The sequence below is a fragment of the Dermacentor andersoni genome, chromosome 4, assembly GCF_023375885.2.
Source record: "Dermacentor andersoni chromosome 4, qqDerAnde1_hic_scaffold, whole genome shotgun sequence".
NCBI lineage: Eukaryota > Metazoa > Arthropoda > Arachnida > Ixodida > Ixodidae > Dermacentor > Dermacentor andersoni.
In genome coordinates, this window is record NC_092817.1 from 51,536,200 (window position 1) to 51,587,694 (window position 51,495).

Here is a 51,495-nt window from a genome sequence, read left to right on the forward strand (position 1 = left end):
ATTCAATTTCATTTCTTGTTTCACCATTAGGGCTTTTCCAGGTCTACTTTCTGTTGCTACGCTTCCTGAAAAAGGTGTTCATTATTCAAAGCTTATCCCTTTCTGCGAATTCTACCAGCATCTCTCTTCTAGCATTCCTAGAATCAATGCCGTAGTTGCTAATTGCTTGTTCACCATCCTGCTTTTTCCCCACTTTTGCATTGAAGTCGCCCATTACTACAGCATATTGAGTTTGCACTTTTCTCATCGCTAATTCAACATCTTCATAAAACTGATCTACTTCCTCATCATCGTGACTGGATGTTGAAGCTTAGGCTTGCACTACCTTTAATCGATACCTCTTATTAAGTTTGATTACGACTACAGCTACCCTCTCATTAATGCTGTAGAATTCGTCAATGTTGCCCGCTATGTCCATATAGATTACGAATCCTACCCCGTATTGCTTCTTATCTAGGAGACCTCTATAGCAGAGGACATGTCCGTTACTCAGCAATGTATAAACCTCACCAGTTCTTCTAATCTCACTAAGGCCAAAGATATCTCAAACTGTCTGATAATTCCTCAACGAATCCTGCTAAGCTAGCCTCACTCGAGAGGGTTCGAGTGTTAAAGGTTGGCAGGGTCAGTTTCCATTGGTGGCCTGTCCGGATCCAGAGATTCTTAGCACCCTCTGCTGCATGAATACAAGCTAACTGACTCACCAACTTGTTCACTAAACAAGCTGGTATGCTAACTTTACAAAATCGAGGTAAACTACCCCGACTGAAGTATTTGCATCAATTAATCTATGGCGAAATAAACAATGACACATCTAAAGTTATCTCTTTATCACATACGAGACCTACACCTCTTAAACATCCTCATACCATTGTTGAACACAGGCACAAATCAAACTGTTTTAAATACTCTTATTTTAATCATGCAATCAGACTGGAACCAACTGGACCATTCACTCATCAGCACTCCAACTTTAGAAAATTTTTCTAGTGTTGGTCCAGGAAATAATATGCGCCTAGCTGTTCATCACTAATTTTACATCTTACTTGCTACATTTTTGAACTGTAATATGTTCTCTGTATTATGATTTTGTACTTGCATCTAAAGAATTCTGCTATCTTTCATTCTGTTGACTTAATTTTGTTTTGCTTACTTTTGATACTGTGTTCGATGTAATTAAGCTCTTTATATTTGTCACAGCTGACTTAATGCATAAGTATTGTAACACTGTATTGCATTGTGTTTCACATACCTGTCTTATGTCTCTTTTACACTGTACTCATGTATGTCCTCTCTCTACTATGATCTCACGTGAGATTAGCGGTATTGTTAAATAAATAAATGAATGAATAAATAAATAAATATAATTAACTTATCACTCCAGTCTAACCATATTTGCGTACGGTTAAAATAGTGTGCAGTGCTGTAATATTACACTTCCCTCCTTCAGTGAACACAACACCTTACATGCATCTGCACGGTGATGTGTTGGTCATTTTTTAAAATTATTATTGTCATTGTCATGGTGTGCCAGATACTGAAAGCAGTTGCCTCTCTACTCTCAATTGGCCGTATGTCCAGTTGCGAACTGCATTACATGCACAGGTCAATGGCAAATAAGGTTCATTTTTTTACCACTCGGACTTGATCCACTGAAAATTTATATTTCACTTTGTTTCTGAAAATATTCAATATTCAATTCAATGTTCGAAGGTCATTTTTCTTGAGTATTCACATTTGATTCAGTTTGGGCATTTCATTATTTAAACACCTCCAGTGTTCGCCAAGCATTAACTCCTGTGCGATTAAGAAATACATATGAGGCCTTGCTGACCCGGCGCCACACCTCGCTGGGGCAATGGGAATCCTGTCAGTCAACCGCTTTAGTGAAATAAAGTGGGCTGAAAGTGATCAGCTGAGGACCGAAGTGCACAGTCATGAGATCCAGATGTCTCACTGGAGAAGAAGATATTTGGTAATGTTAAGTGACGTCCAGTTTAATCTTTGTTATACTAAAATACACCTTTCTCTCAGATCAGTAAACTAATTTTTTGGCTTGTGAAAAAGCACACAAATGCTTGTAAGCATGCTCGCGGCTCACTGTTCTTTACCCTTCACTGTTTGGTTGTATACACTGTCCACGAAACCTTTCTAAATGCAAAGATTTCGAATGAGTTTAAATATAATCCACGGCCTAAGTGTGCATACTGCCTGGGTTTACTGTAGTATACTTCCTCCTAGGCTTTGCCATCTTCAGGCTGCTTGCTTCGGCACTTTACAGCTAGACACAGCAATCACTCTCTTTTCAGTATACTTTCACTCTTTGGGTTTACACCCTTTGGGTCATATCCTGTCCCACAACGATAGTCGTCATCTGCCTTGCCCGCATTTCCTTTCTTTAATGCTGCGAGTCCTGTATTTCCAAGTCATGAACGGCTTGTGTGTTATTGGCATGGCACAGCATTCTCAACAGGAAAGTAGCAAACGCTGAGCTTTCAAGAAAGGAAACGCAAGCAAGGCAGATGACTATTATTGTTGTGGGACGAGATAAGCTCTAAAGGGCGTAAACATTTTTAAGAGTGTTGAAAGCATTTATAGTATGTTAAAGGTGTATTCTTGGAGTTAATACTCATATTAGTGGGCCTAAGGGTGTTTAAGAAATTTGCAGCTTACTTTTATGCTCAGTTGGGGGTAACTTTAGTGTCCTTGACTCTCACTCAGCCCGATCGAGTGGTGTGCGTTAATTTGCACTACCAGCGTCAAATGAAATGTGAACAGCGGAGCACGTGGCCCTAGCATTATTATCAGTATAGTCACAGAGAAAGGTATAGTGCGTGCTGTCCAGTAATCACCATTGACAAGTGTGTACATCAGGTTTGGCCATACTGCACAATCAGTAGCGTAGCAACGGGGGGGGCCGTGGGCCCCGGGTGCATGGAGCCAGTAGGGGTGGGTGGGTGTCGTATACATCTGAAAACACCAGAAAATTGCCGATATCCTCGCCTTTCTCGACTACACCCGGGGGGGGGGGTGGTGACAGAAGCGCTATCGGCCCCGGGTGCCAGACGGCCTAGCTACGCCACTGTGCACGGTCCACCTATATTGAGATATTTCTGCTTCTGTTCTGATTCTTACATTCAAAAGGGAGAAAATAAAAATAAAAGAGAACAGAAGCTAAAATGTTGCAGTTTATGGCGAGTATTGTTGCACAGTTCGCTGAAACCATAAGTGCTATCGGCATCAAATGTAACACGAACAGTAGTGCACATGGTGCAGTTTGCACCGTCGTCATTAGAGATAGATTTGCTCATGCAGCAGTTTGCCTCTTGTGTGCCACATTCATTCTTTAATTAGGAAAACTTGCGCAGCGCCATATAACTGGCAGCCGCGATGGTCGTCGGCGTGGGCGTGTTGAGCGCGTTTGGCCGTTTCAAGGAGGAAAAACTGCTGGAGCGGGAACAATGTCCCAAAGGTGAAGCCGTAGAGGAGGAGCAAAATAAAACTTTGAGTAAACAACAAAAAATGGTGAAGAAGTGCTTTTTGCACACTTCCCGCAAGTTAATCAACCTCCTTGGTTAATCACGGTTGATTTTACCAGACAGATACTTATCTACATGTATCTCTGTGTTACTCGTTTTAATGTGATATCTGACTATCCTGGCATATTATATTAGGAAGAACGTCATCAATATTCACAAGAAATTATTATTTTCATTGGGAACAACCAGCTTTTATTTTCTAATCAGCCTAGCATTAAAATAACAGAGCCAAATCACTTAATCTGTAAGTGGAGATCACCTGACAAGCTCTATTTCAGGTGAAAGATGGGCAAGCACTGGCTTCACCTTTCCTGGTGAGAAGCTATGGGAGCTTCCACTACAGCAATATTTCTTTAACCTTCTTGGCCCATTTATTGGGCCATTTGACAGAACAGCAGCGAAAATACCTCACTATAGGGGGATGCACAGTGCGGTCACACTGGATGTGCGTGCCTGTCCATAGTAATGACTGGACGGCGTGCACTATACCTGCACTTATGCTTGGGCCACGCGCTCTGCTGTTTATGTTTCATTTGACGCTGACAGTACATCATCTTGAATGCCACATTTCCACAGAGGAAGGTAAGAGGCTAGGAGGTAACGTCAAATATGAAGGAAAGGTTTACGGGAAATAGCTAGGCCCTCACTGCGTGGTGAGTGGTTATTTCTAGCCGCTGAGAGTATGGGGGAGGGTATACAGCAGATGGCAAGGCCGCGAGGGCCGTTCACGATGAAGGCATCACCAAAAGCTATCATGAAACAAGCAATGCCTTGCAATGTTCGGCAACCTTGGAGGGCCTACGTACTTCCCAAGAGCCAATGCACAGATAGGCCCCGAGGCAAGGGAAAGGCGGTGTCAGAGAAGGTTGCCTTGCCCTTGCAGAAGCTAGCTGACTGACATCATGCTCCCCTGTTATTTTTTAAAGCGAAGCTTTCTTTGCCTCTTCCTTCGACTTACCCACTGCTGTTGCTGTCTTGCACGCCGCGTCGGGTGTGGTTCAGAGCGCGTATCTACATGGCAGGAGCGTGGCAGAGAGGAAAGGCGACGCGACAAACTCGTTTGAACCTTTGCACCGCATTGAATGTGCACAATGCCCTCTGGAGCTCCCTGGGCATCCCCACAATAGCCTCATTGACGGCTGTAACTATCCGCGACGCCCTGCAAAAGCATTGCTGAAACTTCAGCACTTACCACTCTACTAACCGTTCAGAGGGAAAGTATATAGAATGATAGGGAGGAGGGTGGAGAGGAGGCAGAGAAAGAGAAGAACTAGGGTGCCTGACTGTAAAACCCCTAAATAAAAATAAAAATTAGCGCCAACCTTTGAAGATTGCCATCGTTCTCCTCCCCTTCGCTTTCCCTCGCTCGGCCCTCCCATTGGCTGAACTTTTTTTTTCTTGCTTGTTTTTTGCTTCCTCCGCCATCGCGGTGCGAAACATTGCGAACGGCTGTACTCGGATAGCGCCCGCTCCTGGTACAGGCGACTGCCCTCCATGAAACGCTGCTTCCTGCAGCTGACGGCAGGCGACGAAACAAGTTCATGCTTGCGCCGACGCGGCAGCAGCTTGCATCCCCATAAGCGCAGGCAAATTTGAATTTTTTCTTCCTTAAAACCAGGCATTTAACTGTGCCAAGGTTTATACTGAACGAAGTCGACGCCAAAATGCGACCGTTCAGCAAAATTTGACCAAGAACAGTGCAGGGGTGAGCGCAAAATCTTTTTTATAATGCGCCCAGCGAAATATTCTGGACCCTGTACACTCTTGAGCGACGTACGCAGGCACCACGTTTCGCGCCTCCTTTGTGCTTTTGTAGCGTATAGTTCCGTGCTCGCGATGCCGCGTTGCTGTGCCTTCGGGTGCAGCACAAGTGAAAGGGACGGCAAGCGCCCACTATTCTATCTGCCAAGTGAGACGCGCGGCACGGAGGAATGCAGGACTGGCTTCAAAGAATCAGCCGGGCTAATTTCAACCCAGCGCAATGGTCCCGGCTCTATGAGGTAAGTGAGCAATGCCTCGCTCATAACTAATCTCATATGCTGCCACTTGTTTGCGGCTTCGTTAGTTTTTCACTTTCCTAAGTGCCGCATGTTCGCGTTGCGTTTAATTGCAACATTCGTGCCTGTAAAGCAATGAAGGGGGCTAGTTGGTGAACGTTCATGGTTATGTTGCGCTCAGTTTTACAAACACGATATTAAGGATAGTGTATCAGGATAGGATAGGATAGGATAGGATATCAGGTGATAGGATAGTGTATCAGTCCGCTAAACCAAATGCTTTAAAGATGTTGGATCCTGTCCATCATTTAGGAATCCGCCTCGCGACCGGAGCCTTCAGGACAAGCCCCGTACAAAGCCTTTATGCAGAAGCAAATGTATGGTCACTCCATCTTCAGAGATCACATAGCAGTTTTACATATTTCCTGAAAATAAATTCAAACCGCGAACTTCCCTGTTATTCATGTATAAACGATATGACCATTGCGACTCTCTTCTATAACCGACCTGCAGCGAGAAAGCCGTTCTCTTTGCGTGCGAGAAACCTTAGTGAGGAAATGGATGTTCCAGTGCCTGAACATTGTCCTATGGCTCCAGCGAAACTGTTACCGCCCTGGCAGTGGCAGCTGTAGAGTGTGACACATCCTTTACAGAGGTCACTAAACATGCGCGAGAGGCACATGTCAAAATGCATTTCCTAGAACTCCAGTACAAGTACTCGAGCACAGAGTTTTACACAGACTAAGTCGCATGCCGGGGTGTTTATGCAGCCGTTGGTCTATCCTCAGAATCCGGTGTACTGCACCTCGAAACAAGTATATTTACGGCTGAGGCCCATGCACTATTGTCGGCTGTAAGGCACATAAGGAAATCAAAACTTCAAAAAACAATTATATTTACAGACTCCTTAAGCGTCGTAAAAGCCTTGAATCACTCTGTAAATACAAAAACCCGTTACTTACTGAGCTCTATTCCGTTCTCTGTAGAGCGTATATATCTAACCAGTGCGTGTCATTATATGCTGGGTACCTGGCCATAGAGGCATCGAGGGTCATGTACTAGCTGAACAAATGGCTACATCACTCACATCGCTAGGTATTCCTACGGCTGCTGTCCCTGTCACAGATCTGAACCATTTCTTACGAAAGAAACTGCGAAGCCACTGGCAACGCTTGTGGAGGTGGAAACAAAGAATAAGCATCACATGATTAAGCTGTAGTTAGGTCTCTGGCCCCCGAAAACGAAAACACGACGAACTGATGTTCTATTCTGTCGACTAAGGATAGGACTCACCTATGACACCCATAATTTTTCACTGATTGGAAATGAGCCTCCAACCTGTGGTAGATGTAGTGAGAGGCTGACCGTCCTCCACGTCCTCCTGGAGCGTCGGGAAGCCGAAGCTGAGAGAAAGAAACATTTTCCTCTTGTATACCGCCAGCACACCCCTCTCCATCCTGCAATGTTTCTTGGTGCAGAACCGTTCTTTAACACCAAAGCAGTTCTAGGATTTTTTAATGATGTCGTCTTGCATGTCTTTAGCCCCATAAATTCATAGCACGTCCTCTTTCCAGATGACGGTGCTGTAATAGTAGTTTTGTATAGCATATGCCTCCAGGCCCTTGCATCTCAAGGGCTCTGTAAGGCAGTAGTGCTTCTTGCAAATGTCTATTTATGACGCATTTTACTATAGCATCGTTATTTCACAATGTATTTTCATGTCCATTGTACAGCTCATTAAACATTGGCATAATTTTATCTCATATAGGCTTTATGTACTTTACAGCGATTGTTTTTAGGCCTCTTTACAGACACGTAACAGCTACCTCTCGTTATTCATACCTGGCGCTCTGTGGCTGTATTTGGCCCTTGCGCCACAAAACACCACATTCATCAGTCCTTGCCTCCGGAGCTGCGATGGCTAATTTTCCGCTTGAACGGGTGGAGGCGATGAACCATACGGGAAAGTGAACGGCGATGTGGTGAGGGCGACCGACGCATGTCGTAGCCACGTCGAGTCGGTGAGCAGGTGTCCATCGTTGTGTGGGAGGAGATCGGGTGTGATGGCTCAGGACGTAAGTGGCCTTGATTTTCTTCGCCTGCACTAGGACGGAAGTCACGGCAACGACAGAAACGTGCGACATGGCCAGGTAGACAACAGAAGTAGCAGATAGGCCTGTTGTCCGGGGTGCGCCAAGGATTAGGCGACGGCGGTGCGGGACGGCGAAAAGGTGGCGGGTTCGGGCGGACAGGCGCAGTCGCAGCGTAGAAGGTATTTGCTGGTCGACCAGGATCCGTGCCGCGTGGCATTGCTGCTGACTGCCTGCGTGCGACTTCAGCATAGGTCAGAGGAGCGGGAACAGGCGGATGCTGGTAGGAGGTTGGTAGCGCCTCAGACATTTGCTCCTCTACGACTTGCCGTAACGTCGGGGCAAGCGCCTGCGCGGAGTCCGAGACGCAGGGAACAAGGGACAATTGTCGGGCCACTTTTCCTCGGACAAACTGCTATATATCCGCTTCAGTCACGAATTACGTTCGACTGTTGATATATGTGTGAAATTCACGTAATTTTATGCCAAGGTGCTGGAGACTCCATAGAAAACAAGTCAAGGTGGGATGAGAATGACTCTGCGCATTTTATCGAGAGCCGCCATTATTACATAATAATTTAATATTCATTTATGGTACTGTCAGTCATGCTACGTTTCTTCATCAAAAATATTGAATCACCCGCGCGAATTGCATTCACGGGTTAATTATTGGGCACAATCATTGCAACGCCCCACTTCAAACGTCCGGTCATACACATATATTGTTGAATTCCAATGGTAGATCGCGAGCGCTCGGCCGGATCACGAACGGAGCGCGTCGCTCCGACTGAGATCGCTCTCATGTGCGCACACCATATCTGCGAAGGGAATGCGTGCGCTCCCGCGGGGGCACTTAGTACACGAAAATCAAGCGAGAGGGCGCTAGGATAGAGAGAGGAACAAGCGCTTGGAAGCGCAACCCACCACCCCATTTCACTGTCCGTGTCAGAAGAATCACCAGTCGACTTGGAAATTGTACTGTCTGAGCGGAGCTGTCTAGGAGCGCGAACAAAATCGCACGGCGCGAAGCGGCGTCCACGTTTCCCATGTCGTCCATAGCTGCCCGCCACCGGAAACAGGCGACCGTGACAGGAAGCAGAGGCGGGTGAAGGAAATACGTCACGAGGACTTCCGGTCAAATCTGCCGATTTTGGCGGAGCAAATATTTTTGCTCCACGGAGCAATCCGGGATCAGCGGCTGGTCCCAATCTGCCATTGGAACACACAGCTCACGCTCCCACTCTGCCATTGGAATAGGATTGCTCCATACAGAGCAGAAAAACTTGATCTGGATCTGCCATTGGAATTCAACAATAGTGCCTTCACCAAAGCGGTCGCCTGAAGGGATAAATTTCACTCAGAAGTGAAATGGGTGTACTTTAGGGAAGCTGAATGTTCAATTTACGCAAAGCTTAATGTTCGTTGTCTATTCCTTGTAACCACAGCACTGTAATAGTAAAAGTAACTCGCGTCCACGAACGTGTACAACGTGACTGAAAGGGGTATTTGTTGCATTAACATTGTGGTGTCAGTAGAAACGACAGTTAATGCTGACATGTTGGCCGTGTCAGAGCTCGGGAGGCTTGTAGAAATGCGCTGTTTCCGCAACTCGTCGTAGCTCTGGCAGTGCTGAACGACGTCCGTGACAGTTTGGGGATGTTTAGCAATGAGCATTTGGAAGGCGTCGTCTTTAATCCCCTTCATAATGTGTCTGATTTTATCGGCTTCGATTGCAGGGTTGATGCGACGGCAGAGGTCGACGATATCCTCAAGGTAGGACGTGAAATTCTCGCCGAATTGCTGGGCGCCACCGCGTAAGCGCTGTTCTGCGTGGAGCTTGCGAACAGCGGGTCGGCCGTAGACTTCCGCGAAGCTCGTTTTAAAGAATAACCAGTTGGCAATATCAGCTTCGTGGTTGCGGAACCACAGCTGAGCCACACCCGCCAGGTAAAAGTTGACGATGCCGAATTTGGCGCCATCATCCCACTTATCGTGGGCGCTTACCCGCTCATACGAAGTGAGCCAGTCTTCGACGTCGTGCTCGTCGGTGCCGTTGAAAATGACAGGGTCTCGCTGTCTTAGTACTCCAGAGCAGGTGACCATCGATGGTCGTCTCGCTTGGCAGATGGAATACGGAATAGTCGCTTGCCGTCCCTTTCACTTGTGCTGCATCCGAAGGCACAGCAACGCGGCATCCCGAACACGGAACTGTAGGCTACAAAAGCTCAAAGGAGGCGCGAAACGTGATGCCTGAGTACGTTGCTCAAGAGTGTACGGGGTCCTGAATATTTCGCTGCGCGCGTTATAAAAAAGATTTTGCGCTCACTCCTGCACTGTTCTTGGTCATATTTTGCAGAACGGTCGCATTTTGGCGTCGACTTCGTTTAGTAGCACCCTTGGCACAGTTAATTGCCTGGCTTTTAAGAAAAAAAAAAAGAAGGCAAATTTACTTGCGCTTATGGGGATGCAAGCTTCTGCCGCGTCGGTAAGCGTAAACTTGTTTTGTCGCCTGCCGTTAGCTGCAGGAAGCAGCGTTTCATGGAGGGCAGCCGCCTGTACCAGGAGCGGGTGCTATCCGACTACAGCCGCTCGCAATGTTTCGCACCGCGATGGCGGAGGAAGCAAAAAAACAAGCAAGCATAAGTGCGCGAGAGCACGCGACGGCGTTCGGCCAATGGGAGGGCCGAGCGTCGAGGGAAAGCGCAGGGGAGGAGGACGACGGCAATCTTCAAAGGATGGCGCTACTTTTTATTTTTATTTTGTGGGTTTTACATTCAGGCACCCTAGTTCTTCCCATTATTTGCCTCCTCTCCGCCCTCCTTCCTACCATTCTATATAATTTCCCTGTAGACAGTTGTACGTTAGTAGAAAGGCAAGCGCTGCAGTTTAAGCAATGCTTTTGCGGGGGGTCACGGATAAATATGGCCGTCAATCAGGCAACTGTGGCTAACGCCCAGGGAGCTCCAGAGGGCATTGTGCACTTTCAATGTGGTGCTAAGGTCCAAATGAGTTTCTCGCGTTGCCTTTCCCCTCTGCCACGCTCCTTTCATGTATATACACGCTCTGAACCACACCCGAAGAGGACAGCGGCAATCTTCAAAGGATGCATATGGCGGTCCTTTTGTTTTTTATTTAGGGGCTTTCAGGTTGCCTAAAGCTTTAAGGGTGCCTCGATGCGCGTGCCCCCGAGGCACACTAGCTACCACTATAACACGACAGCAGTAGCGCACAAAGTGGATAAATTGAAGTTCAATGTAAGTACCGTACCTGCTATTTACCGTTTCTGCTATTTCTGAAAAATAAACACCCTGCATATTTATCAAGCGGGCAACTGACGTATGGCGTGCAGACTCAAAGCCGCATTAAAGCACCGTGGCGTCTAAACGACACCGTAGCACCGTAGAGTCTAGGCGTCGCACTTCAACGCTTCTGTGCCCGCCATGGTACCTTGGCGGTAATGGCTCGATGTCGCTGGTTCGATCCCGACCGCGACAGCCACATTTCGACGGTGGCGAAATACAAGAATGCTCGCGTATTTGCTTAAGGGCTCGTTAGAGAACCCTAGGGGTCAAAATTAATGCGTAGTCTGTCACTGCGGCGTGCCTCGTAACCTGATTGTGCTTTTGGCACGTACAGTCCCATATAATTCAAGTAAAGTTTAACACTTCTGCCACGATGCGACGTGCCGTGCGAGGCAATGACAATACTAACCTTCTCGAGGTTATGAACAGTAGCGCAGAACAACGCTTCAAGCAAACACGTCTTGCTGTCTGTTCTGTGTACTACGAAGAGAAACTACAGGGGTGCACGTATACGGTAATATTTACCATCAACTCATCTCTCTCTCTCATCTCCCACTATACGCTGATGAAAGTAAACATTCGCCGTCAACATAGCCGCTAATTATTGTCAATCAAAGCAAACAGCACAGAAAGCTTCGCTTGCGTCGATTCCCACAGTGCGTGGGATCCACGTATTTCTTTATTTTTTTCTTTTATTTTTCCTCCGTGCACGTTTCCGCCACGACGGAAAAGTGTTCGTACACGTTGGTGGAGGGGGGAGGGGACAGCTATGAGGGGTACCGTTGTTGGGACGTTTCGTATTAAACTTTACCACCTAGAGTCAGGGCCTCCAGAAGTGTATTTTCAGTGGGGGCAGGAGCCGGGGCTCGTTTCGCCTACACAAACATTTCTTTTAACTGTGTGAGCATTTCTATGCCTACCCAACGAGGAAACCTGTCCGTCCGTCCGTCCGTCCGTTCGTTCGTTCGTCCCTCCCTCCGTCACGTAAGAGGATCGCTTTTAAGATAGGAACCACGGTAGCGAGCGAAATCACCTTCGTGCTGCCTCTCGCTTCAACACAAACACAAGCGGTGAGAACACAGCGCACACGAAGTTATCAGCACTCTACGCACTCTGACATCTTAGTTGAAATCAAGAAAAAGAAATGGGCATGGGCAGGACATGTAATGAGGAGGGAAGATAACCGATGGTCATTAAGGGTTACCGACTGGATTCCGAGGGAAGGGAAGCGTAGCAGGGGGCGACAGAAAGTTAGGTGGGCAGATGAGATTAGGAAGTTTGGAGGATCAACATGGCCACAATTAGTACATGACCGGGGTAGTTGGAGGAGTATGGGAGAGGCCTTTGCCCTGCAGTGGGCGTAATCAGGCTGATGATGATGATGACGCACTCTGTTCCTATCGTATACCGCTTTTAAGATAGAGCCCGAAGCCATACGGGCCGCCGCCGGGGTATCGTTGATCACGGTCGATAATGGTTCGCATCGAGAGGACGCAGCGTCACCGACCACGACTGTACGAGGTCTACCAAACAAGACTCTGTTCAATTGCGTCACGTACTACAGCGCGCATCGGCAAGCTTGCTCATCTTCCACGAAGTAGCGGCATCATCCAAAGACACCATCATCCATTTTGAAGCTAAAGAACAAGCGCAACAAGAAGAACCAAACAAGGGACAGTGTAGTAATAAAGATTGTATACATTTGCTTCATCTACATGATCGCTCTCGTCATTTCATCCCACGTCCACATCCACTGGGAGTTATCTATAACATGAGTGAACATTTACTCGCCTCTTCTTCGTCGTCTCATGCTGGTCTCAGGTAAAATTTCGGTGTTGTAACTGTGCTTCTCCGTTTCACGATCCTTTAGACACGTTTCTCGCAATTATGGCAAAGGCAGCAGCATACGACGACGAAACAGGAGGTGATTAGTAGCGAATGCTTACGCATCATTTAGATAATCCCCACAAGAGATTCTGAGTGTAATTGCTTTGCCACTACGACACCAAGGCCTTATTTGGTTTTTACTTTATAGTAAAAAGGGTGTCGGTCCTCAGGGCCGGAGGGCATGTGCCCCTTTGCAATGGAACCTGTGGAGGTTCACTTCAGTGATCACTTTCGGGCGCATCACATTCCATGTGCGTTGATTGGCTGAGTCTGTTAATTGACGGGTTGCCCGTTGCTCTATGGTGAGGGGTCATACAGCATGTGACATAGCGCGAAGTTGAAAGTGTCGCCCGAAAGCGATTACTCAAGAATCGTGGCCAAGGACCTTATCTAGTCTACGGTAGAATTAAATGAGACAATCACACGTCTTGCATTGCGCCGTGATCGACATAGCGCCGCGCGTATCATCATCATGATCATCATCATTGAAGTCCATTGCAAGCCGAAGGCGTCTCCCTGCGATCTCTAAGTACCCTTGTCCCCGCGTATACTTGATCCCAAATCCTCTGGAATCTTGCATGCTGCCGTCGCGATTACCAGCAAGTAAAATTCTTTAGATCCACAGAGCGCAGTTTATTTTATAAATACTGCGTTTTATACGCCCTGTATGACTATAGAGCCCCTTCACCCACCCCTCTTCCTGAATTTCTGCTGGGAACTGTGGTTTCCCCCGGCCATTGCAACGATCGTGACTTTGTTTCCTCGAGTAATATATATATATATATATATATATATATATATATATATATATATATATATATATATATATATATATATATAGTAGGCAACAAGCCACAAAACGACGTACTATGTCGGACGGCGCGCGAGCAGTATGGGAAGGCGAACGTACGCGTCCGAAGGGGCTGCTGAGGTACGTCGTTTGACAGTTGCATACAGCACACGAGTGCGAGGCTTCTATCGACAGCCATACTTAGCTCCATCTTAGTTCCATGCCCTTTCCCCCATAGGCCTTATAGCTGTTTCGTTACAATTATCCGATCTGATCTATGCGTGAGCTAAGACAGCCCCGACTTCGAGCCCTTGAACAGCCGAGCAGTTCCGGAAGGGCAAGGGGTCTTTTCAACGCCGGCGCGGGCGGTGCGAATTTAACGATCTCAGCGGCTCGGTTGGGGAACGCCGCGTCCGGTCCCCCCGCATGCCTGCGTAGTCGACAAACAACTCGGGAAGTCAGCACACGCGCCACCGAGACTCGACGGAGATCGTGCTTCGAAGATGTGGGCGCCCTTAGTGATCGCCGCGGCTGCGTGGACCATTGGCGCGGCGGCCGCGTCGAGCGGTGCTTTCTCGTGCCCGAACCTGGAGCTGTGCAGCTGCATCGAGGAGCGCGTGGATTGCGCATGCCCGCGGGGAGACGAGGCGCTCGACCTGTTCGCGCTGTTCGAGCCGGACGTGGAGCACATCAGCGTGAGGCACTGCGGAGTCGTGCTCGTGCCGCCGTACCTGGTGGCCACTCTGTCACTCGAAGAGGTCTGCATGCTCGTATATATGTAACCTCTTCGTTATTGAAAGCTTTATCTGCATACTTTTTTTCTTATTCCGGCAAACTACTTAGGAGGTGCCCGTAAAAGTGATATGGCGTAGCTCAAAATCGAAAAAGTGAAAGGAATGTAGGGAGCACATGGAAACTGAAGCGTTTAACATGACTGAGCCAGCGCGGAGTCCGTTGCTCCAGTACGAGGAATCTTTCCAGACGAACGAATATTTCATTCATCTCCGTCCAACATATTTGATGCACAGGTACGCGATGCGCAGTGGAGAACATAAAGCTTTAATTCTGTTGGCAATCTCATCTTAGCGGATAATTTTGAAGAAGGGTGATTAACTATATCACGGAGTCTAACGTCCAAAAATGGACTCTTGAGCTATGAGTGGCGTCGTAGTCAAAGGCTCAGGAATATTTTAAAGCAAAGCTTTCTTTGCCTCTTCTGCCGACTTTCCGGGCGCTACTGCTGGTGTGGTCTTGCTCGCACGCGCTGCTGAATTTCTTGCAACACCACCAGATGGCGCTCGCCTCCGCGCATCCTGGGCGGCTCAGCCGCTGTAGCGTTTCACACTTTGTGCGTATGGCACGTGCTGTGCTTGATTTCCTACGCGACAGAAATGCAGGCGCTGGGCTGTGGAGGTCGCGTGCTGGGCTGTGATAGCGTAAACATTACAATCGCCCATAGCCTGAATAGAGCGCTTGGAGCTGGCGTCTCAACAGCGTGCTGGCCACGTATGCAGAAGTAGCGCGTAACCACGCGCCAGCAAAATGGCTCCAAAGCGTGCTCACAGCATCGAAGACACCCAGGCCCGAAAGAAGCGTCGCGCGGAACAGGAGCGTCTTCAGTACGCAGCGAAGCGTTGTATTGCAATAATTAATTGAATTACGTACAGCCTCATATTTCAATCAAAGTGTAACGTTTCTGTCACGGTGCGATGTGCCATGTGAGGCAATGATAATGCTCAACCCTCTCAGAGATTGTGAACAATGATGCACAACAACGCCTCAAGCAGATACGTCTCCCCTGTGTGTTCTCTGGACTACGCAGACAAACAGCAGTGGTGCATGCAAAGTAACGCGCAACATCAGCTCGCCACTCTCGTATCGGACTAAACTCTGAATAAATTACACATTAACCGCTAACATTAACCACAATTATCATCAATCAAAGCAGACAGCATACAAAGCTTCGCTTATATCGATTCCCACAGTGCGCTGGATCCGGAATTTTTTTTTTTTTTACCGCTTGGGGTGCTCTGCATATATCGCCCCATCAAAATGCGGCCGGCACGGTCGGGAATCAAACCCATTACCTCGTGCTCGGCACCAGACCACCCCATATCCACTGAGTTACCATGGCGGGTGGAGGGCAACGTAGCAACATCCTGCAGCCTCGTGCAGCAAGCTGCAGTAAAAACGTATAGTCGCGTAATTCCTAATGCAGCAGCTCATAGGTGTACATAGTACGCAAAAGTAAGCTGTATGGCATAGTTCTCATTCAGTCGAACCACCACCAGATACGCCACACTGACTTAACTATATAGCGCGTGGCAACAAACCCCAACTCGATTTGTCGTGGCGTGCAGTTCACGCTGAGTGACATCGACCAGCTGGTGGTTCGCTCGATGGCCTTCGAGAAGGTGTCCGGGGTGCGCACCATGCGGCTTCGAGACGTGCGCAACCTCACTCTGGAGCACCTGGCTCTGCACGGCCTACGCGGCACCGAACTGCTGGAGATGGACAACGTGACCATGGCCGAGCTTCCGCCTGCAGCGTTGGCAGGATTCACGGACGTCCAGCAGCTCGCCATCCGCAATTCGCGCCTGGGACAGGTTAGTGTATACATATGCGCAGGCCAGATACGTAGCGATGCCGTGGACAGCAAGGAAAAAAAATGGTGCGCAGATAGTTATGTATTTATGTCCAATCTTTCTCTGCCTTATTTAAACATTTTAAAAGTTCTTTAAAGAAAAAGAAAAGGGGGTGCTCGACGTCCAATATTTTATTGATCTTCAAACTTAGCGAGGTGTAAGTTGGAAAATTCATGTATAAGCACGTTCAGTAACGGGCACATTTAAACTTACATACGTGTTGCATTGGACTCAAACATATGCTTAAGTTGGCAGATTAAATAGGGAAATCTGTGTTCTGTTGGCAAGCTCAGTGACAGGCGGATAATCTTCGGCAATAAACATAGTACAAAAAAAGATAAAACAACAAAAACAGGAAATGAATTGCAAGCATGCTGTTTACATTGCTTTCCTGCTCTCAAAATGTGGCAGAAGGCGAAGAAAAAGAAGGCTGTGTATTATTAGTGCAATAGAACCATCCGAAGTTTTAAGAGTATTAAGAATAGCAATGTTAATTTCACACTTAATAAAAAGCAAAGCAAACAATTATATTCATGGTGAAGTTCGTGCAGCGCTCACTGTTGTTCGAAGGACAAGGAAAGTACACGGAACACGAACGCCGGCCAACAGATTCGGCACTATTTTTAAGCGGTTCAGACCATCTTGACACAAACCAAGAGAAACAAGCAAAATGCATGTCGATTGAGGATTTGGTGTTTTGTGGCCATTTTTATATCACTCACAATATTATTGAGATGTCGATTAAAGGTACAACTCATCGCACACACGACATGCTCAATAAACGTCCTCAATAAAAGACAGTTTTAGTTTTGACTTCACTTGATCCGGCGTGGCAACAGTCACAAGTTTCGCAAGAAACGTTGTTTAGCAAGGAGCCAGAGTCAATCATTTTTTGCGAGAGCTCCTGCTGTGCGCAGATACTAACCCAGGAACATATACGTTCAGCTTTGACGTTTTGGACCACGCAACTCTGCGTCATTTATAAATATGTGAACATAAAGCATTGCGTGTCGCATTGCAAAACCCAGTGGATTGCTCGTTTTTCCCTAGCGTTAGTGTCGATGTTGATAACGTCGCATTTGGTGCACTTCAATGGTCTTCATATATGGAAGCGGCAGTTGGTTTCTGCGCTTATAGAAATAGCCAGCAACCGTGAATACTCTGGTAATTAACCTTATAACGTGAGCCTGGCCTGCGAACCATCCCGTGCAGGTCCACTCCATGGCGCTGCTGTTTGCTAAGGGCAAATCGTTCCGGCTCTCCAACACGCTCGTGGGCCAGGCGCAGAACGGTTCACTCGTGTTCGACTCGGTGAGCAAGGTCGAGGTGTCGAACTGCTCCTTCGGCAACGTGAGCGGGGCCCCCCTGTCGGCCACCAACGCCACCGAGGTCGTCATTCGAGACTCCACGTTCACCGAGCTCCGAGAGCGCGGGAGCCTGCTCCTGCTGGGAGGCGCCAACGCGACGAACGTCATCTTCGAGGACAATCGAATCGACCTGGCCGGCCCCGGAGCGCTGGCACACCTGTCTTCGGCGAAGAACGTCACGTTCTCCCGAAACATCATCCGGACCGTGAAAGAGGGCGCGCTGCCGTCAGGACCGGCCGTACAGTTCGCGAATAACTCGTTTCTGTGCTCGTGCAATGCGTCGTGGCTGTGGATGCGTAAAACTGGTGGCAGCGGCGGTGTCGTCTACGAAGGATCCGCGGTGATCAATTCGAGCCTCTGCGTTGGTCCGCCTCCGCTGGACGGACTGAGGATGAACGAAGTCGAGCCCGTGCCGGCAAACGGAACTTGCAGGCTGATCAAGTCGTCGAGGCGCGAGAAGGTACTAGCACGGCTCAGCGGACTGACGAGTGCATCCCAGGAACCACTGCGGGCGTGTGGCGGTTGGACCATTCTGGCTCTTCTTGTGGCACTCGTAGTGCCGCACTGACGTACGAGACTGTTGGCAGAGGATTAATTTTGGCTTCAAGAGCAGCAGCCGATGGCCGGCGTCGTGATCGCCACTGGACTGTGAAGGCGCGCACCCGGTGGAACTGGGGAGAGTTGAGCAACTAGGCGCCCCGCATGCGTGTACTGTGTATGCAGGTCATACAGGCGCTTCTTCGTCTTCATTTGAAAACATCAGAGTGATGGCTCGAACTAACTTCCTCAGTCCATTTTCTTTAAAGACTATATGCTTATTTGGGACTGCATAAATACCTGTGTGTGTGTTTGTAGTTGTAAAGTATGTGCCATGCGCGTAACGACGTTTCATCGCATCACCTATCATCACACACATATTCTCATGACCGGGAGTTGAAATCCAGAGCAGCGCGCAAATAAATACCTTCAACATAAAATGACAATGAGTCCTTCATCGTTCATGTATATGCTATGGTATGCGATTCAAAAGCTATATTAGAGCTCTGAAGCGTCACAAATCTGCCGTCTGATTTTAGCTTTGTTTGCTGCATTGTTTAACTTTCCATCCCTTCATTTTTATGTCCTTGTATATTTATTTGTTGTTGTCCTTTGTCCTTGTATAGAATTTGTTGTCGCAAAGTATTCTGGCGTAAGAGCTGCTTGTGAATGCGGTCCCTGTTCTATTAATCTTGCAAAGTGCTGCAGTACATTACGGCATTGGTCCAGAGTGCATTATTTAATAGATATACTATTGTATATTGGATTGTCCACTTTTCATCCCCCGGATCTGACGAGGCTGTTATTCCTAAAACCAGCCGTAGATAAAACGTACTTACAGACAGTGGACTGCGCGCCCACTATGTCAAGAAATAATTATGGCGCTTAAAGAGAGGAAGTGCTTAGCTTCCTGCACGCGCCATCCGGAAAAGATAAAGCGGGTCGCGCAGCATGCACGTCTAATTGGCTCACTTACCCCATCTCCGTTCGAGGTGCTTTTGGCGCCGGAACCATTCCTCCCCACCTCCCTCTGTGTTGCAAGTGCAGCCAATTAGGATTGCTGACGGCTTGATGTGTGAGTGTTTATCGTACTTCGACACTTCCGTCGTGCCGGCAACGTCCACAAAGAGGTCATGCAGAGGCCTAGCAGTGTGCTGCGGTGTGTTTCAAGGAAGCGCGGCATCTACAGACCGTCGGTTACCATCAATCAACCATCTATTAGGACGCTGACACATACGGCGTCATTATAGGGCCTTGGCACACTGTTGGCATCGGGCCTTGCGCGTTCGTCACAGATGCGGCTTCTTTTCGTGCATGTCAAGGTGGCGCATAGCCCACTTTTATCTCAAAGGAGTGAATCCGTTCCTTGAACCAGCCGCAGTACCTGAGAGGCTGCGTACTTTAGTGAAAGAGAGTTCGCATCTCAGGTGGGCATGCGCACCTGAGAAGTCGGGTGTGCAAGTCGGGTTCTCCTGATACTGAGTAGAAGTACGAGGGGCCAACCTCCTCAGGAGATGCCGAAACCAGCCGTAGCGCTTCTCCAGCCGTCTCGGCAGCTCTAGAGAGGCAGCGACCGCGCGAAACCGTGGAGACGGGGGGCAGCATCCCCAGGAAGGGGGCGGCGGCCCTCTCGGACCCGCGGAAGTAGCGAGGAACCAAGACCTCGAGGAGCGCAATGCACGAGACTGACGTAGTGGCCGCGTGGCGGTAAAAGCTTGTCCTCCTTGCGTGGAGGGAGCCTAGCCGACTCTGCAGGCATTTTCACTAAAGTTGTTCTCTCTCTATCTCTCTCTCTCTCTCTCTCTCTCTCTCTATATATATATATATATATATATATATATATATATATATATATATATAACTGAACCAAGATACCCAAAGTCTACAACATTATAGTCCTCAGTCTCGTCCTGCAAAAAGACGAGGCAGTCTCCGCGACGGTCTAAATGCTCCGGCTGACGGTCACGCAGTTCGCTCGCCTGGTCCGGAGAGTGGTGAGCAGGAAGCACGCATGACTGAAAGGGCAGCGCACGCTGCGACTGATACAGGTGCTGGTGATAAGCAGAGTGACGTAATACACCCCTTACCCGGGGCTGCACAACAAAGAAAAGCGAAAACTCAACGTTCTAATTCGCAGGACGTACAAACTGGCGCTGGGTAGCACTTCTAAAGGTGGATGACCAGCGAAGCTGTAACGCACCGCACTGGGTTAGAGAAGGGTAGGTGTATTTATTTTCATCATTCGGCAATGGTAGTGACGATAGCACTGTGATTATCGTGATATACACTGATTGGTTCGATCACAACCTTGTACAGATGCTTGGCTAAAATTAAATCTATACACATCCGTTGTTGAGCACTCAAGTGACTTGGGTTGGTAGGGCACTTCAAACCAAACACTTCTAGCACAAACTGAGTGAACTATTTCTTGATTGTTTTCTCATCCCCCCGTCAGCAGCGAGACTGACTGGACAACCTGGCTCAGTTCCGGGGACGTCGACCGACAGCTTGAACTGGTGGACTGGGCGGACAAGGCCAAGCAGGCCTAGGGCCTTACTTGAGCCCGATCCCTCAGCCACCTCCCCCTTCCCCTTTCAATAAAGTTTACCACCACCACCACATTGAAGTCTCCAACGATGATCACATTGATAGTGTCATCACGGCTAACCCATGCAAAGTGCGTGGTCATGAACTTCTACATATCACATTCGGATGTGACTGGAGATATATACACAGTGTATATCACAATTCCGTCTTCCGCTTGTACGGCAAGGGTGTGTGGGTGTATGGTTGTACATACATATTGTCCTTTGCGTATATGGTAATGCCTCCTGCTCGACTAGAAACAATGCATCTTTATTTATTTGATTTATTTATGATTATTTATTTGTTATTATTATTAGGGGCCGAATGCTTGCAGCCTGCTTCACCTCCACCGCGGGTCGGCCCAGTATTTTACTATCACCGGGATCGGCCTATGCTCACCTTTTTTATTGTTGATACACAAACATAAGAAATCTAATGACGTATTTATTATTATTATTATTATTATTATTATTATTATTATTATTATTATTATTATTATTATTATTATTATTATTATTATTATTATTATTATAGTTCATTCGTGTGCGCAAGAGAAGCGCCACACGCTATCGAAAGGAGCGCATTACCTCCAGGAGCGAAATGCTGTTCAAAGCTACGCATATCAACTGCTTGCTAAATAAGTGCTACCTATCTCACAATTCGATGCGTTCGCGTACTGCCGCAGTATATTAAATGAAAAGACGGGTGCAGTACAAGCAGCCTGACAATCACCGGAATCTGAAGGTGTTTATAGCTCTGCACCGGGGCTCTAATCTATAGACCAACTAGGTCTGAAGGTGAAATTTTAAGTGTGGGTAATAGTGACGATATGATGCAGTGATTATGATATGATCAATCATATGCAATACCCTTATAATAAAGGAAATAAGAAAAGCGTGGGCGGACAAAGCGCGATAACAGCTGTATGCATGTCCTAGCGTAAAATACGTAAGCACACAAAGCTCCAGTACACAGCAGAAGAAGTGAGTACCCAAACATACGCATCCTAAATTGGATTATTAACTAATAAACTGAGCTACAATGGCACCATGTGGTACAGCGAATTAATAATTCCTTTGTTCGTGCCTGAGAAGCACGTCAAATGACCTGTTGTTGTCATCCGATGACTCCAAAGTCCGAATAAGTTTCGCATTCTACGACATATATTCCGACTCGCATGTCGCTGGTACGTGGCAGCCCCTTACCGGATAGATAAAAACTGAGTTAAACTAATAATAACGAATATTTAATAACGCATAACGAATGAAAACTAAGAAGTACAGTAAAGATATCAGCATGCGCCTCGCTTGACAGACGGCAAAAGCGAAAGAAGAAAGTCCACAAAAAAAGGAAAAACGAATTATGAGTGAGAAGTGAAGACAAAGAAATCCGTAAGTGCACGCACAGAGCGTGCCGCGTGACAGATCGCCTCGTTCGGCCGACATCTGCGGTCACGGTTCCGCGTTCATCCCGCAAGATAAGCTCTTGGAGTCCGGGGCGTCGGGCTTCCAGAAAGCTTCCAGATATCGTCAGCGCGGGACCGAGCATGGCGCCCCGACGGTCGCTTCTTTTCTCGACGGGTGTGGTCTTCTGCGCATTCCTGCAGCTAGTGGTCAGCCAAATGGAAACCATGGAGTGAGTCTCACTTGTCCTGTATCCCTAGTCATGTACTTCTCAAACGCGTCTCGTGCAGTGAAGTCATCCAATAGGTAGACTGAAACTCCCATTGAAAAACGTGCATGCTTTTCAAAAGACGATGAACGCGATTCGGGCGTCTTCTATAGCGCGATGATGAAGCATAAACCTACTATGCTCGTGATCTCACAGTAGAAAGCGAAAGCACATGCGTGTGCTTTCAGCCTATATAGTACTCGGAAGCAAACTAAAGAGAAAATAATGGTACTGCAGGCTAAATTGGAAATTACATTTGATAACATGCTTGATAATCTCCATGGTATCGAAGACAGAGCAGGCGACAAAATGGCGAAAATAAGTTAGTAATTTAGTGATACCACAACCCGCCTTCCAGTCCAATACAATTCCTGCGGCCCTGGCTCCGCATTTTACATACCCTACCTTTAGCTATTGAGTACTTCAAGGTTCTCTGGTGATCGTGCACGCGCATGCCTCGCGTTTTGCATGCACGCGCATATTTAGGCAGCCAGTCTAAAAGAAAACACCTAAACTTTCTTTTTACCAGTGCCAGATATCACTTCAGGATCGTCCACGACAAGCCCGATCACACTGACGTTCCTAGCAGTAGCAAGAGCTCTGATTCAGGTATGATCAACGCTTAATTTTGGGAATCTTTTGTCTGTTATTAGCCTGCTGCACTCCGTCCAATGAAGCGCCAATGGAACGCTATAGAATGAATGGATATAAACTGGCGTAAGCCATTCAGTGGCGCGATTGTTCGAACGTGCGCATCTTCCTAAGCCTGTATAGTCGGACCGTCGTCTCCTCACTTCTCGGGCGCCAGAGCCGGACTCGTATATAGCTATCACTCCAGTGCGACACTACTTGGAAACAAGCTATGTTTAGGTACACACGAAAAGGATCCACACGTGCATGCCCTGATCATGCGCCCTGAGCTTGACAAGGGAACTGGCCAGTAAACTTGCAGCGTAGAGACGATTTAAAGAAAGCGCGGGGTTGGTGCACGCCATCATGTGCTGGTCAGAGACTTCCTATGATGGTGTAGCAAATTCTATAGTGCATCCTGTTAAAGGATAATCTTCAAATCAAACCAAAGATGATTGTGAAGTAATTCTGGGGAAACTTACTTAATCGGTGCCTCATTCTTCTTGTCATGCGCTGTGATGTACTTTTGTTTTCTTTAGGTATATATGCGTGTTCCTTTCTTGATAAAGAATTCAGCGGTCAGTCAGCGCTGGTGCTTGTTACCCTATTTGCCCTTCCGTCTTTTCGTGCTGTTCCCCTGTAGCTGATTACACCTCCTCTGGCTACAATCGAGTGGTTCAGGTTGGCCCTACCTCATCCGACAAACACTAAACGTTCACGTTAGCGGGCTAGCTTCTTATACATAGCACACATCGACCCAATATAACATCGCCTAAGTGCCAGCAGCTTGAACACATGGTCGATAGGCTAACCGGCAGAAGGTATGGCAAAACATGGCAGGACGTTGCGATACTGAGGTGGCCCGTTTACCAGCGGTCTGCTTGCCGCTCGCTGCCAGGATTCTTAAAGAAAACAATCACAGGTTACTCGCTTGAAAAGCGCCTCTGGCAGCAATGGACCTTGCGGGCAGATGCTGCGTGCCGTTCTGTACTCCATTTGGTCATTGTAGATATCCATACTGACAGTTAATGTACAGCTGCAATGCTGTAATCACCATGGTGGAATCACCATGGGATACAGGGATCTTTTTCGAACGAGCCATGGGGCATTCTTGGAAGAACTTATTGTTTTATAGATTCTTTTCCGTGGCTATGAGAGGCGCTTGGAGAACTACGGATTAGCGTTGACCCCGTGACGTCACAACGTACACCGCAACTTAGGCACCCTAGCGTTGGCCTTTATTAACTTTTTTCCCTTTTCGCCCTCTTTAATGATGTGGCTGTGGTAAAGAATCGATCGCGCATCTACGGGAGCAGTGACCCAGCGATACGAGTATCCATATGATATAAAGCCACTGCAATAGAATTAATTGAAACATATTTGTTGATGCCTCTTTTGTTTTGTTGTCGTTCACCGTATAGGCCTTACTGCGGCAACATTGGTTGCTACACCATTGAGCACCACCAACGTCTCCAACGGGACACCAGGGACGGCACTGCCCCTCGGCTTCGGGTCGGATTGCTCGAACGAAAGACAGTGCAACGCACTTCTCGGTCTCGCCTGCATCAGGTGCGTTCAGTGCACCCCTTTCAGGGGCGTAACCAAGTGGGTGGGTGCATGCATACCGAGCACGTGCCCTCCCACCTTCCCCCTAGCCGAAAGAAATTTCTGACTACGCCAGTGGCCCTCTGTTGCTATATTTTAGACGAATGTGACAACCGCCTTTCTTGCCTCTGGGTAGCTTCAACAAGGACGCAGGCTTTTATTTAAGCAAAATTGCTAAGGGTGCTACGAATTTCAAAGATTTTTCATAAGGGGGTTTATGACTTCTGGATCACTGCTGATGTGTTTTTATTCCTACTGGGCACACGTCAATATTGCAGCCGTCATACTACCTCTTGCTGGACCCCGGAAGGTTATTATTGTTGCCACGATCTGATTATAAGGAACGCCGTTGTGGGGGACTCCGGAAATTTTGATCACCTGGGGCCCTTTTTGTGCACCTAAATTGTACACTTAAATCTTAGTACCCGCGTGTTCTCGCATTTCGCCTTCCATCAAAAAGCGGCCGCCGTGGCCGGGATTCGATCACGCGACCCCGTGCTTAGCAGCCCAACACCCCACAGCGGTTCAAGGTTGCGCCAATGTTATTCGTTCTGGCTGGTCGCTTCACTTATGCATGGTGATGCTAGCATGTTTTCTCTAATAAATTTACTGTGCAGATCTCTATATATATTTATAGTATATATGATGACTGTTCTGCGTGCTTATTGTCAAGTTAAGAGAGCTGCCCGAGAACAGTGCATTATATATTACATACGGCGAAGTCCAATTTCTGGCTGAGAAAACGTGTCTGCGCGTTCGCAGCAACGAGAACCGCGTGTCAAAGTGCGCCTGCGCTTCATCGGCACCCGTGTACATCAATGAGGGTGGCGTCCAGAAGTGTGTCCGAGGTGAGAATACGGGTCTTGGGTCTATACATGCCGGTCTATATGTTAACTACGGGTCCTTAATGCGGGTCTATATACTAAAGCATTTCGTGCCGAATACTCGCATATCGACTCGAAAGCGAGTTAGCAGTGATTTTTAGCCCGTTTATACGGTTCTTATGACGATCCTTTTCCAGAAGAGTAAAAAATAAGGAGCGCGACTTCGATTTTACAAACCCCCCAAATCACGACGTGCCGCTATTTAGGAAATTGGGGTGCCAGCCTGCAGCAGTGTCTTACTGCATTGATTGAATTGAGTGACATTTCTTATCCGGAAAGTTATAGGTTACGAGATTTTCGTCTCAAATGCAGTTAATTCGTTCGTTCTGAATGAGTTAATCTGCGCCATCGCGGTACCGAAAACCAATGTCATTCTTTCGCTTACAGTACTAGTCACGTTTCTTTTCAGTTGAAACTAAACCCGAAAAAAAAAGTCTGCCTCCCTTTGCTTTGTCACGCAACGACGCAAGGAGGAGCTCTACGGTCTGAATGCGCGCGCTTGAACGTTGCAGCCAAAAACCTCAACGAAGCCTGCGTCAGCAACCAGGAGTGCAGCTTCGACAACCCTAACGTGCAGTGCATCAACTCCTTCTGCAACTGCTCGCACCCATTCCAGTTGACAGCAGCGAGGCACTGCCTGTTACGTGAGTGTCCTTCCAGGGTGTTCGCGGCGCGAGCTAAGGCAGGGTGGCCGACGCATACTTCTGTGTACCACCGGGTCATCATCGGTATTCAAGACTCCAAAAATGAATATCCTTAATAGGATAAAGGAGGCGTTGTAAAGTAATTGCATGGTATTGCATGTGAAGAGTCGTTTATCGATTTTAATTGGTTTTGCAAAATTTTTCGGTGGATGTTTTATGGCGTGCCTTGGTTAAAAATTAACTCGAAAGTTTTGAGCCCAGTATGACGCAATCTCAGTGGCGTTATTCACCATATATAGTCGACGACCCGCAAACCACAATCCGGCACGGCATGCGTGGGGAAAGTGATGGCGTTTCCTTTCTGGGCCACTACGCGTCTTTTAACGATTTACTTACGAGTGTATGCTTGCTGGCGCTGTTTCTTACAGATTGTGGTGCTTTGAGTATTGCACTGCAATTGCGCACATATCGTTACAGCTTCAAATCAAGGAGGTGACATCTTTACCATCGCCCTTAGCATGATGCTGGCCTTGGTATTACTGCTCCTTGTTGCTGGCTACGCGTATCAAAAGTAAGCATGAACTTCAGCATGTTTCAGACTTCCACACCGACTTCACTACTCAGATCCTCCAAACAATCAGTTTGTGGAAGCTTACTGATGCTTGCTCGCGTGCTCGCTTATGAGTAGTTGAGGTAGCTTGCATTTGCAGTTTACGTTAGAAGAAATGAAACCCGCAATCATGTCTATGATTCCGCTGCACCGCACAACCACGGTGTACGTGTGCCTTTGAGCGAGACGTTCGATGCACGGTGTAGCTATATATAAGCAAGCTCTTTTACGTGGCCACGAGTTTCGCGTTTCGCAGTTATTGTGGGCCATCGTAAAAGACTGAACTCGGGCAACCCTGGATCTTTTTCAAGATCTTTAATTCACATATAGCACCCGGACTTCATGCTACACTCCAATCGTACACCTCAGAGTTGTCAAGCTATGCTGGACAACTATGCGAGCTAAGCTACGTGGTTTTGTGTTTTAAGTTCCACATGCGCAAACTTCATCTGCCTGCATATATATGGCATACTATAGTACACGGCGTTATGAACGAAGATATATATAGGAGCTTCCGGACCCCTTTCTGTGATGTTTCGTCACAAGGGAGCTCTGCCTCATTGCTTCATTTAGCTTGCGCACTTCACGAGCACACGCTGTATAGTCGGCGATTAGACTCGCTCGAACGGCGGCAGCGTACGAAAACTGCTGCGAAGTGGCTGCGAAGTGTTTAATATTTATTTTTGCCAAGAAAAATAAGCGTGTCTTTCTTGCAGTCAGTAGATGGGTACGTGATTCGATGCCTTCAAATATCTAAAGCGCCTCTTGTCTCGACAACGCGTAAACCAAATATATTTACAAAGGGTGGTCTATATGCTGCGAAGGAATAGGGTTGACAGGCACGTCACTCCACGATGGCGGGACACGTGCTTGCGCTCTCTAAACCTTTAGCTGCTACTCCGAAGGTGCGAAACCGAACGTACACGAGTTCGCAACGCCTGCAGGATGGTGCGCGAGCGTGCCGGTTCCAGCAGCAGCACCAGCACCAGCAGCGGCAGCCGCCGCTCGAAGCGAAAACGGAAGCGCGACGCAGACGCTTCGACTACCTCTTCAACGGCTTGCATTCTGACCAAAGACAGGCCCTGGCCGGACGTCGACAGCGAGGGGGAGTACTCGGCGGGGGACGATGAGGGCAGCGAGGAACAGGGCGAGTCGAGGCGACAGGCACGCGTCGTCCAGCGTGGCTCGTACGTGCGGGAACACTCGTTGGTGCCACCTCGTCATGCGCCCCGTTACATCAGTCAGCAGGCTGCCAAGGGTCGCAAGGTGCGTTTCGCGCGCACACGCCCCACCTCGACCGGTTGCGTGTGTTTGGATCTTGCGCTTTCTTTTTTTTTTCTTTTTTTGCATGGCAGCGCCAGGTATAGGTATAGCTTGTGCAAGCCCTTACTCGATCGCTTGTCACCGTGTTATATAGCGTGTTTTTTTCTTAGCTGCGCCAATATTTCGAAACATTGCCTGTGGCAGACAACGCATTTCCAACCCTTGAGCTAACTTACTCGATGAAGGCGATCATTACTTCCATGAGAAATGAAAATTCGTAATTGAATAATAACCATGATTGCACTAATTTACTTTTTAATGAAATATATTACGGCACATTTCAATCTGCGAATTGCAGCTAGTGAGTGAGGCATATCCATAGACTATTCATAGAGGCCGTTTTTTCCCGACATAGTACGCGCTGATGCAGAACGCAGCACGAAGGTCAATTCGCTCGCTGCTGCTGCCGCGCTTCTCCACTCCAACGTTTTGACAGCGAGTTTCCGCGGTCATCGAGTGAGATCTGTTCATGTTTGCTAGTGCGCGCGCGATACCGTGATTCTTAACTTAGTTAGTATCCCATGTTTACAAGTTTATACGGCCGATAAATCTACTACCCTTACTTCGTATAGCTGTCCACTAATTTGCAATCGCAATCGATGCTTCGGCTTTCGGGCGAAACTGCGACTTTTTTTTACGTTACTTTGTCACATCTTCTGGGTGGCCAGACTTCGTAGAACGTAGCATCTGTGCGCACTCGTTTGCTGGGTGGTTGCAGGTGGCGGGTTTGCCGACGCTACAAGAGGCGGAGAGTTCCTCCTCCGTGGGTGACGAACAGCTGCACTCCAGCAGCAGCTCCGTCGCAGACAAGCCGGAAAGAGATTCACGTGCCACGCCGCTGTATCGGACATGCAAGGGACGACACCTGCCCATCCTGGCGGAGCGAAAGACAGGTAGGCCTGTGCTTTTACGCGGCGCTTCGCACATATATAGCGTTCTGGGAGGCTGAAATGTTTACTTTTTCGTATACTATTACCATATGAAAAAAATATTCTTATCCAACAGAGAGTATCATGAAGCTAATGAGGAAACACATACGGGTTCCCCAGAAAGAACTACAGCTTAAAAACAATTCACCGACGCTTACGATACTCCCTAATGCGAAATGTGAGCGCAGACCTATACGTGTTTCCATTTCGCGATATACTGGCTGGCGCAGACAATCTGTCTCGTGCGGCACGTTGAAAACGGAGCGAAGTGTGGCGCGACTGCCTAGCTAATCGGGAGACAGCCCGTTGGTCACGCGTGGGCGCAATTCACAGCAGCCGCCGCAAACAGGCCTCCGTTAATGGCGCGTCTTGCTTTCATATATGTACCTTTGGACGAGCTCGTCCCATGCCATCGGTGAACAGACGACGAATGCTACTTTGGCGCCATCTCGTAGCCATCGTCGCCGCAGAACGGTACTACTGTTCTCACACTTTCGCCATGCCCTCCTCCTCCACTTTCCGCCTCATGCTCTCACTGTAGCCTCCTCCACCGCTTTCCTTCTCGCGCTCTCTTCGCTTTTCATCCCCCGCTGCGGTTCCGCGTTCGCTCTTTCATCCTTTGCTCTGCTCGGTCGCTCGGTCACGCCGCCGACGCTCAACGCAGGGAACGGGGGCTTAAGAGGAGCGCTCTAAAATTCACCTTTGTCTGGGCACAATACCAACTCCTTTCGGTGCGGTTGCAATACCATCTGAATTAACCAGGTGGCTAGGAAATCGCAGAGAGAGGCCGGATTAATCGACAACTCGCAGCTCAAGGAGACCGAATTCGGCAATCATATGCACACTTGGTTTGCCATGTACCGTTCACGATTACGGAATATCGGAGCGCCGGCAGGTAGGGCAGCATGGTGAACCGGTATACGGATAGCCCAATACAATAGCACTAAGGTAACAATGCTGGTAGCGGCATCTCGCTACGCCTTCAGTGACTGTTGCCCGGTCCACGCGTTGACAAGATCAGCTATGTAAACATGTAGACAGCAAGGAGATAACGCAAGCTGCTCGCGGGCCGGACTAGCGGCGACCTCGGAGACGTGACGAAAGGCGGGGGGGGGGGGGGGGCAGGGGGGGCGGCGATATCGAAGACACAGATGATCTTTCTCCAGCTAGTTTCGGTTTCAAGGAGCTTGCCATGGGAAACTAATTCTTCGCGCAGCTCCCACAGGAAATCCGCTATTGAATATTTGACCGTTGGGATAGGTCGAGGACGGGCCTTCAAAGCACTCATTTGCTGTAGCCACCTATTGTTGATAATTTTTTTAATAATAATAATAATAATCTTTATTACATCCAGTCATGTCATTGTTACAAATCCAGCCCGCATAAGCAACATTGCTTGTGTGCGAGGCTGGGCAGTCAGCTGGTAGTACTGATATGTGTACAAATAAATAACTTAATAAAAAGAATATAGGAAAAAATGATATTGCAAAAGTGAACAAAAGATATTATTTGAACAAAACAAATTATTGCATCAACAGGGGAAAAAAAGTGCACATTGACATTAGAGATGACTTCGCAATCAGGTTCGCATGCTTCAAATCCCGAAGAAAACATCAAAGAATATGGACATTACGTATCACCCATGACCTTAAATGTGATTTTATCTGTTTAAATGTTCCCGCGATATCATTCTCCTTCAATTTATTGAAATTAGTCGGCACGTAGAAAGCACGAGTTCTCTTGCCGTAGTTTGTGTACACACGAGGTACCACATATTTTTCTGTCTGACGTAAGCTGCGAGACTTCACGTTCAAGTTTTTGAATTTAGCAGAAAAATAACTTTTGCACATGGCGTCGAACAAAACTTGTTGCTCGACAAACAACATGTCTGACTGGTACATGCTCAGCAAGAGATCTTCCCCGTGACCAAGTGTGCCATACGAGAGGCTATAGGCAATTTTTTTTAGGATGCGGTTAATTATCTTAAGTCTACTAGAAGAAGCAAAGCCATAAATTGTTATTCCGTACTTTATGATCGATTCCCCAAGTGCCTTGTAAACCATTTTACGAATATTTACATCACAGAAAGATTTTAGGGCATACAAATGAGCGTACACAGCACGTAAGCGCTTTGCGAGCTCTTGAATGTGGACATTCCATGACAATGTGTCGTCGAAGTGTAGCCCCAGGTATTTTGTGCTATTTACCAGAGCTACCGGAGGACATGAGCATGCAAGGCAGTCACTGGTGTGGAGATAAACAGGGTAAATATCCGTGACTGCTTTATATGGGCTGTGAAAACACATCATATTAGTCTTCGATTTATTAATGAACATTTTGTTATTAATGAACCAATCAAGTAGTTTACAGACATCATACTGTAACTCTAGCGGCTTCGCTCGACAGTTTGTTCGATACAACCAAAGCCGTGTCATCAGCGTATAAATAAATTTTTGATTTTAGGGGTAAGCAAGCAAGATCATTCATGTAAATGTTAAACAAAAGCGGTCCCAATACGGACCCTTGCGGTACCCCTGATTTAACACGCAATAAAGAACTATAGGACTCCGCCACACGAACACACTGTTGTCTGCCTGTTAAATAATTTTTAAAAAATGAGTAATACGGGCCTCTGAAACCACATCTGCTTAGATTTGATAGTAACTGTTCATGATCTAATGTGTCAAATGCTCGTTGTAAATCAACGAAAAGAGTCAAAACAATATTGTTTTTATCGATTTCGTTACAGGTATAGTCATTAAAATCTTCCAACAGACCCACAGTACTCTGTCCCGAGCGAAAGCCAAACTGCGCTGGGTTAATAAGGCTAAACTTTTCACAGAATGAGGCCATATTAACATAGACTATTTTTTCCAATATGCTTGCCAAAGACGAAAGAATTGAAATTGGTCGGTAATTCTCGTAAAGTTTTCGAGATCATTTCTTATAAAGAGGTCTCACAATGGTAACTTTCATGTTTTCATGTATCTGACCGGTTTTTAATGTTTCATTTAGGATGTAAAGTAGTGTTGATTTGAGCACATCGAAATTCGCAGCTATATCTCTTATCCTAATTTTATCAAAACCTGGAGATTTTGTTAAACTCATGGATCGTATAATATCCCACAATTCTGCTTCATCAACAGTAGGCAGAAAAGCAGAATGAATGTTAGAGAACGTAACATTGTTTCGGATATTTGCCGGTATACACCCATTTGTAATGTTGTTTACTGATTCGATAAAGTGTTTGTTCAAATCATTCGCTATCTGAACCGCAGGTGACTCGAGAAAGGCGTCAGCAAGAGTATTATCAATACTCTTTTTTGCAGGTCTCCCTATACCAAGTTAACCAAGTTCCATGTTTTACCGGTATTACGACTGCAAGCTGCAAACCTGCCTGAGTGGTAGCGCTTCTTAGCTAGTCTTATTTTAGCGTTTGCTTTGTTTCTCATCTGCCTAAATTCTTCTCTTGCAAGAACGTCCCCGGGTTTATCTTGGCATTTTCTAAGGAGCTTGCTTTTAACGCTGCAAAGCTCCATTATTTCGTTATCAATCCACGGGCTATCTTTATTTCTTCTTTGAAGCTTTATTTTCTTTTCGGAGCAAAGGTAAATTTCTCTAAAGGCCTCTACAAACAGTTCGTAAGCCTTTAGGCGGCTGTGCCGCGTTAATGAATCCCAGTTGAATGTTCTCACACGTTTATCTACTTCATTAGAATTCAAAACATATTTCTCTACAATCTGTTTCAGTCAAAGCAGCAGCATCTCCCGAAACTGCTATAGCGATAAAGTAGTGGTCCGCTACTTTTTCCTTAATAACACAGCCAAATGAATTATATTTGCACATTTTTGTGCTAATATGGTCTATACACGACCTTGTTAAACGATGACCGAGAATTTCCTCTCGTGTATAACTCTGAATTTTGTTTTCGAGTCCGTAGCTTGCCAATAGTGTTAAGTAATCAGATGTTGCAGGCTTATTTGCTGTAAAAATGTCTATATTAAAATCACCGGCCAAAATAATGCTGCTTCTGTCTGCGTACGTTTTGAGGAAGCTTGCCAAATCGCCTAGAAATGTATTTAGGTTAGTGCTCGGTGGCCTATAAACAGCACATACTGTAAATTCCAGATCTGCTTTAGTCATTAGTACAGTAACTACTTCAGCATCTTGAAAATCAAAGGACACTCGTTCACAGTGCCAATCACTTTTTACATAGACCGCTATGCCACCACCTCTTTTGTTATCCCTGCACAAAAAGACTGAAAACCACGCAGTGCGAAATGAGCGCATTCGTCCTTTGAAATATTGATTTCGGTTAAAATTAAAACATGTAATGATGGGAGTGCTTCAGCTAGGTGAATTTTTAACATGTCCCAGTGTTTGCGCAGGCTTCTCACATTCACATGGATTAGCTCAAGCAATAAGCTGCTTGAAAGATCTGACGCCCACTCGTCTTTCACTGATAGCCATTGTTCAGTTGAGTGTACTTGGTCAATCATTTTAGATTATTTTATGTAAGCCTTGTTCATTGTCAATGCGTAACACTGACGCTCCTTCGCGTTTTCTTACAAGTATTCTGCCATTGCGCACCCAGACGAAGCGATATTGTTTATCTTTCGCCAGATTTTTTGTCATCCATAGCAGTTTCTTCATTCGGGAAGTTAGATTATCGTTCAAGTATATTTTTTCTTCCTTCAGTCTGTTCCTCCTTTCAATCCAACGCTCTTTTGTTTCACTCCTTGAAAATCGCACCAGAATAGGTGGGACATTAGACAGGTGGGAAATCAATTAGTGGGTTAATTACCGTAACTTCGCTAATTACGCACGTAAACTGTATCTAGAGGACACCAATTCGCACACTCGAACGGTAAACATATTACCATCATTTATACTTTGCGATATCAAAAATTTGGTGCAGCTAAAGAAAAACACCCTGTATTCGTGTGTGTGTGTCTAACCTAACCCTAACCTAATTTAACCTAACGTCGTGTGCGTGTGGGCAGCCACTTACGAAAAAGAATTGAAGGAGTTGCTATAAAAAAAGAACTACAGAACAGAGAAAAATTCTCACAATAATCTCAGAAATCCGACAGCAATTTCTAAGTGAAAATCGAGTTTTATGCTTCTGCAGCGCAGCGCCTTTATCCCGGAAAATGCTACAATGATTCGGAATCTATTGGTCAGTGTATGCCTGCGAGCAATGCATTAACACACCAGAATTAATTTTTAGGTGTCGAGCTCGGCTACGACGAACCCGACTGCAGCAGCTCATCCCCAATGCACATGCTTCGACCCAAGGACGCGCAGATGCAGAGGATCCTCGACAAGCAGCAGGTCGTGGTGACCATTGAAACGCACAAACGAAGGTAGGTATACGCTAAACCTACTCGATACTGAGGTACACACACAAAAAAGGAAGCTATATAGCTTATTCACACTGCCACGCAAGGGATCATGTTGTTAATTGTGATATAGAGATGCATGAAGACTGCGTAGCCAGTGTCTTTTTTGAACCGGAAGCCCCATACTTTCATTAAAGTTCAGCTTAGTCATATATGTACTGGAGGATAGCGAAGCGCAGAAGTTACTTTGCTTTGTTAATGCCATTCGCTGCGCATCAGGTTTCCCGACCGACACTGCGCATACTCCAGCGCGTAGACAAACTTTTGGATGAGATATGCATACTATGACAGCACAAGGAAGGGCCGAAGGCTCTCTGACGTATCCTGCTGTGCTGTGGCTTCGCAGATCACCCGGAACTGCCCCAAGCCCTCCGCCCATAGTGTCGCTGCGGAGGCGAGAGCTTCCTCCGTCGGAGTCCACGGACGACTCATTCATGAAGGACCTCAAGCGCCGCCTCAGTCTCAGGGCTCGGTTCAGCGACGACCTCTGCGGAACGACGACGGCGATGCGTTCGGCGTCCCCCGAACTAATGCGTATCGCGGCTGGTGCCGTTCAGTCTGATGCCACTCAAGGCACTCCAGCAGAAGCTGGTCCACAGAAGGCGGAGGCTGTCGCGAAGGCGCAGTGGGACGCCGAACCGCCGACTACTGGTGAGATATTTGTCATAGCTGAAAGCACGGTTCTTGTGAATACGAAGAGGTTGGCTTTGGTTGACTTGCTAAGACCGACATGAAAGCGAACCTAACAGAATGGCGCAGGGCTTGTGCGCGCGGCCGCATATCAGCTGGAGGCGGAGGAACCCGGCGCAATGACAAGACACTTTATGCGATTAGCACTCTTTGCCTACTTCAGGTATTTTTAATCAATCAATCAATCAATCAATCAATCAATCAATCAATCAATCAATCTATCTATCTATCTATCTATCTATCTATCTATCTATCTATCTATCTATCTATCTATCTATCTATCTATCTATCTATCCATCTATCCATCTATCCATCCATCCATCCATCCATCCATCCATCCATCCATCCATCCATCCATCCATCCATCCATCCAGCTATCTATCTATCTATCTATCTATCTATCTATCTATCTATCTATCTATCTATCTATCTATCTATCTATCTATCTATCTATCTATCTATCTATCTATCTATCTATCTATCTATCTATCTATCTATCTATCTATCTAAGGTAATCTAATCTTACGCCAACACAACCCAAGTTGTCTTCCAGCTAGGGCGACTGGGTATGTGATTATGGTCGGAAAGCCGTCGTGGTCATTCCATCGTCGTCACTCCAGCTTCGTCAACCGACGCTCGTCATGCGCTGTATTGGCCACGCCATCATCGTCACACAGTCGTCGTCATACCATTGTGGTCCCGCTTATGATCGGGATGCTGCCTTGGTCATTCGATGCCGGATGTCGTCTTGATTCTCGTACCATCGTCATCATTCCGTTGTGGTTGCGCCATCGTTGTCGTTCCACCTTTATCATCTGGTTTTCGTCATACTGTCGCCGTCAACTCATTGTCATCATGCCGTGGGCGTCGTCACGCTGTCCTCGTTATACTGTCGTTGTCATTTGAGAATCCTTCGTTGTCGTCAAGCCGTCGTTGTCATACCTCCTTTGCCGTTCCATCGATGTAATTCTGTCTTCATTCCATATCGTCGGCATTGCGTCGTCGACATACAATTATCATTCTCATTGACGATTGGCAATTAGTATTAAGTAATTATTTGATTGATTGAATAAGTAATTAATTAATCAACTTCTCAAATATTATAATTAGATGAAAAGTGTCAATGAGAACATTGTAAAGCGACATGAAAAACTCCCGATACAGCTTTCTATTACTCAATACGTGCTACATAAAAGTTTTTTTCCGAGCGTGAAAGAAGTCCTCAAATGCACGCAAAATTGTTTCGCCGCCTAAATGCATGCCGCATTTGGTAAATATACCTAAGACAAGTCGCAGTATAGTTATCGCAAACAGGCATACGCACATCTATTCAGCTGTAGGATATTGAGTCGGGTGAGCACTTTCTTAACGTATGACGCTTTAATGAGTCATTCATTCACCCAGGAGGGACATTCGGCACCAGTGTTCCTGTTCACGGGTTCACCGTGTCAACCAAACCAGCAAAAAAGCAGATTGCGGACATCGAGCACTGGGATGAAGGACCAGAGAAGGCGATAGAAAAGGCTGCGGTAGCCGACAATACCTCGCAGTTTGGCAGGGAACGTCGCACCGAAAACAGCCAGCCTCCATTGCAGTTGGCCGAAATGAGAGACCACGTCAGCACAATGCCGGGCAGAAGCTCGTTGAACGTGGGCGCGCACAATGCGAAGAGGAGGCGCGCATCCTCGCCACCTGTTTTGACAAGTTCCGGCAGTGAGGGGAGAACAGAGCCAAACAAGACGAAAACAGTATTGCTTCCACCCGCTGCACAAGCCGATAAGGCCGAGAGCAACCTGACTCGGCAAAGTCGGGTACCAGTCACAGTTGCCGCTGCCGGCACGAATATCGAGAAAAGGGGAAACGAAGTGCAAATGCAGTGTCCGGAACTGAACACTGCTAGCGTGCCGACCGAGTTGGATGCCGCACAACAATTTTCAGAAAACAGCAACATCGACAAGCATCCCGCGCCGCCTGTTCCCAAGGGTACGAATGCTTGCATGAGCTCACCGGAAATCGCTGACTGTAAGACACCTAGCCAAAAAGAAAGGCTGAAAGACGAGCTTGTCGATGCTGGCGCGGGAAAATTGCAGCAGAAGCAAAGTGACCACCTCAATATCGAAGAAGTCGGCGAATTGGCTCGCCTACTTTCTAGACTGATAAGAAAACACGAATACTTAGAGCATACTTCTTCAGCCGAAGACAACGCGAACAGCGCTCCCAAGCGGCCGCTCAAGCGCAAGCGGGACAGGGTGAAACGTTCTCGCGGCGCCTACGGTGCGATGAAAAAGGGCTGCAGGGCCACAGAACCCACGGAAGAGAGTTCTGTGGGAAGCTCCCTTCAACATTTCGCTGAAGTCATCATCGGCAAAGTTAATCAGCAGTCAGTAACTCAGAAATCGGGTTCGCCAGTTCAGCCTGACGTCAGCACGGCGAAACTTTCGCTGGAACCGACCACTCAGCACAAAGTGCTTAGCATGGAGGAATTTGTGTGCAAGACAGCACAGCCGGAGGCACCAGAGCTGATAGAGGCAGTGTCTGGTAAAAATCTTAGTAACATGAAGCAAAATACACCCTTAGAGGCTGACCGGCCTTCTCTGAACCAGACCACAGAAAGCGCCATCAGTAAAATGAAGTCACAAGAAGAGATCACGCCTGCAGAGCAGTCGTCGCTGCAGACTACAGTCAGAGAGAGCAGCGCTGACGATGCAAAGTACGGCACTGACAGGATAGGCGGGAGAACACCAAAGCCGATACCAGTCAGCGAGCCTCAAGACTATCGCGGCTGGGTCCCTATAGGGGCCGCTTACGCTGCACAAAGACCGCCCAAGAGTGGGACATCTTTAGGGCTGACCGAACTGGTCGGAAATACCAGCGGAGCGAGGGACATTTCGATGACGTTCTCGGATGGCGGTGGTATCCAAAGCGTGCTCCGAAAGAAGCCCTCGGTGTCGTCCACTCCGTCAGAGACTACACCATCGCTTTCAGCGCAAAAGCCGTACCAGGAATACATGGCGAAGCAGCTTCAGCCTCCAGTGCACTTTGCCGAGAGACCATTTGCGGAAGTTCTCGCCAGCATGGAGAGCGAGATAACCAGCACGTTCAAAGATGATGTGACAAGTAAGTTGAAGTCAACTGTATATATATATATATATATATATATATATATATATATATATATATATATATATATATATATATATATATCGAAATGCACAATAGGTGCTCGAGTCTCAAGTCAGCCTGGACCAGGCCACCGATCCATGTGCGGTCAAGAAATCGCATAGAAACTGCGACTGCATGATGGAAAAACACTTCGCCCCTTTAATTTGTCGACCGTTTAACTGTTCGCGTATGACAAAGTATTCGCGTTTGCGTCTCTTAATTTAAGGGGTTGAAAATGTTATTTGTAAGTTCGTGTTCTTTTTTATCTCAGCTGGCGTTCAGGGCCCCGAAAAAGGGCTGGACAAGTGGTCTCCAAGCAGCGCTCCGCAAAGCTCGACCCAGTCGACCATGAATGATGAGAAGCTCGATGAAGCAGCCATCGAGAGTTCGTCAAAAGGAGCCTCTGAAACGGACTCCAGTAGAGCCGTTGCCCGCGGAGACGTAGCCGAGACATCGGGCCGCGTCGCATCCACTGCAGCCCCGCCAGTCGGGAAGATCCCGGTTTCGTCCAAGGCAGTGACGACGTCGACTTCGATCGAGAGCGACGAGGCGTCCAAGGAGGCTCCTAGGGCGCTGCTCACCTTCTGCGACTCGGACGAGGGCTCGGTGCCACCGTCCGAGTCCATGTCGCTTTCGTTCGTCTCCTCCAACTCCAGCTGCAACGTGGTGCACCGCCTCACCGATCTGGCCGACCTTCCAGGGCTGCAGCACAGTGCGGCGGCGGCGACTCACGAGACGGGTGACGGCGGCGTCGTGCTAGGCATGCCGCTACCCCGGCTGACGTCCTCGTCGGTGGCGCAGATGGAGAGCTCGCGGCAACCCGCGTCATCGTTGACGGAGTGCGGCGCTCAGGCTCAGCTACTGACGGAGCCAGCGGGTCGTTCTGGCTGGCCTCAGCTCAGGAAGGCTCGGAGACGCGACGTCGGTCACCGTATGTCTACGGACCGTCCATGGACGGAGGACGTCAAGAAGGTTGTAATGCTGGGCAACAAGCACTACCTGCGTCAGCACGCGGGGCGCCGTCCCATGGCCAAGTCGGCGACCACTTTTGACGAGACGCAGTGCGTGCTCTTAAAGATCGAGGACCATGTGCAGCCCGATACGACGGCTTCACCGGTGGCCCACAATGCACCGCACAGCATGAGCATGTCTGGCGAGCTGACTCGGGAAAGCTGCGAGTCCACACTGGAGCTGTTGCTCCGGCGGTGCACCTTTTCCTCGGGAAGGGACGCCGACACGCTGGCGTCTGACGATAACAATTTCGAGCAGCCGCTCAGGCTGAGTGACTTGATCTTGCTGCAGCACCCGGAGGTTGGCCTCAGGAACTTTATTGTAGTCGACTTTTCTAAGACTGCCGACGCGCCCTCGCTGACAGCACTTTCCTCGGCCTCGGCCACGCCTGCCGAGGGCGGAGCAGAGCGCCAAGGTGTAGTGCTGGAAGCTCAGCCCGAGGACAAGCAGGCGCCGGATTTTATCACCAACCACAAATCCCGTGCCAATGAGCCGATGTCCGAGGAGACGCGTCTGACGGCAGCTGCATTCGGGATTTCGCGAGAGCCATTTCTTGCTGCAACTGTGGCAGGAAGTAAAGGCTCGGGCGCTCTCCGGAAGCTCCAGTGTCCGAGCCTTACCAAGTCGGCAGCCAAGGCCACCGACCACGAGCGCTTGCTGGAGCAAGAAAGTGCGGGTGCGAGAAGGGGGGCCGCGGAAGCAGCAGCGGCCAGGGCGACGGAGCCGAAGGTTCGTTTCGCCGCGCCGCTGGCTTCGCAACACGTCGTGTTTCTGCCCGATTGCGCCGTGGCCATACGTCTTCCTGGTGGCGTGATCCGGAGCGTACGTCCGGGGCAACAAGCCTTCGGCACTGCCTCGCCGCAAGACAGAGGGGCGATCAGGGCCGACCACAGGAGTCGGCAGCTTCTGCTGGCCACGGCCCTGGACGAACCCTGCTTCGAGTCCATCTACAACGCCATCTTGCAGCCGCCGCCCGGAGTGACCGCCGCTCTGGAGCCCATTGCGCCGGGAGACGTTCCGACCCCTGCAAGGGCGACACGGGCCGTCTCGTTCGACGACTCGCTTACCACCGTTGTGCATCTGGAGCCGCCACCAGAGTCGTTAACGTACGACGTCGCCGACGCGACGGCGGAGTCCGAACCGGAGGCGCCTTCGCAGTGGCGCAAGGCGAGGCGCCGCTCTAGCCTCTGCCGCTCCTTGTCGGGCTCGCGTCTGCAGGCGCCGCCGGTGAGCCCCGGCATCGAAGGTGCTGAAGTCGCGTGCGGCACAGCCCGCAAGACGATTAGGTTCGGCGGCTCTGGCCAGCTGGCCCCGGCGCTGCCTCGCCCTGGTGCCGCCAAAGACGCTGGCGCGGAAGGCGGCGGCAGCGGTAGGCGCGACACCCCGACTCCGCTGATGTCGCCTTTCTATTCGTTCGAGGACACCGGCTCCGAGCTATCCTTCCTGCCGGAGTCGAGCAATTTCGACAGGTCAGGGTCGGCCGCGGCCTCGCAGCGCAGCGACGACCACAAGCATTGCGGCGAAGCCCATGCCCCGCGGCCTGCATGAACCGCGCCTCTTCGCTGCCAATCGTCAGGATATGTTCTGGCTGCGTTCAATTACGCGTAGTCAATAAATGCTCTGAGAAAAGCGAGTGCTAGCACAACTGGGCAACAGCTGTACGTGTCCAATGAAGTCGGAGATCCTTGCCCCCTCCAAGTCAGTGCAACCCGTACATTATACAATTTAGATCTTCACCTATACGTTCACCTTCTAATATATAGCAAGGTCATCAGGGGTCAATTGTTTGTATTACGTTCTAATACCTTCGTGGGCATATGAGACTTGGCTTTTTAGAAACATACAGCCCAAATAACGCAAGCCTTTCGTATGGGCCCGTATGGTGTCCTTCGACCATGTGTGTATTCTGTATTCACTGTCTTATGATTGCGCTCCTTTGATGTCGTCTAACCCAATTCTCAGCGAAACATTGATACAATAAAGCAAATCTCGGATGTCGCCATACGACCAATGAAATTTCTGTGGCAAACGCTCAGAGTCGCGTGAGTTTATAAATTATCGTTTATAAATTCGTTTATAAATTATCGGGACCTTGTATAAATAAAACAAGATTTGGAATTAGCCGCATTAGCCGTATAACGTCTCATGTATATCTCTAAGCGTGTATTAATCACGAAAACCGTACGATTCCTTTAATAGTTAAGTATAAATCCCATGCAAGCGATCTTGCACGCGACAGCGACAAGCGACGCGATGGAGATGGCTGTCGCCTTCGCTCGTCGCCTACAAGTTGCACCCCATGCGAGCGATGACTTCGAGCGACGTCTCCCCAGTGTTGCCGGTATGAGGGCAGCAATATAGGCGCCGAAACTAGCGTGACGCGTACTTTATTACTTTAAGTTCATGTGTTTTACTGTAAAAAGCAGCATAAAATATTTATGAAAGTCTTACAGTAGGTTCTTATCCTTGCACGTATAAAAATTCAATCGTTTGCTCGTTCCCTGCGACAATCTGAAGTACTTGAGTTATGTACATCCAGTTCCAGCTTCGCGCTATTGGCTAGTCGCTCATAGCACTTCCGGGCGACGAGCGACGAATTCTAGATTTGCAGAACCGAGCGATCGCGCGACAAGACCAAGCGATCTGTTCACGCGACGGCCCGATCCGTCGCTCGAAGCCGTCGCTCGTCGCTGTCGCGCACAAAATCGCGCGCATGGGGTTTAGCCTTTATCATGTAACTGTTTCTACTAATAGTACCAGTGTTGCTATGGTAATGATCTTGTCGTTAAATTTAGCTATTTTTTTTCTTAAAAGCGAAAGTAAGGCAGTGTAAGGTAGACATCTTGAAATAATTGGTATTTAATTTGAATTGAATTTTGAAATCAAACAATGAAATTATTGTTGTGAAATAATTGTTTTTTTGTAACTTAACCTCGAGAAAAGAATTTTGTAGGAAAAGATTGGGTAGAGCAACGATAATTTTATAGTCAAGTGTCTTTATAAAAAAAGGTCTATTTTTACATTAGTGTACATTATTTTATTTTATAATTTTACAAAAGGTCTATTTTTTTCCACGGCAATCAGCCCATGTGGCTAACAATGATCTTGCGTACCAGTGAGAGCAGAGGAACTGGGGAAATTCTCAACGTTTGCTGAACGCCTTTCTTTGTATAATAGACTCCTTGACTGATTTCATTCCACTTTCACTACATTGAAGTGTGGCTCATACCTAGTGATGCAAGTTGGGGTTAACAAGGTTTCACAGAAGTTCTTTGCAGCTTGGCGCGCACACCTATAGTTTCATATACCCAGTTATGCAAGTTGAAATGAGCTAGGTTGATTGAAGAGAAGCAGATGCCCGTGGCACCTATACTGTGACCGAAATTCACGTCAAAGACGTTCATTGAATCTGGCACTAGCCGGATTTCTATCAATTCAGTGATGCAAGCTTGGTGGAGCCAGTTTTGCTGAAGAAAAGCACATGAAAACTGCAAATTTTGCAGTTACAATGATTAAGATTATAGCCGTTCAATAAATTGCGGCACATACCTGAAAAAAGAACAAATACTTCATACTTACCTTTTGTACGAGCACACTCCCTGAACACATCGAAACCGGCTACATGAAAATAAATGTGAGACCATACATTCCAAACCCTCGACGCTGTTTTAAGTGCCAAAGATTCGGTCACGGCTCTCAGAGCGGCAGGGGCTGTGCCACCTGTGCGAAGTGCGCATTACATGAGCACCCTGCAGATAACTGCAATGATCCTCCCCACTGTGCAAATTGTGACGGTGAACACCCAGCATATTCTCGCTCTTGTCCCTTATGGAAGAAAGAAAAAGAAATTATCACGCTCAAAGTAGAAGAAAATATTTCCTTCAAAGAAGCTCGAAAACGCCTCTCATTTGTGGGGCCTTCTTTCTCCGACGTGGCACGGCAGGGGCAATGCCACAACGGTTCTCGGCGTTTGTTAGGACCACGCAAAGTGGACCGACAGTACAGCGACACAGCGACAATGACTCCCAATTTACACACACCGTACGGCGACTGTCGATGCAAATAGGTGGCGCCCTGTGCAATTTGCTTGCGCTGCTGATTGTCGCTCGTTACCAGACCGCCATGTGCGACAACATAAGTGAGCTTCTCAGCGCTTCTCGAGATGCAAATTTTTTTCTGCACTTGTACGAGAAGGTGCTCTGCTTTTCTTCTGCCAATAAAGTCGCACGTCCTGTTCACTTACTTGTGGGTTGTTTGTATTGGCGTCAGTAGAGGCTCTTTGGTCTGGCAATTAGAACGCACCAGCTACGCGGCAGCCTAGGCAATGAGGCATGCCGCATAGGCAGCAGGGCGAGCACGGCGCGTACCAGCGCACGCCACCTGCGGAAAACGGCCGTATTGAATTTAGCTCTAAAAAAAAAAAACTGCACTTCTGCTTTCTGGTTGAACAACGCCATCTGGCGTCCGCCCCGTAAGTTCCATGCGCTGCCGTTGCTTATTTTCGTACCACTGCAGAAGGTACAGTTTCGCTTCTGTAAAGTTGGTTCTTCATTCTATGGTTTCCACTCTGTCGACCACGGAACCCTCGGGGGCGATGTTCAGGTGGTGTACTCACCGGGCAATCCCGTGGTGCCACCTCCTCCTCTAGAAATTGTTGAAAATTGTTGAAATTACGTATTTATAAATTATGTGGTTTTACATGCCAAAATCACTTTCTGATTAGTGGAGGACTCCGGAAATTTTTACCATCTGGGGTTCTTTAACATGCACCGAAAACACATGTAACACGGGTGTTCTTGCGCATTTCACCCCCATCAAAATGCGGCCGCCGTGGCCGGGATTCGATCCCGCGACCTCGTGTTCAGCAGCCCTACGCTATGGCCACTAAGCAACCACGGCAGGTCAATGGAGGCATGTCGCGTATGATGTTAATTGTACTCGGTAAATACATATACACCCGATTACCTACTGAACATCAGCTGAGCCATGGGCTTGTGTAACACTCGGCCTGAATGGCTCAGGGAGGTAGTGGGGCGTCAACCTGCTGCCAGAGAGCGACCCCTGGTTGGTTGGTTGCTCGCGCGTGTCCATCAAAGCCACCGTCGCACATCATCTCTAGTCTCAATTACCGACGATGTCGGTAGTTTGTAATGTCTGCTTAGACACTACCGGCGAGCCCAGTCAACTAGTGACGACCAGGTGCGGCCATGTGTACCACGAGTTCTGTCTGGGTACGTAGCTGGAAACTGAACAGAGCTGCCCCACCTGCAGAACGCCCGTGCCAGAAGCAAGCATCGTTCATTTACATGGCGTGGAGTTCAAATCATGCGATTGTGCCGATGTCAGAGAGGAGAAGGAGACCGCAATGACGCAGTTGCGCAGTTTAAAAGCGGAGCTTCGTGAACTGACCGAGAAATTGGCAAGCGCGGAGCGCAAGAAAGCTATCGCAATGTCGGAAAGTAGGCGATTGGGGAAAATGGCCGTAGGCCTTAGCAAACGATTTATGAACGTGACCACTGAATTGGCGGAGGCTACGTCAGAGCTGGCCAGAGCTCGAGAAGTTTGTAAAAACCAGTGGTTAAGAAGACAAGCCATCCGGCTCGTGGCAAACCTCACTGCCAGGTACGCAATTATGTGTGTGTGCTCGTTCGTGTATTTCCATAAATTGACTGTTACAATACCTGATTTTGCAGAAGCTTGACGGAAGACGATCACGAGATGGACGCCGGTCAACAAGGCGAGCAAGGAGGACAAGAGCAAGGACAAGAGCAACGACGACTATAAGCTCCTGTGCTCTACTGTAAAGGAGTCAGACTCCTTCCTTTGCAGTTTTTCGTCTGGCGGCGGTGGCACCAATAGGGCTCAAAAAATTATCACTTGTGGAATAAAAGTTACTTTTTATTATCAGCAGTATATACCCTTTTTGAAAGATGAAAGTAACAGCCAAAGGACGAAGGAAGAGACAGGAAAAACTCGCCAGTACCACAGTCAGCAGTGGCACACTGTTGTAGGAAATCGAGGCCAAGAATGACGTTCCGAGTGGATTGAGCAAGCACTGCAAATTCGGCTTGATACACGTTATCGTAGAAATAAACGTTCTCGGTGCACACTCCAATAGGTCGGAGCAACTCTCCAATCACAGCACGAAATGCATTAGCGTTATCCCAGCGAAACATCACTTTACGGCCTAGTCTGGTTTTGAAATCCAGGCTGATAACGGAGACACTCACTCCTGTGTCCACTAAGGCCAACGTAGCAACATTGTCCACTTTTAAAAGATCCCTTTTAAAAGATGACCACCTTTGTCCACTTCTGTAATCTGAGAGTCCAGGCCCTTGTACAACTTCAGCACTTGATGTACGTCATGCAGGTTTCGCAGGCAACTTGGTGTTGTATCGTAGGGTAGGTAGGTCAGGTGGCCACACACACCGAGTCACACTCGGGGGCCCTCCGCCCCGGAAGAACAACCACGGCTACGATTGTCTGCGATCACGTCTCACGTCTCTCTGGCTCCTTGACAGCACCAGCCTTTTTATTGCAACTATGACGTCATGTATGACGTAACAACGAAACCGAAACTAGAAACGAAACGAACTGCACAACAACACAACATACACCTTCCCTTAAAATAAAAATAAACACTTCACAAATACAGTCTAGGAGGTCACAAAGTCACTCAGCTATGCTGGAGGTCGGCGGATTCTAGTTCTGCGCTGCGACTGTGCTGTAGCACTCCTGGATGTCGTTGGGGACTCTAGTTGATGCTCCTCTCCTCTTTACTCATTCTCTGCTTGATCTGTTCGTTCTGTGGTGTCGAGAATGCCAGGGTGCGCAGCTGGCATAGCATAGAGAAAGAAATTCAACAAGAGGGGACACTCTTCAAGAACTCGCAACAGGAAACACGTCACGCCTAGTTTCAACTCCATCCGTTAGTTGACGCGAGCATCAGAAAAAAAAATGTGAAATAAACTTCCAGACAACGTTTTATTTTTTTATTCTTTTCAACTAAAAGTGAAAAAGTTTTGCGTGTAAATGAACTTGTACTTTGCAACTTATTTTTGTTGCGTTGCATAGCAACAAGCTAGCGGCACGCCAGACGCGCGTGCATACGTCATGCGCCAGACAAGCAAGACAAGCCGCAGGAGTGAGCGTGGCAGGCTGCGCTTGCGAAGCTCGCGTGCTCGGCAACCCGTCTATTTTTGATGTAGCCTGTTTTTTGGGCTCTCGGCGTTCTCTTGTGTTCCGTCTGCATTTCGACACGGCACCGCTGCACTACTGGACTACAGCAAGGTGAGGAATTTCGTTTGACAGTCTGCGACGCACTTCAAGCACATTTAGGCTTGCTGCACAAAACTGAACCCATATAGTGACGCAGTTATCGAAAAACAGCTCCACAGTCCAAGCCTAGTTAATATGAGTCAATTACTCATACTGGGAGATGTTTGCGACGCTTTCTATGAGCCCAAGCATATTTATAACTTATTTCGGTAATTTTTGGGCACGCTCGCCGCACCTGGCTTTGTGACGAAAAGCGCCTCGGCCGTGTGACGCAGTTTCGCGTGTACTGAATCATACTGGGACAAGTTTTGGCGCTTTCTCTGACCCCAGACATTATTGTAACTAATTTCGCTACTTTTTGGGGTACTTTTCAAGCACAGTGGCCGCGCTCGGCGTAGTGGCGCAGTTAGCGAAAAGCAGCTCGGCTGTGTGCCGCAGTTAGTTTCGCGTGTACTGAATCTTACTGGTAGAAGTTCGTGACGCATTCTCTGACCCGAAAAAGTATTGTAATTTATTTGGCAACTTCTTGTGATATCTTGAGGCATGCTCGCCGCGCCTGGGGTTGTGAAGCTATTAGCAAAAAAGCAAGCCGGCCATAGTGAGTTAGTTTTGCGTGTACTGAATTTTAGTGGGATAAGTTTGTGACGCATTTCATATCCCTGCGACAACATATACAGTACCTTATTTCGGTACTCACACTTGTGGAAAACTCGACGAGCGATTGCCGAGAGCGATAACACGGGATTGCTGCATGCGCCGGCAAGACACGTAAAAGATAACACGGAGGAGCTCAAGAACATGACATTCATGTATAGGCAGGTTGCGAACGTAGTTCCCGCGCCTACTATGGCGCCCCTCGCGGCGGCGAGCGCGGAACCGGCAGGATACGACCAGCCCGCTTGCGTTCGGAAAGCCTGTCTGTGCACTGTTTCGCGCGTAGCTGTTGCCTTTTCTGAGCAATGCCAAAGTGCAACCCCAGCTGTTGAGTAGTGGGCTGCAACAGCACGTACACCAACTCACGAGGAACAAAGCTTTACAGGTTTCCAAGCCGACCGTATGAAGCAGAACGGCGTCAACACTGGATAGCACTCGTCCGACGGCATAACCTGTTTTATGTTCCGGCGTTATACCAAGTGCGTTATAACGCTGAATTCTTTGCTTTTACAGCAATGATGGTAGCAACGGGACACCTGCAGTCAGTGGCGTAGCTAGGTCGTCTGGCACCCGGGGCGCATTGGTCATCTGTCACCCCCCCCCCCCTCCCCTCTGGCCCCGTTGCTACGGCACTGCCTGCAGTGCGTACCAGGATATGCAGCAAACAAAGTAGTTTGTTCCCATACTGTACCGCAGTTTCCCAATACTCTCCCATTCAAACAGCGCTAGGGCTTGCAGCAAGCTGAGCAGGCATACACTTCTGCGCCCAGCATATCAACTAAGGGGCAGTTGACATCAAAATTTTTGACAACGTGGTTTATTGGAACCTCCTTTGCACGCACTGAAAAATCGCAAGATAAAAGTATCGCACTTCCAGTAACTTGGGCGAAAATATTTTCCTAGCGTAGTCTAACACAACTGGTAAGTTCATCCCCTTTTTTGTGTTTGGGGAGAGCTACGTTAGAATACCTCTGGTAGGTCTTACGAGTCGTTCGTACGCCCCCATGTTCTTGGATGAGATGTTTTGGATTCGTATTTGCCGTCCTGTATGTACAGGGAAACTACCGCGGCGTTCTTGCACTTACCTGCGATGCAAGCACGGTAATCGCAGCTCCCCGCTAGGATTTGTCTGCTGTCGCCGATCTTCAAGAATCAATGTCGCCTATAATTTCATGCGTCCACACCGTAGATAACGAAGTAACTTACGATGAGCTTCACGCATCTCGCTGGTGCATTATTTTTCGTTTGTGGAATAAACCTAGCTGTCACTTCCGATCAGTGCGAGTTCAACACTTCCCTCACGTCGTAGACGTGCCCCATTTCAAATAGACGACTTCCTCTCTCTAAATTCTTTTCACGAAAAAAGCTATGAAGATCTTGTAATTCCCAAACCCGGTAAAATTAATATCGGCACGCTGTTTCGCGCCATCGCTACCGTTTGACAGGGCGCCAAACACGCAGCGCGAGCTGCTGACGCCATGAGTAATCCTACCACATTCGCGCAACTATTCGTCAGATGGCGCTAGGGGTCGGAAAGACAGGGCGCCGCCTAGCACTTGCAACGTGCCCATTCTGAGCGACTGAAAACGGGCTTTGCACCCAGGAATTTGTCTTGAGCGCGACTAGAAGGCATTCTGCAAGCGTGTAACATGGTCTGGCTGAGCCTGTGTTGTAGCCCCCTCTGTGTACTTGGCGTATTATCGCGTCGACTGAGGGCAAGTTCTTTTGGAAACGCGCAGTCACCCGTGTATTTGTGCACTTAAAGTGCAGGAAATAATGCCCGGGAAGGGAGGGATGCTTGAAAATCTGATGTTTTGTTCAGATTTTATGGCATTGTTTCAGAGGTGTCTGCTGCGAAATGTATACGTAAAAGTGAATTTATCTGTAATGCCGCTCATCCACCACTTACGTACGTTTCGCCTCTACACGCAATACTCCTGTTAGGTCAATATACGAAAATGATACATGCTTGTAATTTACTTTCAGCTGATGGCATCCGGTGGAGCTTCGTACGGCAACGACTGCTGCTTACCTGGTGCCCCAACTTTGGATGAATGTAGGACAAGCCCGGAACGAGTATTTATGTAGAGCAAAATAAACATTTCATCATTTCAGAAGACGTCTTGCGTTTTCTTTATGAAATAGCACCTGATGGATTCGGCGGAGTCTTGTAAAGGTCGTTCGCAATCATTTTTGCTAAATAATGAAACGATTCCACGCCAAGGCCACGCGGGGTTCAGCAGAAGCGAAAAAAAAATTGGAGGACGCTTAAGCTTCGCCTTCAAGAGTGGAACGCGACAGCGTTCACGTCGACCCGCCAAGGGGTGTAAGACAATGCGCTACGGCGCAGCGATCACTTACGAGGCGCCCCGCATCGGACTTTTCACCCATCAATCACGCGGTGTGCGTCGAGCTACGCCTGAGCAAGCGGAACGAACCAAAGAACTCGGTGTCTCGGAGGGGGAAACGATGTACGCCAGCCAAACGTCATGATCGGCACGGGCAGAGAGACAGATAGTGATCTAAAGAAAGGAAGGACGCTTGATTCTGCAACCCGTGAGGCAGCACGGCGAAGCGTCGTCAGGGAAGAGGGAGTCCGGGCCGCGACGCGCCTCGCACCGGTCCCCGCGCAGCCCCGGATGGATGGATGGATGTTCTGAGCGTCCCCTTTGGAACGGGGCGGTCGGTTGCGCCACCAAGCTCTTGCTACTATGCTGCCTAATATCCTACCTAGGTTAACCAATGAAAAAAGAAAAAAAACACTATGAACTACCACGTCCAAACTTTCTGATCCCCTATTGCGAATTGTGCTTTTGTACGTCTCCGTCTTTTGTCGTTTCCCTACTTTTCTTCCACCAATCCTCCAATCGCCTCTTACTAATGTCTATTGCGGACCTGTTTGCTTTACCACTGCTCCCGCTGAACCCAAGGGCTTCAAGGAGGCCAGTGGTGCCTAAATCGACTGCTGGGTAGACGTCGAATGCGTGGCTAGACGTAGAATGCGCGCGTGGCGCGCTACCTGTCGGGGCAGCGCCGTACATTGAGAGGAGGGGGTCTTCTGTGTTTGCCGCAAGATGGCTCTGCGTGTGCGGAAAGCGCAGAAGAAATGAAGCGGAAACGCACTTCGCTACTCGTGAAACTGCGACTTCTGCAAGTTACATGGTCCTAATTACCGATATACAGCGCAGTATAACTTTCTACGGCTCGTTTCTAAGGCAACATCGCATTCACTAGAGGCGCTTTTGTACCGCTTTGAAGCATCGAACTCTTGGCTGAGTGGTAGCGTCTCTGTCCCGCACTCCGGAGACCCTGGTTCGATTCCCACCCAGCCCATCTTGCAAGTTGTTTTTTATTCTTGAAGTGCCTCCCGGGATTTATCGCTCACGGCCAACGCCGACGACACCGGCTTTTCTGCGACACGAGCTCCTTAAGGCTGTCGCGTTAAAGATAAATAAAAGCTGCGCCGAACAGCGAAGGCGGCACGGCGTGTACCAACTGGTCCTGGTGTTCAAAACGCGCGTGCCCAAAACCGAAACAGGAAGGAGTTAATACCAATATCCGCTGGTGTGCTACAGTCAATTCGGCCGCTGGGCTCTATGGGAGTGTCCGCTCTTGTTGGGCATAGTCTGAGGCTCGGGAACAACAGGAATACTGGCATGCCAGTCGCCAGCCACAGGAGCTGTTGTCAACGGTGACCCGTGTTTGGCACTTTAGACAGCCTCTCGGCATTTTATGTATTGTCTTTCACGTTGAAAGCACTACACTTTTTATCCAGTATCTTCTGGGGTTCGCTGTAGGACAAATCGCCTTTCCTGGAAACATGAGGATCTTTCACACTCTGGAAGTCACCCGTACGGAACGTTGGCACTTTCGCCCCTCTCTTTTGATCTGTATACTACTTGCTGCTCGTTTGTTTATCTCTCACCGTCTTCCATAACTGGGCAATTTCTGGTGCCGGCTTGTAAAAAAACCTAGGCTTGGGGTAAGCCTACTATATCCAACATGGTGCGTGGAGCGCGTCCATGAAAGAGTACGGCGGGTGGAACGCCCGTTGTTGCACGTGGTGTGCTGCGATAAACAGCCAGGTACTCCAATACTGCTCACTCAATAGGATGTTCCAAAACTGCAAGCTGCACGTAGTCTTTCAAGACCCTGTTGAAACGTTCCACCTGTCCGTTACTTTGAGCATGATAAATCGATGAGCAGGAGTGCTTAATTCCACGGTTTCGGAGAAAATCCTCGAACGGAGTGGACTTCAGTTG

At 48.2% G+C, this 51,495-nt stretch overlaps 1 protein-coding gene and 1 long non-coding RNA gene across 3 annotated transcripts; both read left to right on the forward strand.

Annotated features, from left to right (window-relative positions):
• The first annotated feature begins 5,462 nt into the window (after positions 1–5,462).
• LOC126537154 (uncharacterized) lies at positions 5,463–18,678 on the forward strand. Of its 2 annotated transcripts, none has more exons than XM_055073748.2 (3): positions 5,463–5,539; positions 15,966–16,211; positions 17,463–18,677. In XM_055073748.2, exons 1-3 carry the CDS (start codon positions 5,471–5,473, stop codon positions 18,183–18,185), a joined length of 1,038 nt encoding a protein of 345 aa, XP_054929723.2. In that variant the 5' UTR covers positions 5,463–5,470; the 3' UTR covers positions 18,186–18,677. The 2 variants fall into 2 exon arrangements, with proteins under 2 accessions (XP_054929723.2, XP_050040276.2); XM_050184319.3 differs by lacking the exon at positions 5,463–5,539 and adding an exon at positions 14,063–14,363 and having other exon boundaries at positions 17,463–18,678.
• A 27,755-nt stretch (positions 18,679–46,433) lies between these two features.
• LOC129386341 (uncharacterized) lies at positions 46,434–49,352 on the forward strand. Its single transcript, XR_011893599.1, has 2 exons — positions 46,434–46,591; positions 49,220–49,352. It is a non-coding gene; the product is annotated as an uncharacterized lncRNA (long non-coding RNA).
• Positions 49,353–51,495: the final 2,143 nt, after the last annotated feature.

Coding starts and splice junctions, on each gene's coding strand:
- LOC126537154 (XM_050184319.3), top strand. CDS start 14,109: ATGTGGGCGCCCTTAGTGATCGCCGCGGCTGCGTGGACCATTGGCGCG. Junction 14,364..15,965: donor CCACTCTGTCACTCGAAGAG/GTCTGCATGCTC, acceptor CGTGGCGTGCAG/TTCACGCTGAGTGACATCGA. Junction 16,212..17,462: donor GCAATTCGCGCCTGGGACAG/GTTAGTGTATAC, acceptor CATCCCGTGCAG/GTCCACTCCATGGCGCTGCT.